This window comes from Salarias fasciatus, chromosome 1 (genome assembly GCF_902148845.1).
Source record: "Salarias fasciatus chromosome 1, fSalaFa1.1, whole genome shotgun sequence".
Taxonomy (NCBI): domain Eukaryota; kingdom Metazoa; phylum Chordata; class Actinopteri; order Blenniiformes; family Blenniidae; genus Salarias; species Salarias fasciatus.
Window position 1 is genome coordinate 11,966,321 of NC_043745.1, and position 72,089 is coordinate 12,038,409.

A 72,089-nucleotide genomic window follows, 5' to 3' on the forward strand; every position below is an offset into this window, starting at 1 on the left:
AAGAGAAACAGAGGGGGGGAAACCTCGTTGGGCACCGTCCATATTTATTGATTTTCCTGCAAAGTCGTGGCATAATGTGGTGTACAGTCAGTTTGAGTTAATTGGATGTGACACAGCGTGCACATGTAATCTATCACTCCAGTCTCCTGGTACACTTTATCAGTTTTGTTGCCATAGAAACATGTTGGCTCTGTAATAGTCTATATTAACAGGCTAAGTAAGTTGCAATAAAAGGCAATTTCAGAGTTGGGATCCTCTGCTGAGCACAAAGCCTATAAAATACTGATGAAATAAATCGGAAAGTGGCAACAGGGGGAGAACAGACAGAGCTGTTGTTTCTTTTTTAACATTCTTAAACCAAACAAAGTCCAAATAAAAAGAAACTGCTATCGTTTCCATGCAATGCAGGGACATCTGTCAACCTCTGGGGCATGATGATCTGTCACAATAAAGAAAGCTCTCTCAAATCACTGACAGCTTGCTGAGCACTCTTTTTTTTTCCTTTCTCCTCTTGTTCTCAAGCAACTGTATAACTCAACAGAGACTAAATGTTCCAGATGTATTTGGTCTGCAAAACAGTGACAATGTATGACACCACACTGAAATGACCACCATTATAATGAAACAAAGCAGCCCCTCACTCATATGTTCACTGGTGTTATGGTGATGGTGATAACTGCTTCCAACAAACAGTTTGTCTTTGCACTGTGGATGTTTATTCTGTGACCTTTACGATGCTGACAGCTGGATAATAGTGGTTTGCTTATCTGCTCTCGGTCTCAAGCAACATACAGTTCAGTATATTCTAATGCAGTTGCACGTCGTGATGAAAAGTCTCATCTAGAAAAGCTGACTGAAGAGACAAACGTTGGATCTGGACTGGAGGAAACCTGCTGTGATCCGCCTAAAGCTGTGGACATAATCCAATGCAAAAAAAATCTCAACTCCCACAACAAAACTGCTCACTCATCAACGCCCTGAGCTTGGTATTGAGAGGTCTGTTGGATCTGTGGCAAGACATGTTTATTTTTCCTTTTTATTTTCTTAACTGTTTGATTTATTCATATACATGTATGTGGTTTACGACATAACATCAGTAATACAAACAAACAGCTATCACAATACCCACATGCTGTAGTTATGAAGTATTATTACCCAGACTGCTACTTCCCAACTTTATTTCCTGGAGAGCCCTCAGATTGCCTCTGAGAAAGGCTTCGGACTCCTTTTCCAGTTTATGACTTGAGAAAACATTAGAGCGACGCCAAATGTTGACTATCACCAACATTTACATACAAATTAGGGACATCAAATTAGGGCAGCTGTTTTGCCAATTGTAAGAACGATCATAATTTTGGCAATCTCAGAGCATGCAACTGTGACTCTGGCCTCAGAATGGGAAGCACTATTCTCAGTCATGACTATTATCAATGTGTCAGGTCTCCTTCTGAGTCTTAGGCCCCGTTCCCACAACAGCAGTCCAAGTTGTAACGCCTCGTTCGTTTCAGAAAAGTTTTGCGTTTACTGGGAGTCAAGCGGCTCTGGGTGCCTATGCGCTTCCTCTCATGCTACGTTTTGAGTTGACTATGGTAAGCGTTCCACGCATGTGCACTGATCCACACATCCTCAGAGACAAACAAGCTGCACGCATGTGTAGAACATTTTTTTAAGGTGGAGCGCTTCATAGTTTTTCAATATCAGTGTATTTATGAACCAGATCGTGAAGGGCAGCCTTAAATTCGCCCCAAGCTGCAGCCATTAACCGGTGCTGGTTGATTTAATTTCATGTCATTCAATATTGTTAAACAATGATTGGTGGAACCGCTACCAAGACCCGCCTTCTCCAGGCAGGTTTTCCAGTTCCCCAAGCTGTTTATCTGCTCTTTTATTACAGACTATTTATACAAAAAGAAGTACATTTTCTATATGGGCAATCGTGGAGATACAGTACTTCCTCTCCTGTCGGCAGGCCGTCTCATCCCTGCCAACAGTTTGCTTTCTCCGTCCACAAATTTTTTGCCATCTGGAAGTCTTTGTAGTTCTTCAGACCTGGATTACAAAGATGAGGGTACCGCCTGATGGCTTCACAGAGTCGCTCTTCAAAGTTGGCATCCATCTTTGTTTGTTTGCTGTGGACTTCTGGCGGGATTGCTCTGGCGCTCTGGGCGCATGCGCGACCAGCATATCCCTGTGATTGTACCAAAAAAATTGGGCTGTGCATGGACGTCCGCGGAGAGATCCGTGTGGATCCGATCGGTCAGGAGTTGATGACAGTTTTTATGTCACACAGACCAATGCAGACATGGAAAGCATGAACGGGCCTTTACAGTGCTTCTGCCATCTCTCCGGGGAGGGTCGGGAGCATCAAAGGAAAGGTCCACTCTGGGAGTTGGTTTGATAAAACAGTTGCAGTGGCTCCAAACACCATGCCGTGCATTTACAAGGGAATTTTTATTCCTCTATATATCTGGATAAAGCCCAATTACACTCTAAAATAATCATGTAAAACCCTGAAAAATTTCAGAATTAAGTTTAAATCTGAATAAACATTCTTGTTGTCGCCAAACGAGGACATTTCAAAGCTGTAGCATGAAAGGTAATCGAGAAAAAAAGATGAGAAAAGTTTTCTTTCGGGAGACGTCAGTACGTCACTGCCACCCCGTCCAATCAGAACGCTTTACAGACCACGGCGCGAGAGAAGATTTAATCCTTTGTTTTTCCCGTAAAGACACAGTGTCACGCATGCAGGTGGGAAGGACCCAAGTGCAGGCAGCCAGGTGAAGTAGAAACTCATTTATTTTTAGGATACAGGAACGCAGGAATACGGGAATGCTGAGTTGAGTCAACATGCAGACAAGGACACAGAAGCACGCAGACAGACCCACAAGGAGCCAACAAGACACACCAGGGGAGCAGGACTTGAATAGGAGCAGACACAGGTGTGGCCCATTAGGTGGTAACGAGGCTGGTGGCTTGGCAGGAGAACATGAGGGCAGACAAACACAAAACAGGGCCCGAGTGCCCAGGGCGTGACACATAGCTCATGAATTTAATTCTGAATTACTTAATTCAGAATAAACCAATTCCAAATTAAAAGCACCATGTAACCACACTCACTGTGCTTTAAACAGAAAGCAAAAATGCTACTGAAGCCTTAGGGTTTCACTGCTTTCCGTTGTCATGTGAATGGGGCTTCGGTCAAGTCTGCATGTCTTTCCTGTTTTGTCTTTTGTTGGTTTATTTGATACTCACCTGATACTCCCCTATTAGTAGCTGCTCACTGCCTCCATCTGTACATCTGATTCCATTAAAGTGCTTCACCTGTCTTACCCTCCCAGTGTACTGAACCGCCTTCCTGTCAGTATCTTCAGTGTCTTCAGACATCCTGCGTCTTTCTCTGTTTCTCATGTTTGGATAAACTACTTCTACTCCTGTTTCTTTGTTAGTCTGCTGGACTCTCCTCAGGATACCACTGTCTTGTTTTGGAACTTCATTCATATAAACTCTTTGAACTCTGGCTTGTTCTGGGTTCAGCATTGATCTGTGACACAATCTGAGGATCCAACACTTACACATTTTTACCTTGTCTGACCCTTTTGCGACTCCAGTTTCTTCCTCTGTCTCACATACACCATCATACATGCGCATGTTTTTGCCTGGCCACACGTTGTGCTCTTGACCCAAAACTGCAGTGACTGAAAAAGCAGGCGACTGTTTGTGTTTGTTGCTTCGTCATTTTTGTCCACCATGTCTAGCTTTTGTCACTGACATAAATGAATAAACACAATGGAAAACCTGCAACTATTTAGATTTTGACTCAGAATTAGGAGCAGATTTTGATTTATGTCAGTCCCCCCTATCGATTATGCGTACTTAGCTGAAGGCAGACTACAGATCAGTGCTTTTATCACACCCCAATTGCTGCATTATTAGCAAAGCATGCTGGGGTGGCGTACTTGTGCATTGGCTGACAGAGGTCACAAGATTGGCAGATCAGGCTTACCTTAACAGAATTCAACAAAAGCAAAGGAAAAGAGGGGCTGCAGGTGGGGGTGTGTGGAGGGGCAAGCCTAATGGCTGAATCACTCTGTCTCCAAGGCAACATCATTGTGCAGAAATCCGCGGATGGAAAAATGTGTGTACACATGCATGCTGCTTGTGCAAGCATGCGGTCATGGAAGACTAAAGGGGGGAGGACAAAAGAGTGCAAATGCAATCGTTTTGCAAGATTTCTCCCCAGATGATTCTCCATAATGAGCGGTCTGCTCTGCTTTTTACTTTTCAAATAAAATGGTAAATTAGCTGACCCAATCAATGATAAATAAGAGAATTAACACCCCAAAGACTATCACAAAGGTTGTGTGGGGCTGTCTCAATATTTATGGTGGTCTCTCTGAATGTGCTATTAGCTTTGCTCGGAGGCATCGTCTGCAGCGCTCTGTTAGTCTGGAAGGTCAAAAGTTCTCTAAACAAACGTTGCCATTGGTCAGGGATGTCAACAGTCCAGCCAGTTTAACAGAGCAGCCAAGAGCCCACCACCCACACCCCTCCCCCCCGCCCCAAAACAAAGTTCACCATTCATCTCAGGGGTCAATAGTTCCCTCAGTGAAGCTCATCAACACGAGGTCAAGAATTCCTTCTATGTAATCCAGAATTTTTTGTCAACTGTTGATATTCTTTTAAACCAAACTAAAGTCTCCAATACACTCCATGATTTTATCAAGTTTATTATGTTTTACACCCTTGGAAATAATGAAATGTTTGACTGCATGCTCTGTTGAATCAGAAGGGATGATGATGCATGTGATTACAGAAGAACAACACTGTCATCCTGTTTGGCCACATTTGCAATGAAGCTGGGGCCTTTGAGAATAAAGCAGGCTGAAAAAGGATAATGGACCTGTTGTTGAAACATTTGTGTACAATTAAATACCTTGATAAAGGTGTAGACCATGTATTTGGATGTAATTCAGTATTTTACCGCCTCAGGACTCTGCAAATTAGGGAGTAGCAGTGTTTTTTGATTGTTTCATCATTTTCTGCTTTGTTTTTTATTGATTGGGTGATTGATCTTATCAGGAGCCAAATATATTTACACTAAATGAGATAGACATATTTCAGTCTCAGTCATAATTTTTTTGTCAGGCCGTCTTTAATTGCATGATGCTTACAACCACAAGCACCTAGAGTCATTTCTGAGTTTAATGAGCCATCAGACACATGGTCAGTAAAACTTTAATGCAATAAAACTACTGCATAGCCATAACATGAGCTCCGATCCTTCCCCTTACCTCTATCAACCAATCCCTGCAAAGCACAGCTGGAAACATTCCGGAGGTACCTGTGTTTGGCAGGTGGCCAACTGACTGGCAGGTGAACATTGTTCTGGTGTTACCAAGAATCATCACCAAGTAGCATTAGAATAGCTTAGCCAAATGGAGTATGCGACGGAGATTTAAGGAAGTGAGACCTTAAACATTGCAGGAGTGCATTATCGCTGTATTTAGTGCCAGAAAGCACTGTGAGCTCCGTCACTGCAGCACGTCTGCTTCCCACACAGAGGATCCACAGGTACAGGCCACATGTTCATGTCTCATGCTACAAAGTAACCCTGAGTTAAATGCTTCCTATTTGTTTATACCTGTCTTACAGCACTGAAAGCATAACTATGAACTCTACAAAAGTTGAATATTCAGTAGTTTTGAATTGATATATTACTTATTTTGCAATCATCCTACCAGATCCACTAATGCGTTGCAGCTTTTATTTGATAGCTTTTTTCTTACAGTGTGCATGTGAATAAAATATAGATTTTTTCCCATTATGTCTGGTCCCAGTGGCACCAACTGCATCGGTGTGCACTTGTTAATTTGTGGAGTTGTGGGTCAGTTGTGTCTGTGCTCCTCCTGGACCGCATCCTATCAGGGCTAAAAATAGAAAGAAAAAAAAAATAACCAAAACAAGCTAGATTTTTTTTTTTTTCATCTTCAAGGAAACCAAATTTAGGGTTGTCAGATGAGAGTGGCAGACTGTTGTGAGAGTGTCCGCAGCGTGGGTCTGACGGTCAGATGGTCAGTGTCAGCGGGGCTTTTGTCGAGTTCACATTGTATGTGTGCATCCAACGGGAAAACAACAAAAGGGGGCCAAAGTAAGTCATTAAAAATACTGAATCCCTCAGCTTCCACATCTGACTCCTTAGTCATCATCGGCGCTGTGCCGAGTAACTGACCTCAGCAGGGTGGGTGGGGGTGAGGGTGAGGGTGGGGGTAGAAGAAGAAGAAGACGACAATTAGGTCACCTCGTGATTGCATTACTCAAATGACATACTAATGTCAATGTGCCCTTCATGCACTTCATCAGTGTTAGGATAGGAGCAAAGAGGAATATATGAATTGATTTATGCTCCTATAATCGTATCACACTATGGGAAAGAAGAGAAACAACAGTCCACTGCAGGTGAAATTTATTTATTCACCTATTCAAATTAAACCAGGCTCCAATATAGAGGAGCAGCAGTCTATTATTCTTTTAAATTATGTGTGTGTATGTGTATAACCGTGTTTTGAAAATATCTGTAACCTTTTTATTGCACAGTCCCATAACTCCAACCCTGGCTGTGAGATATTTGTACACACAGTGACCGCAGTACTGAGGGGTTATGGAATAACAAGGAGCTCCATGCATTATTAATGGGCTCTGCTGTGAATCTGTTCAGAATAATAACAGCCATTTCCCAGAGCCTCATTACTGTGTGTTTTTAAAGCATGGGTTCGGTATCCATGGACACCCGCTCTCACATTCTCCTCTTCTTCTCCTCCTCCTCCTCCTCCTCCACCACCACCCCCTGTATTGAGATTCAGGTCATGCACGGCACTTGCTGTTTTTAATTTTCATTTCATCATAAGCACTTTAAGACTGTTGCCAGCGCTTATTTGCAGTTTTTTTTCCCCCCCTCCTGCAGACCTCTTCACTCGGGGCTTCTGACAGGACAGATGCTGCAATTAATCATGGCAGAGAAATGGGCATCTTTTCTGTGCAGAGCCGAGGAGCCAATCACTGCCGAAAAGCAGCGAGAAGCACTGGCAGCGAGCGCGGCGAGCTCGGCGGCGAGCTCGGCGGCGGCTTCAGCAGCGGTGCTGGTGCCGGTGGTGGAAGCAGGCCTCAGCTCCGAATTACAAATGCTTTCCTAAAAACCAACTAATTGAAAACAAACTGGAATTTTGAAAATTCTATCAGGACGCTATCACAAAAGCGCAGTGGCAAATTCTCCCTCCTAATTTGTAACTAACATTAACCCGCGTTAGGGAGCCCTTTGGAGAAAGAGAGAGAGAGAGAGAGAGAGAGAGAGAGAGAGAGAGAGAGGGGAGGGGGCTTCTCTGGGCCAGTGGATTCACAGCCTATTGTGAAGATATGATAATTATTGTTTGCCTGCCTTCCCTCCCCCGCTCACCATATTATTCAAGGGAGCTCAGCAAACCCCTGGGGATGTCTTGGAAATGAAGTGATTTTGAAGGGAGTAAGAAAGAGGCAGAATCCAGTGCACTGGTGTGTGAGAAGGGGACTGTTATTGAGACAAGTACCAGTTACATGCTGACCTTGTCCAGTATCAACACGCTTTTTTTTTTTTGCTCCTTTTCTTTTTAACACAGTTACAATGGACGTCCATTCAAATCACCGAGGAACAGTACAAACTAGAGTAACGCCGACATGAATTCCCAAATGATCCTGCAATGTATTCCTTTCCCCTCTCGATAGATTGACTTCATAAAAAACATACAAATCTATCCTTTGATATATTTTAAAGAAGCAAGTGAGTATTCATCAGTGTGTTTTTCTTTTTTTTTTTGGTGAAGAAATACCTCAGAAATAATGACTGATATAACTTTAGGAAAGAAACCAATTCCTTCAAATAAATATTTGTGATTGATAGTTTAATTTTTCAACAGAGACACAAAGAAATATATAATACTTCATACAAAATTATGGCTACTATCATATTAGTGATGGAATGTCTCTGGATTCGTCTTCACGGCTGAGCGGAAACACTCCCCACATTAAATTACTTCTCCTATTGTGAGCTGGAAAACAAGCTTTTCAAAAGGAACTCCATATGCATTTTATTCTATGGACAGTTTTCAAACGCAGTTGGTTTGTAAGCAAAAATACAAACAAAATGAATCGCCGCTATTGGAACTCATAAAAAAGTATAAAAGAGCAGAAATGCACTATGTGATTTAGCAATCCACAGGTCGTTTAACAATGTTTTAATTAAAGCCTCACATATTAAAACTTTACAACAGGTGATATGAAAAATGTACATCATTTTCTGTGTTTTTGTTTTCCTCAGGGACTTCTGTACAGCTGGCAAAAATACCTCCGATGCCTTTTCAGTTGGCTTTGGCAGTGCAACAAACCGGCTCTGCTCGATTCTTTTCTTTAAACAGTGACAGTATCAAGGAACAGAGTAAAAATACATCAATCCCCAAACCGTTCGCTTAGATCCGGAAATTTGTATTTACCATAAAATATCCCCTTTGTTACACAAAATAAAACCATAATTTAATTGTTAAACATCTGAAGTAAAAACAAATAGATTAAAGAAGCATATTTTTTTTTTGGAGGGGGCGTTGGGCTGGGAGGTGGGTGGGTTGCCAGTTACACGCTTTTGGACAAATCATCTGGAGGGTAGATTACCGGATAAAGGAGGTCTCGTCTCTTCCCACTCTACAAAACATGTACAGCAGATTACAGCTACAGTTTGATGATGTGGTGACATGAATGATTTATGGCAGTCTCTGTCTCGGTCCGTTCTTCCACAGATCTTCAGTCCAAAACCTTTTTCCATTTCTTTTTTTTTTTCTTTAATGTTTTTTTTTATTTTCATTTCATTGTTCAGGAGACATTGTCTGCAATATGTGTCATGGATTTAAACGTGGTCCGATGCCACCGGGGGAGCCTCCAGCGCGTTGATGTCCCAACGGTTACGGAAAGGGTTCGGAGTTAAACAAAGTCTACTATATACTGGCCAGTGTGGGAACAAAGAGCGACGTGTGGGTTTACTGGTTTCCAGCGCAGGATCCTGTGAGTCACTCGGTCCGAGCAGGAGCTGATTATAAAAAAAAAAAAAAAAAATCCTTTTTTCCCCTCTCAAATATGCACTGGAAATGTCCTTCCACTGCACTGAACTGACAACTCTGGCCTCATAAATAAAGCTTTATTGTTAAATAAAACAGCGAAAGACGTACGTCTTTCAACGTATTGTGTGCCCAGTCAGCAAAACTTGACAACCGATAGACCTCACAAACAAATAAACAATCACCGGGCGCTCACCCTTAAACAGGCTTCTGTCAAAGCTCAGCCTATTTTATAGAGGAAAAAAACCCAGCAAACACGTTTACCCCCTGTACACGCATGTGCATATCTGTCTATAACAATGGACAAGTTCTTTGTATAACATTCTAAATTGTACACACTTCTTAAGTGCAACTTTGAAAAGCAACGTGGAATGATGCTTTTATTCTTTTCCTGTTCTTTGAGAGAGGATTTCCATTTGGCTCAGTAAATGCTGACCTGGGACAGGACCTGGGCATGGGCCTGGATTTGGGAGGGGTGTGGTTGCTGCTGTGGAGCCGGCTGGGGGCTGCCGAGCGATGCGGTGCCTCCCACTGAGTGGGGCGTACCGGGAGAGTGTTGTGGAGGAGAACACTGGGCCTGGTGCTGCTGCTGCTGCTGCTGTTGTTGTTGTTGTTGTTGCTGCTGCTGCTGCTGTTGCTGTTGCTGGAGATGTTGAATCTGCTGCTGGTGCAGCTGATGCTGCAACTGCATGTGCTGCAGCTGCATTTGCTGCTGTTGCTGCTGCTGTTGCTGCTGCTGCTGTTGCTGCTGCTGCTGCTGCATGTGGTGCTGCTGCAGCTGTTGCTGGAGGTGGTGCTGGAAATGCTGATGCTGCATCTGTTGCTGGATCTGCTGGTGATGCATCTGCTGCTGCTGCATTTGATGGTGCTGGAGGTGCTGCTGCATCTGCTGCTGCTGCTGTTGCTGCTGAAGCTGCTGCATTGCATGCTGCTGCACCGGTTGCATGGGCGGACTCATCTGAGAGACCGCCGTGGACTGGGCGCCCGCCACCATGGGCCCTCCAGCGCCCATCTGGCCAAGCAGCTGCGGCGGCATCCCAGAGGACATGTTCTGGTGGGAAACTGTGACCGAGGTTACGATCTGGCTGCCCCCTAGTCTCATCTGCAGGGGCTTTGGGGCGATGGCCCGGGGCAGCGCCTGTTGAAGGGCCTGGGAGGCCGATGGCATCGAGGGGTGTTGGTTAAGAGGTGAGGGCAGCACCATGCCAGGAGACAGAGTGGTGGAGGCCAGGGTCTGCTGCACTGAGCGGATGGTTTGGGCCTCAGCTGATTCTGCTGCAGCCTGAATAGGATTGAGAAAATTAATTTTTTTTTTTTTTTTTTTTTTACAAATTTGCTTTTCATCATTAAAGAATTCTTCCAACTCCAAGCCCGCGGTATGGATTCTTAAGAGTCATTACTGTGGTATTTCAGTAATAAACTCTAGTTTCACAGTGCATAATGTATTCACTTCCTGTTCTAAAGATTTTCCCAGTGAAAGGAAGAGCGGTTTCTCACCTTGGAAACCAGGCTAGCACGGTATGCGGCGAGGGCTTTCAAATATTCTTTCTTGGCTGCTTCTGTTTTGCTTTTATAAACCTGTGATGACAAAGACACAAAGAGTATGTGTGAATGTACAAGTAAAGCTTAGCAGGATAGTCATAAATACTTAAATCCGTATAGAGTGCAAAAACAGGTAACATACAGGTGTAGTATAATATTTATTTTACTGTCTGAATCCAGCTCTTGGGTGAGATTTTAACCACTGCCTATGATAGTCACGATCAGTCAGATATTTGTCGTACCTGTTTCTGTTCCTCCCCAAGGCCGTCCCACATGGAAGCTACAATTTTTGACACTTCTCCAAATGTGGCGTTGGGATTCTGACCCTTGATAGCAGCCTGAGTGTCTCTGAAGAACAGGGCATACGCTGACACTGGCTTCTGGGGCTCATTTGGATCCTTCTTCTTCTTCTTTTTCGGAGTCTTGGGTTTCTTTGTTGGATCTATGGGAGCTGGCCGCTTCTCGCCAATCACCTAACAATCAAGGTCGTAATTGAGATGGTTACAAATAGAGATCTTTTATGAGATTCTGTTCTTTTAGCTTTTACCCTAGTGGTCTAAATGACTCCTGACCCTCTACTCACCCTGTTGCCGTCGTCCTGGTCGTCTTCGTTGATGGAGCTGGAGGGAGACGGCGTGGCGGACTTGCTGGCAGGCGGTGATGGGGAAGTGTGGGTGATGTTGGGTCCTGTCATGTTTAGGCTCAGCTGAGCGTTGAGCTGGGATTGGTTGATGGTGGTCAGCTGGTTTCGCGGCATCATGCCGTTGGGGCTGTTCATGCTAATGATAGACTTCATCACCATTGCTGGGTTGGGTGGGTACTGACGTAGGTGACCAGGTCCAACATTCTATTAGAGAAAAACAGATACAGAATATAAGTAAATATGATGCAATATAGTTACATTCGCCTTCTGTATTATTTATTCGATTTGTAGACTTTCTTCTGGTTTCAACCAGCCTTAGAAAGTCTCGCTACACAGGCTTCGTGGTGCTGGCCGAGCTCATGAACCTGTATCGCTTCACCAGGGTGGAAACCGGGTCACTGGATTCTGTGGGTTGCTACATAGCAGATCACATGTCACGATGTCCCGGGTCTTCAAATGTCTCTATTACAAGCCATGATAAATGATCTGGACCCCGAAAGGACTAGCTTTATAGAAAAGTAGTAAATGGCTACACAAGCTTGGTTGAATCGCTTCAGAACTCCATTGTATGGAAATGTGTGAGGGTGCCTTAGACTTCACGGTCCCTGCAGGGGAACAGCGGACTGTAGCACATAACTTCAAATGCCACAATAAAAAAGTCTGGGTTTACATGCATGCACCTACACGTCAGTTTAGTTTGAAGTAGCCACAATCCTGCATGCTTTATTTAAGGTCATAACTCTGTGAAAGAGGCACCTTTCATAAATCATGTTTGCCTGTCAAAAGCAGAAGAAAAAAAAAAAGTACTTCTGTGCAATCAACTCCATAAATCATCCAGTTGAAGGCATGAGGCTTATGAGCTTTGGACAGATCCACTGCCTGCTACCATCTACGGTATAATGCAATCACACTTTTAAAGTCTCTTTCACTTTTTCCTGGTCGAATGTTCGGTTCTTGAAAGAGTCTAAAAGAAGGTTGTCGGCAACATGTTTGCATTGATTGAGGTGAGGCTGGAATTACGGGGTCTGCCAGCTCTCCAGAGAGGAGACTGATCAGAGAGCCAGTGGAGCTGACATGGTGCAGAGGAGGGGGGGACGTGAACACAACAGAAAAAGGTGATTTGTTCTCCCTGGGTACATCCATCTGGTATTCAGCAGCAGCACAAACTCAATCTCTCCCCAACATCAACACATCATAAACCCACGCACCTGGCTTTATTGAAAGAACCTTATGAATGCCCGTCTTCAAAAACAATATTGTAACACTATTTCAGACAGAAACATATTGGATCTACAATCCATTTCTTTCTCATATGCCATGTCTGCTGCTTATCATAAATACAATCTATGAAGTGAGAGCAGATTTATATTTACATGTGCCAGCAGCTATCGGGAAGAGGAAGAAGAAGAAGAAGAAGAAAAAAAAAAGCTGAGGCAAAAGTTAAGAGGGGAAAAGAAATTGGAGACATATTGTTGTGATTCTTCAAATATGGAAATGTGGCAAATAAAAAGCTGCAATAAACAAGCCTGTGACCAAATGACTGTGATTTACATATTTGCAGCTCGCCGTGTTGTCATTGCTATTGTCATCTTCATTACCGAGAACACAGTCGGCTTGCCGTTTGCTCTTTGCTCGCTGCGAACATCAAAAGATGTGCACAGTGAGCTCATTAGTCCTGGCCATCTGTATAATAACACTTTTGCCCGATCCTTATGGTGCAGCTCTGACTTACAGCAATGGCCCATTCTGCTATTTGTTTGGAATATGGTGAATTCTTTAAAATGGCTTTCGTCGGGAATACAGTTTCCCAAGAAAATCTCCACAAATGGCTGCAGTTACGCACTTAATCATCTCCTATTCAACAACCTGACAGATGTCTTATTTAATCGACACTGCCGCAGCGAGCAGAATTCCAGCTACGTAGCTATTAGCACCTTGTGCTGGGTCCAGAAGAGCAGTGGAAACTGCTGCAAAAACACGTCTGATCTGACTGAAAACACAACACATAAGGTACTGATAAACTAGTCCAGGAAATCATCTCAAATAACCGTTGTCTTGATTGTGAATATGAATCTGAGAGATGTTTATTTATGTCTCTCTGCCTTCTAATTTGCATTTTGATTGTGGCATTGTCGGCAGTCACTGCAGACATCTAAGCACATATTTTGATAGTCATCGTAAATCTGCAAGTAAGTCTTTATCTCCAGCACACAGCGGCCAGATGTGCCCTCCTTTTTCATGCTGTGTCGAGGTGTTTGTGTTTTCATGTTAAACACTGGGAAAACCAACTGGTACTACCTAATCAATAAAAGCCTTTTTCAATGTAAATGATGTTTGTTATGTTTTGTGTGGCAAACGTGGGTGACAATACATTGCAAGAAGAGGAACAAATAGCTTGTTTTGTGTATCACCGTAGGCTTGAACCACTCTTAACACAGCAAACACCCTGTGCAAATCCACATAAAGCTTTCTGAAAACTAGCAGATGAGAAAAAAAAACCCACTATTGACAACGTGTGAAACCCTTTCCACAATAAATGCAAGCCAATAAACACAGCCGCGAGGCTCGAAACATGCAACATTCACAAAGTGATAAAAATCTCAACACTGATGTCGAGGGGGGGAAAAAAAAAAGCTCCAGTCTGTTCTTAAAGATATTGGAAATCAGAATTTGGAGCAAGAATTTATGAACAGTGGCACCCGAGCTGTAACAGGCTGAAAAGAATGTTAACAAGTTCAATTTCCATTCAATCAATGCCAGAGCTCTTGGAAATGTTCCATGGCAGGAGAGGGGTAAAATCATCTATATGGTAATTATAAGGATGAATCCCCCAGTAACTTTCGCCAGCATGAAAGGTCAGTCCTATTAAAGATAGTTTATCAGCGCTCTGCACATATTCCTTTACTCTGCTTCTAAACGGCTATATCATTTTATTTTATTTTTTTCCTTCCATTTTCAGCATCCTGCTGAAAGTCTGTGCTTAAGCCAAATGAGAAAAATGGAATTCTGAATGCCGGTAAAGGCTATAATAGCACAAAGATAAATAGTTTTTCTTTCTGTTGCCCAGTCTCAGTCAAACACACTTCAGTCTCTTTCTCTCTCAGTGGTGTGCAAACTCACTCCATCTATCTGCCCAACCTCTAACCCCCACTTAAAAACAAATCTCTCTCCCTCAGCCTCCCCCCCAATGATCCTTCCACCCTCCCTCCCCCTTCCTCAGACTGAGGCCAAGAGGTTCCCTCCCCCTGGTCTGGTACAGCCACTGACCCATACCCCCTTTCTGCCGTTCCTCCCGATGCATTATGGGTATTTAAAACTTGTCCAACATGACATCATTTCGGCTCGAGAGCTGCCTGAGAACAGTAAATTACAGAATCAATCATGCAGAAGGTCAAGCTGAGACTTCATTACAAGTATTGCATGCCTGCATGAATATCTTTCATTTCTGACTGACCCAATATGTCACAATGGCTGTCTGTTGAGGGAGAAAAGAAAAAAAGGAGAGAGAAAGAGAGAAACACAGAGTGAAGGAGGGAGGGGGGGAAAAATCCACTCTCTTAAATTGATGTACAACTCATGTCAGTGCTTCTTGGCTTGGAAGGGAGATAAGAGGGAAGTGTAGAAAAACATGCTTTCTGCAACAGTGCTCACATTTTCCATTTGATTCAGGATATAGTGGTTTTTGACCAGTCAGAACTGAGGGTATTATACTCACTGGCAATCTACACAGTATCAGGGCATATCAAATCATGTGAACAACAAAATACAAATAGCTTTTTCAAGCTCTGCCTTTCATCTTGCACGGCGCCCGAACGCAGCGCTATTAGATATTAGCATGTCTTCACCGCCGCAAAGCTAATGACATGTGAAGCAGCTAGTTTGGTGATGAAAAATACACAGCTCCAATGCTCCGCTGCAAAGCGATATTAAAGCGATAAGAAAGCATGGCTTCTATATCCTAAACATTGATTTTAACATTTAATACAGCCAGTTGACTCCTGTAGGTTGGGAATCCAATCAGCGGAGGACACAGAACCCATTTCGGTACATGCTTACACGCGTCGGGAAGAAAGCGAAAATGTGGTGAAGGCACCAGGTGTTTTTTGAAATAGAACCCAGAGACCCTCGCTGTGCGGCGGGGAGAAAAATCGAGAAGAAATTGTGAATAAAGCAATACTGGCAGCTCTAACTCCAGTACTATTTGGCACTATTGAGACTCAATCACAAATCAGGAGGACACATGCTGGGAGACAAAAATGAGAGTCAGAAGCTTGTTAGGAGAGCAGATTAAATAAATAATGACTTCAGATTCAGGGCTTGCCAGGCACATTGCAGCTGAGAAAATGTATTTCTCTTTGTAGAAGCCCCGGCATCTGTGGCCAATTTGCGAGACATACGCTGAACATTAAGGGGAGGAGGAATTAGCAGCACACTTGGCAATGCAATGACATGGAAGAAGCTTTTGAAAATAGCCCAGGTATATTCGCTGGTTGGGTTTCTCATTAAGTTCTGATAAGAGACTGGTTTTTACACACACACTAAGTATTCTCCAGCAGCAAGCTAGCACAGAGGAGAGAGGGAAAAAAAAAAAAAAACCAAGACGAGTGTTTGGGAAATATGAGCACGGTGGCTTGATGAAAAATGTAATTGCAATAGTGCACGGTTTATTTGTTTGCCCCTGCAGCCATAACAAATAACACAGAATGTAATCATGTATATAAGGTTGTCATTCCTTTATCAGTGTGCTGACAAAATGACAAAACACCCCTCTTAGGGCCTCCGTAAATCATTGTCTCTGGATATAGAAACGCACCACAAACGGCGCTGTTACTTATCTCATTTAAAAGTTGCGCTTCCCTCCTCAAAGCAAAAGATAAAAAACAGAGATGAATAGAATTTCTATCAGTATTGTCACAAGACTTTTGGGGATCAATCCCATTTACGGGAAAAATGAAGGGCCACCAAGAGCTCCCCCAGTGTTGCCCCCGCCCCCACCCGCTGTACAATGTGCGATGACAGATAACGGGTGAGTAGTGTGCCGCCGACAATACCGCGAGGCGAGGAGCAGAAACCCACATTCTCCCCTCAGTTTTTAATAGAGTCTCTGCACAATCAGAGACATGAGCCATGCAAATGGTGTTAAAGAGGAATAATGTTTGAGAATCAAATCTAATCCTCCAGCAAGTCGTGAGAACAGTCAGGAATGTAATTGTGTCAAGGTTTCCGTTTCTTCCAGATGCAGAAAGCTTAACTGACCATGAAATGAAAATTCTTTAGGCAAAAAGCCTTCTGGGGGCTCACTTACTGTATGCGGCGGAGATATTTTAAAAGCTGCAATTATTTTACACGCCAGAAGCATGGAGGCAGGAAAAAGAGCTGTAAAATTTTTACAGCTCCTTTCCCATATGGAATGTAAATAAATATCTGTTAGATCGGTGTGATTCAACAAATGTGTTAGGAGAGGCGGGGGGACGGGGGGTGTAGCAGGAGGTCTCAAACACATTTCATTTATTCACACGGTTATAATGATAATAGCACCTCTTCTCAATGCGACGTGATTTGTGGCTGGCAAAGCAAATGCAGCATCAGTATCATCATCTTTTCACCCATGTCTTTGTCCTTTCATTTCTCCTCCCCTAAATGAATCTTCCATTTTTGTAATAGGTCTGTAAGACAACGAGTCAGCCACTGACATTTCCATTTTTCCTCCTCAGTGCTTCTATGATTGTGGCATTTGAAAATGCCTTTCCACCCCGAGACAACAATCTTCACCATAACAGTATCAACATAAAGGAAGTGATTATTTCACTCCACTCTGCCATGTTTGACTGGGCGTGTTTTCAGAGGAGGACAGAGAGAAAAATATGTTCATCAGGGGCTCACTGGGGTGGACGAGGGAGCTGATCCTCAAGTCCAAACAGGCCGTTACAATGTGAGGTTTTACTATGACACTGGCGAGGCTCAGATCAGCATTTACAGGACAAAAAAAAAAAAGCCTTCTGGAAGTAACATGAATTAAATATGAGCATGTGAAAGTGTGGCACTTTTGGGTCCCATTTTCACTGTCCTTCTGGGAATGAATGCGCTTTGTACTCTAACACCTGTGATCTATTCACATCTGTTCACCTTACAGAAAGAAGGGATCATCCACGCCCCGGGTGCCTACTCTTTTTTTTCTTTCACCCCTCCCCAAGTCTTCACAGTAAGTAACATAATATCATGACATTTACTCAATGTGATCATATACCTCCTGTGTGGTAAACAAGGCCAGATGCTGTGCCAGATGCGCTGACAACAGGAGGTACACCAAAACTGTGAAGGTGACATTATGGTTCAGCGAAAGGACTCATTTAAGGGCTGGAATCAGGGGTCTCCAGCAGCATGTGTAGCTAAATCATAACTTTCATTCACAGTGAATACCAACATGAGGAGCAGCACCAAAAAGTAAGAACGGTGACAATTCACTAAATGGTGACAGTTCATTTGTTAACCACGTGCGCCCGAGGTCGTCCCACACCCTAAGACACTGAATGAGTTATCTGGTTTTAATGGTTAAGAACAATGACCTGTTGGAAAAGTTATTTCTATTGCGCACCTCCCTGAGGGTAAGAGGTAAATGAGTTTTTTCAAACCATTTTAAATTTCATTATCACCATCGGGATCCTACAGTCAAGACAGAGTCAGCGCAGACCACATGTGGAAGGAATCAGTACCTGATTAAAAACACTTACCACTTCAACAATCAATTCAAGGTTGTTCCCAGACAAAGTCATCTTATCCAAATAAAAGTGAGACGTCCCTGCTGCCACATTGTTAAGAAAAAAAAAAAAAAGAAAAACATCTTGTTTATTGAAGGCAGAGTGGCTCTGTGCCAGTGAGCTAACCTCCAGGGATCAGCATGATGGATAGTGATGCTTTTAAAATTTCTAAGCAATGGCAGTCTAATTATTTTGCAGGGAAAAAAAAACACTTGTTGTAATTTTGCAGGAGCAGAGATACTTTGAAAGATCTGCTAGTATTGTAGGTTACAATAACAGTTATGATCATATGTGCAGAATATCACAATGTACAGTACGTTTCGGAGCCATGAGTTCAATTTAGCACTGTTCATACAATCTGACAGCCTCCTTTGTTCCTTGAAGTAACTTACCACTAGTGATGGAACTGTTTTTTAATCGTGCTCCGTTCACACATTTCCTTACTTGTGATATTTTACTGCAACTCTGTGTCTCCATGAAATGATTTTTTACTGTGAAAAGCATCAACAGGATGAAAACTGTGAGCCAAACACTCACCACTCACCCAAACTATTCTAAATCTGGTGACAAACTGAAAGACGCTAATTTTATGGCCGTGCAATTCTCAAAAATGTGAAAGGAGTGAGTGCATCTGCTGTTTTTTTTTTTTAACAACCTTCAAAATCCTGCAGGGGAACCAACATTACTGTGTATTTTAAACTTAATGAGCAAATGACAAGTATATGAGCTCAAAGCTTTCTGGTAGTTTTAAAACTCATCTCGAGTTCATCAATGGACTCTAGATGTTATGTTTATATTATTGCATTAGTGAATTTGATCAGCAGGAAATAACTCAGCTCCTTGAGTTGAGGAGTGAGGCAGTGCTTACCACGGGTTGGCCATTGTTGACAGATACCCCGTCTTGATCCATCATATTGCGCGAGATGGTAATGGAGGGCAGATCCAGGCTCTGCGGGGGGAACTGAGGGATCAGAGGTCCTCTGTGAGGAGCCGGGGGCTCCGGCATCCCGGGGAACGACGAGTCCACCTCCGACAGGCCCAGGCCGGGCTCCGTCTCAGGTGGAGGTGTGATCGGAGGAATCTCGAACTCCTCATCTCCCAAGCTGGGCGTGTGAAAAGTCTGCAAGAAACATCAGGGAACAGAAAATTATGAAATCAACCAGCAGGGAAAAAGAAAGGAAAAAAAAAAAAAAACAGCCAGGGAGCATTCACAGAGGTGGGCTTTATCCAACACACCGGAAGGAAACCTTCAGGGAATAAATCAGACAACTTTGTTTAAGAGAGGGAGTGTTTTAGTAGAGTGCTAATACACTCGTCTGTAAGTGCACTAAGATGTAACATTTCCTAAACCTATTAAAGTCCACTTTGAGAAAAAAGAAGGGAAAAAAAAGGCGAGTGGAAGAAGACGTCAAAAGCAAAAATATCAAGCAGCAATCATGGGAGAGAGAGGATACATGATAAAAGCCCTTAATCTCAGGGATGGAAGATGTTGGGTTGAAGTGCAGTAAAAATACACGTCACAGGGAGATGGGTTTAAAGAACATTTTTAAAGATTATTACGCTTGGCCAGAAGTGTTTCTTTTTGTTCCCCTTGCCTGCGCCCTTAAATCTGCTCATCAAACAGCCTAATCCTTCTGCCTTTCAAATTAAAGCTTTTGGTCACACTTAATTTGCTTATGTGCCTTCTTGGAGATGGGACTGCTCACCTACTTTGGTCTTGTTTTCATCTGCACATTGCATTAAGCTACTCTCTGGAAAGCCACAATATTCACACCCTGACAATGACCGCTCTGCAGGGCCGCGCAGACGCGGGGCCGAACAGCGTGTTGCCGGGGCTGCTGGGCTTGTCCGCCGCTGCCAAGCTCCCAAAAAGCCTCTTCAGAGCCTCGCTCTCTTTACTTGAAAGTGACATGGGTTTAACTGCTGGAACACAGAGTAGCATAGGGCTACGGTCATGTTGAATTCCCAGCGTTGCTGGAAATGTAGAGACACGTGAAAGAAAAGACGGCAGCGCTGTTTAGGGAAGCTGCTACAGGTTTTTCTCAAACTGGCTTTCACATCTGTGTTTACATGTCAAGCTTCCTCCGGTGTTCTCATCAGCTGTTTGATATGTCTCAGACAACCCTGGCATGGAAATAATTTCCCTTAAATATCTGAATAAATGACCATTTATTCCAATCCTAACAGAAACAGATGAATCTCCTGCACCCACTCAAGCCTGTTGTTAATTCTGGGATGTGAGTCTTGGATATTGAAAGGAGCGCTGCCCTCCCTCACAGTACCAATCCTTCCCAAACACACCATCACTGCATCTGCTTACATGTAAAGCAACATAGAGGTGATTAAAAAGAAAAAAAAAAATCTCCTGCACATTCCAAGTCTTGCCACCTCAAACACCTTCCGAAGTCGATGTTCCAAGTCTGAAGACCCGTCAGAACAGAAACCGCTAACAACCCCGTCTTCCTCTGCTCTGTCTCTCTGTCTCCGGTAGAGGATGGAATAACAGAAGGGAGACAATAGAGGGAATATGCCAACACAGACCTTGATTAGGGAGTATTAATGTTCCCCTTGCTTGCTTTAGCACACAGACACTTGAAACTAATTCATTGCCTACTCAGGGCAGCTGTCTTGACAAGCGCTGATGAATTCCAGTGGCAGGGGAAGCTAATAGAGTTTTTATTCTCCCCTTTTCTCTTCCTCTCTTCCGGCTCCCCTACCACTGTTTCACTTTTCAGTGCTTGTTTCACAGCGAGAGAATCAGTTCTCCTTTCAGACGGAGCTAAGGTCATATTCATCACATCCACAGGCCTCCGGCTCGCCGAGTGCAAAATAAATCACAAACACCTTCACTAGGAACCATTTACTATCAGTCCTCTGCTGTCATATTATGCTTCAGTCCACTCACAAAGAAAGCCTGGAAAGTAAGTTCACAGTAATGCCTGTTCAGCAGCATGTGAATCAAAACACACACACACAGTGTGTGTGTGTGTGTGTGTTTGGAAGACTAATAAAACAAAATCTGTCATGAGTCATGGACAGAAAGTTCCAGGAGCAGATCAGAGACTGTTCATCATCGCAAGTCCTCATTCATCTTTTTCAACTTCCCCCCTCGGAGCGGGGTCAATGTCCACGCCGGCCTTCACATCTAATGTCCCAGCCTCATCTCCAACATATCACACACAGCAATCTGAAGACAATGGCACGAGAGCGTAATTCCTCTGGCAGAAAGGCTTCATTTTGCCTCGTCTACGGAGTCAGCCAGATACAGGCTGAAACGCTTCTGACCGCATTCATCCACATCGGCCCCAGCAGGGATGCTTTTGAGGAAGGAAGCATAAGTTACATTTTGGTGCTCTTGCTCAACCACGGTCATTATTTGCTGATGTAAGTATGTTTCCTGCGGTGCTTTATTGTGTAAGGTAAATCGGGGCATCTTATATAGGCCGCTGAAGCCCATATTTCTGGCGCACTGTGGCCTGAATTATAGAGCCAAGCTAGAGATTTGAGACAATGTCAAAGAGGAGGGCTGGCTGAGGTCAGCTCCACTTTGGAAGGAGAATGGTGCAAGCATGACTTTGACCTTTAAGTGAAACACAGACGTGTGCTTGGAGGGGAGGTGTGCTGTAGTTTGGAATCTGCTAAACGTAATGGAAAAACTGACGTGGTGGTGGAGGGGGTGGGGGGAGAAAGGCACAGCGAGATCAGTATCAGAGATGGAGCTTGAACATCAGCCTTCATTATTAATAACGATACAAATTAACATCTACGCCCGGGCCACTGGAGAAACATGGAGTCGGTGTGTCATGAGGGGTGGAGGGGAGGGTAGACGATGTCAGGTGTGTGTGTGTGTTTAGAAAAGGCCCCCTCCCTGGGGCGGAGGTGCCAGATTTTACTGGAACCCACAGAGTGTTACAGTGTCGCACACAGCCTGGTGTCATTTCACATAAAGCCAGTCTAATTCTGCACCAGGAGCAGCTTAGGGGGCGCTGATCGGAGATTAAGAGATGCACAATCCACTTTCTTCGCATCACCAGCCCGATTATCCATTTAAATTGTTTTGAAAGGCTCAGAGGAGCCAAGCGCAAAGCCAGATGCTGGCTTGGGATGTGCAGGCATGTACATGTTGAAGGGCTGGACAGTGGTGTGTGTTGGTTCTCAATGGGTTCGCTGGGGCCTCATACACCCAGCATGAGCATCCTGAGCAGGAGAAGGAAATCCATTTCTTCATGGAGTGAGAACGTTGTAATAAGTAGACCTGAATAACAAACCGGAAGTTTTAATTATTTGCCATCTGATGTTTCACAGGCTTTATGTCAACAAGATCCATTTTGTTCACAGGACATTCAGAATGCATTGATGAACATAAGTCCACAGATGTGAATAATTAACAAAAGCCTGAAGAAAAGTAATTGCTGTAATTGTACAGCAAAAAAATCTCAGCTCACCTCCAAAATGTAACGTTCATGTATTAAAGCCGAAAGACATTCGATTTTTGTTGCCAATTACATGTTCATCTCTCGAAACACTGCCCCAATCCACTTAACAGATGTGGAGATTTTTCACAGGATTAGTATAAATCTATTTGGTAAATGATCTGTGGAATCTTCCAGAGGTTGGTGACTGAAAACAATTAATATATGCATCATTTTTAACCTAAATCCATCCTTCTGTTGTAAAGACAGGCCACTAAACAGCACGTGTGTCAAACTCCTGGTGCTAACCGAGGTTTTATCCACATCGGAGTTAGAATATCCACACTTTTTATGGTTAATAACCCAATTATTATAGTTCTGCTGGTAAGAGAAAAAAAAAAAAAACAATCATGCAAGGCTTTGCTGCAAGCAGTTCTCACAAAACGGAGTGCATACAGACTATTGGTGTTTTATTAAGAATATATGAACCTTACTTTAGCTCTATATATAATAAATGTAACCTTTCCGCAGTGTTTACAACAAAAGAAACATAAAGGGAGGTGACTGGGATATGAATCACTGAATTCTCCCTTCCAGTGTTTTATCCCTGTGATGCCTTTGTGCTCTTTCAATATCGAGACGAGAAAAAGCTTTTCAGGCAATAGTCCCAGTCCTTCAATAAACGCAGTAATGCAATTCACAGATGCAATAACCAAGACTTGTTAAAGGCAGCAGCATGCAATTACTGCATATAATAGGCCTCAGAATCAATAGAGGCTGGATTGAGGATCCAGTTTCAAATATCTAGACAGGCAGAGTGCAGCTACTCAAATGACAACATCAACCAAGGCTCCCCTAATCAGCATTATTTCAAATTTGGATCATTTGTAGTCCATTTCTACATATTTATAGTTCATTACATGACTCTAATTTGATTGAGAGAGTAAAATGATCCATCTGAGTGGAACACAATCTCAGTGTACAGTATCTTTTTTCCTGAGGGAAGCAGTCAAGCTCTCCCTGCTAGTATGTATGCTTTACCCGGCAACACCAAGGTCATCTTATCTCATCCTCCTAAGTGCAGAAGGTAAATGATATAACAGCCGTCCAAACAGCAAAAGGCCCCGCTCTAGTAAATAGAACCGTTCTGCTTTTTGATGAATACATACTGCAAGCGATTTGAACACACAGTATGCATTGTGCAAACAAATAGCAGCGAGATGGAAGAGACCGTCTATTTAGCTTTAAGGCTCTTGCGGTAAACCAAACCATCTGTATATATGGTAACTCCTGAGGAAAGAAATAACCCTTGCTTACACATTCTAAGTTCGGTCACTCCCACCGCTGGGACGCACCTTCAAGAAAAAACACAAAACAGAGAGTGTGCCTTGTAAAATATCCCCATGGTTTGGCTGAAGACAATTGTAAACTAAATGTGGTGGTATGCAATCAAACTTTTCTGTGAAAGCTTCGTGGTTCATCAAAGAGCCCTTTAAAAAGAAACTTCTTTTCTGACTGCGACCACATCACAAGGCAAACTCAAAGTAGAATAAAGTCAGCAAGTAATAAATCTAATCTGAAGCCTGTCACACCACAGACTAATGTGCCACTGACCACAATTCCATGGTAAAACCAAAGGGTTGTCTTTTCCCTGCCTTTTTTCTTGTTTATTTTTTTAAGGAATTTTGATGAAAGGATAAAGCAGAGCTTGACATTAATTTTTAAAAACTGTGTGGAATTAATCAGGACTAAATAGGCTAAAGTGATAAAACGAAAAGTCTATCCAGCGTGACTGTTGCAGACCTACATGTAAGGACTAATCAAATCTAGAGAAGATTTTTGCAGATTGATCCCAAAAGGCATTACCAATAAAATATATTAATGCAAATATAGTGCAAGAAATTGCTATTTAGCATGAAAAAGTGGATCCTCCAGAGAATTAGCGACCGTGGTTTACTTTTGTCACTAAGATCAAATTTACAAAACAAAGTTTTGTTATGAAATGAAAACACGCAAACTCCATTGGAAACGCAAATATTCTGAAACACTGCAATGTGAATGTGCATTACTGCTGTACGAAATAGTTCTGCAAATGTGAGTAGATGGACAATAACGACAATGGCGACCTCCTGCGTGTCATGGCTCCCAGTACGTATCCCCCTGGAACTTGGTGGTTTTACAGTTGAGAGTCACTGGGAATAACAATCCAGCTGTGTCGTCTGTCACTGGAATGTCCGTGTTCTGGTCATTGTTAATGTTAATAGCGCATTGTTCTCTGAGAGTACATGCATGACACACACACACACACACACACACTCACACACTAGTGGCCCTACATGTTAACGACACCATCATCAGCGTTTCTACCATTTCCATAAATCAATTTCAAAGTGTTATTTTGTCAACACAAAACTCCTCTGAAACTAAAACTCAAAATCAATACGTTCTCCCTTCAGACGGGGAGTAAACAGAGCCTGAGAGGCTGAGGTAGGTTTTATGGCTGTGGTGTGTTGACCAGAGGGAGGACAGATCTCCGCCATCCCCCACTGACAAATACAGCCAAGTATGTGGTAATTAACCAAAAGTCTGTAGATCCAATACTTCCTTTCTCACAGTGGGTGGATGTGCGCAACATTAAAATTCGGCAAATGTCAACAACGACTGGGTGAAATTGGATAATAAAACTTTGTTGCATTGTAATTTCACTGTTGATCACACAGTAACTTCGAGTGTTTGATGGATGCATCCTGGGAAAAGTCCAGTCATCATTCCAGCAAAAATTTTTACTCAGCAGATAATCCATAAAGTCCCCAAGCTTCTGATCCAAGTTAGTGTGTCTCTTCACTAAATTAATGCACTTTGGTGACACTTGAAGAGATCCAGTTGGCTTTTGTACAACGGCTCAGATCATTGTTACATTTTTTAAAAATGAGACAATTGTTTATGCTGGAATAAGTTCAGATTTCAGGGCTACACAGATTACTAGCGTTTTTAATGCTTTAAGAAAATAAATCTCTGAAATTGCCTCGCACCGCATCATAAACAAGACAGTGTGAAACACTGCTGCTCAAAGTATGGAAACCTTTTAATTCCACTTAAACTCAGGTTACAGAAAACAATGGATTGGACACTCCATGGTTTGAAAAGAAAGAAAGGGAAAAAAAAACTAGACTCAAATCTTCTTCTCTCTTCTTCTTTCTTTCTAAACACAATACCATCTGTGCCCTAACACTGGAAACAGTTGTTCCTTTTGATAAAATGCAAATGAGCTGGGCTGTTTTTATCAAGGAGTGCTCCCCCCGCTCCGCCTTCGCTCGCTGCCACAGTGGGCCCTCACAGCTGGGGGCTGAACGCTCTCCAAGCAGCCTGTGTCGCCGTGGTCTCCCGCTTGTAGCGGGGCCTCCTTCCTGGATGCAGGAGGAGGAGGAGGGGGAAATTAGACTTCTTCCATAATACTCGATGGCTTCGTGACACCGGTACACTTCTGAGGTCGCGAGCTCCAGACTCTTCTGGGCTTCGGTGTCACGGCCGCATCGCCGCTGCCCCGGCCGACACCAACCAAAGCAACAAGGTTAACAATGACATCTATCTCAGCGTTTTTTGGAAGCCGGGTAATGATGCTTTTTGCTGCGGGTTTTAAAACCCGATCAATCCCTGGATGAGATTGGACCGTTTGAACCACAGAGGATGACGGGTATTTTTGGTGCACTTGTCTCTAATGACAGGGCAGCGGGAGTGGGCGGAGGGGGGAATCAAATGGGTAAATTTAGCACACAGTTACGAGTAGTACGGCTCGTGGAGGCAGTCTGATACCTCCGGAGCAAGAACCACTCTCCTGCTTTCTTTTAATGCGACAATGCAGTCGCAGTTATCCCGGCGGATTCACAGCCCGAGATTGCCGGTGACATTTCACTGTTCCGTAAGTGCGAGCAGATTGCGCGGCTCAGAGAGCGACACCGCCGCGGAATCTCTTTATACTCCTTCATCACATCTTTGAAAAGAGGCGGGAAAACAGGTGTTTGTAACCTCAGCGTTGTGATACATGGCTTCACCCCACACAGACAGTCAGACGACATTAGCGTCAGCTCCAGGAAGTTCACACATGACCAGAGAAAGTGAGCGAACATCGGCTTGTTTGGGTTTTAGGACAAAAGCGGACATTTCCAGGGAATAAAAATGTTGTTTCAGAATTATGCGAACACTGCTTTTAAAATACAAGGTTTCTGTTTCTGATGCCGTTTCTCCTGATTCATTCAAAGGCAGGAGTTTTTATTCATCCTGCTGAATTTAAAATGAGTACTGAGCTGCATGTCGCTACACATTTTGACCTCTGGTCTAAAATTAATTTCAAGGCGAGTATTTTTACATTTTCATTACCAATAATTGCAACAAACACAAATATGTCACAGTAACAAAACATAAGGACAAACAAAGGTAACAACCTTCATCTCTTTTCACAGCTCGTTTATTTATGGCATTTTTTGGGTCACAGTTTTTGTAAAAGAGACTAAAGTCCTCTTCCAAATAGTTTTATTTTACTTACATTCCACTGTATCATCACAACCATCAAGGTTAAAGGAGTTTTCTTCTGATTTACATCTGATTTCTTTCGCGGACTGGGTGTGGCGGATTGGCTCACTCGTCACTTGTCTCATGCTCATATTACTTTGTGAGTCTTGTGAGAATAACTCATTTCCATGTGAATCATAAATGCAGTTTTAATCATTTCTCTTGCTTTGATGAGCAGTTATCACCACTGTTACACTGTCTCTCGACACTTGGTCAAAAGAATCATTTAATTCATTTTAATTCTTGTTTTTTGATCATCTGGGAAAGACTCGGCATGTAAAAATGTGACTAATTAAACTAATCATTTTGATAGCACCCCCTATTTCCAAAACAAGGCATTTGAAATCACTTTTAATTAAAACAATCAAGTTTTCGGCAGCACTTCTTTTCATTTTTTTTCCCTCCACAAAAGTAAAGGTGTTTGCAATCAAGAAAAAGAGAAGCAATCACTTTAAGGTGCTTGGTTGCATTTGTATTTCTGCATTAAGTAGATTTCCTGTGGAAATTTGAATAAAGTGTACTCACGTCGCCAGCAGCCAGCAGGGCACCGTTGGCCTCGGCCATGTTCATGTAGTTGTTGTTATTCTGGAACTGCAAAGAGACACAGACACACACACACACACACACACACAATGAGCCCACTGGTGACCACATCACATCACGTCCAGTTGTTACTGGAGCTGCCCCCCTTTCAGAACAGACACCCGTCACTCAAACGGATCGCGGCTCTGGGCCGCGAATGTTTGCACACACGGGTTAACCTTTCCTCCACAACGCACCAGCGCATTCTGCCGCTCTGCCATTATTGTGACATGACGGGAGGCACGTGAGAGGCCCCGGCCGATTCAAACCGGGGTAATGAGAATCCGCTCGCGCTATTCAGCTCTTGCTGGATGGCAATTAAGGATATGTTTGCATCACAAAGCCAAGTATCAAGATGCAGTGGCAGGTTATTAACTTCAAATAACCTATGGGAGAGGAGTGATACCGAGTGGAAATAAGGTGGCGGAGGGTGTTTCTAATGTGGGTGGAGTGCGTTCTGAGTCAGCGGGAGCTGAGATCAACAATTTATTGTTTCGTCTGGTTCTGCCTTGTCCTTGCTGATGTGACTTCAAATCATTTAGGGTTCATCATTTTTGACTACACGAGTAAATGTGTTTAATAGCACCGTTCGGGCGTTAACATCAGATTAATAACCGCTTCCAACATTGACGCATCTGTCAGCGCCGCGCTGTAAAGACACATTAATGTTTAAGGGAGCTGATTAGCTATTAAAACCCTGTACTTTGGTAAGAAATAACATGTTTTCAAAACACGCACCCCGCCCCTCCCAACCCACACATAGCCTGCTGGCAAAATGGTAGCCACTTCCTTTCTTTGGAGACACAACCGCACTGACAGGTAGGAACAATGGGACATAGAATGAAGAATTATGGGCTAGCAGCTGGGCCCAGGAGCACAATGCACCTCTGTGTGTGAGTGAAGGCAGCGAGAAAACCCAGCCTACACAGCTTAGAGCAGAAAGGACCGCGGAGCGCTCGTGTCTTCACAAGGTTCCACTGAGAACACTTCTTTACCTATTTCCAACAAAGCTCGGCAGTAATCTCTTTTGTGTTTTTATTACAAAGTCACTCTCTTAAAACGCCATGAGTGAGGAAAAAAAACTCCAATAGATGGAAGAGAAAGAGAAAGAGAGAGAGAGAAGACTTCTTATCAGAGCAGAAGGCAAACAATAGTGAAAACAAATTAAGATCAGAGTGAACTGAGAAGTGCATTAATATATTTTCTGGTCCTTTGTGGGTTTTTTTTTTTTCTCCCATTCTCCTTTTCTTCTGAGTGGTTAGTATGCGAATGTAATTACCGAAAGAACTGCTGCTAATCAACTGCGAATGGTATCCATTAATTAGTCTATGCCCCGGAGAGGGAGTGGGGAGTCAGCGGCAATGTTAACAGTGTTACGCACCAGTGGGAAGCGGAGCCACCGGCTCCTGCTCGCTGTCGCTGAAGCAGGTGGTTTGAGCTGTCGGGGCCTCCGGTGCCATCTCACCTGGAGCTGTCCCACTAAACTATATCTGACTCCGGCGCTCGGGTTTACATGTTTGCACAAATGCTCACACAAAAGACCCCCCCCCACACACACACACGCACGCACGCACGCACGCACGCACGCACGCACACGGAGAGGCCCGCTGCCCGCCTGTGAGAAACAACTGTCAGTTGCCACATCCACCTGGCCGTGTGTAACGCGGGGACGCGACACGGCGAGGTTACGTCAGCCACTCGGCTGGTAATTAACCTTACGCCGAGGCTTATCTTGGAAGTGTTACTCCGTCCCTCCTTCTTCTTTTAGATAATAAATTGAAGTCTCAGAGATATCCCTCTCTATTCAAGCACCAGGAACATTGTTCTGATTGTGCGGGGAGATAGCGCTTCTCGCAGGGCTGTCTTCTCTTTCTTCTGGCCCTCTGTTTCTTTGGACTGAAATAACATTAAAAAAAAAAAAAAAAAAGGTAGATACTGACAACACAGATAGTTTGAGGAAATCCTACAAATGGAATGTTCGTGTGAACTCTTAATGCCTTTTTTAATGTATGCAGAAAAAAAGAAAAAACATTCACCAAGAAAATTTTTCTTCACATATTCGTATCATCAAACATTTGATCCACCGTGGCTGGCAGAGGAATCAAAGCAGCGCCATTTCCCCCAAATGTTTATTCTTTTCACTTGACGAGAAGAAATCATGATAGGAAAAGAAACAACTGAACAGTAAAACCCTTGATTAAGTGCAATAACATAAACGTGACAGCTGCAGAGGTGGCAGACTATATATAAAGAGTATTTCACTCGCCCATTTGGGCTTTTTATCGCCCATGAGTTGCACATCAATACACAGCAATACATTAAAGAGTGAAATATATCAGTAAGGCTGGAATTCAACCTAAATATACAACTTGGCATGAGACAATGTGAAGCTTGAGAGTTGGGAGGGAGCAACACTTTATCACAACTGCATTTGGCATCTTAGTATATCAATGCAATGTTTAGTAGCTAAGTATGTTCTGTCTCTGTAGGAAAGACTGGTTTTTGCTGGCATTTGTTGTCTTTCTGATTTTGCATTCATGCATTTTGATCTCAAATCCCTGACAGATGACTGCAGATGTTGTTGGTAAAACTTCTGACACATTCAGTACCAGATAAATCCTAAGTTGTTTAAAATCGATAGAACATTTTTAGAATTTTTCTGAATAATGCAGTCTAAATCATGTGGCGATCTTATTGAAACCATTTGTCTGACTCACTGTGATTTTCTTTTTCCGAAAGAGTTAGAAAGGCTTTTATAACCTGGGATGACAGCAGCATAAACTTCAACTGTAAAATGTGCTGCAGAGCCTCATTGTCAAAGGTTTAAATACATACAGGTCCCACCTGTCATGTCAGAGCGGCGTTCTTCTAAATTATCCCGATTTCATCCTGGTAACTGGAGGAGTGTACTTACACCTTCCACATGACGACAGTTATTTAAATCGTCTAAATCACGGAGCTTTCACAGGAATCAAATAAAACACGTCAGAGAGACTCGTGACTCTACTTACTTGAATCATTTCCAGCCTTTTGCTTCTTTAAGTGCAGATGCTTTTGTTGGCAGTTTCTTTTAAACTCCTTGCTGGGATTAATAGTTGCACACTTTAAACTTAATTACTTGCTATGTTACACATCACTTGCTAATGCAGATGACAACCTCACAAGTGTGTGTGTGTGTGTTTTCATAAATTGGGATGTGATGCGTTATTAAAACAAACATCACTCTCAGAGGTATGGCGGCGTTGCATACTGTAGGCAGGCACACTGATCTGAATCGCATTAGCTTCATTAGAGGAGAACTGCGATCGAGTTAAGTCCGAGTGCCAATTAGTGGCGTGAACATGTCCCTGGGCTTCTGCCTCTGTGAGTCATGTTTTATTGAGTTTCCAAGGCCCCTTTAAGAGCAGTTTCCGAATCTCCTCAGAGAACTGTGACTAACATCCCAAGAAATGTCCCCTGCCACCGGTATCAATCTTCACCATTAAAAGCTGCACCATGTCGGGGCCGAAGGGCCTCGGCGGACGACCGGAGCAGGGAAAGGAGATTGTTATTGTTATTCCCAATTCATTTCTTGGAGGAGGATGAGGAGGAGGAGGGGGCTGGGTGGAGGTGTGCTCGTGTTTGCGGCAGTGCCGATTGAGTCAAATGCCAGATGAAATTAAGTGTGATTGGAGGGACCGCGCAGCTGACGGTAAGGGACCGCGCTAAAATGGGTCAGCGCAGACAATGAAGGCTCTGTAATTAAAATGATGTGACGAGTTAGACGGGAGAGCCGCGGCTGCCGTGCAAGTGTCCGAGTGACCGTGTGTGCCGTGCGTGTGTGCACTTGCACGCAGAAGCTTTTCATGACGGAAGCAAGTAAACTGGAACATGAGAGATTTTTGAGGCTGTACATAAACACCTGAAACAAAACATAGTGGCCCAAAATGTCTTGTAAAACATCTCACCAAGCAAGCAATCAACCATGTTTTCACCCAATTCCAAAGAAATCAGTGCTGTACTTCATGTGCTATGCGTCCTCTGACTGAAGGGAGCTGTAGGGAAGCTAACAGAAAGGATTGCTTTAAAATAGCTTTGGGGTTGGAGGCTTTTATTAACGGAGTGAATTCACGGTTAAAAGTGCTCTGTAATATGAGCCGCGCTGAGAGGTAGACACGGCTACATGGTGGAGCAAACGCTGGGCACTCGGCGTTTTTATTCCTCCTCCTGCACCACCAGCACATTTCTTCAATAACTGTTTAACAGGAGAGAATTAAGAGCTTACATGGACCCTGATCCTGGCGTTGAAAAGACTCCGCTGTCTGCATGATCGCAGGCAGACAGAAAAAACCCAAGCAACCTTGCTACGAATGAGACGAATATGAATTTCAAGGTAGTTTTTTTTCTTTCCCGTAGATGTACAGTACAGCTTTTCCCTCTGCTCCAGATAATAACTCAAGATATTCTTTTGAATCATTGTGAATGTCTCTGTGATTTATCATCAGACACAACAGGTCCAATTGCAATTTAAAGAACAAAGAAAGCATGTTATTTTGTTGCTTTTTTTTTTTTTTTCCTGACTAAAGGTATTGTAATTTTGATGCTTGATTTTTTTTTTTTTTTTTTCAAATCCCAGTGCAGGAATATTTGTATGAAAGAATGTCTAGTGGGAAATAAGGTGTTTTACAGCTATTACAGCAAACAAAATTATTTCAACCTCAGGGTGAACACAATATTGCACCAACACGACCCCATCTCACCCTCAATATGATGGAGTAACCACACAGATCCTATCAGTAAACATGAACTGGACGACCAAGATCCACAGAATGCACGCCTGAAGAGCCTTTGATAGCACAGCTGCCGTCCCGGCACGCATACAAATGGACAGAGCGTAGCAGTCCATACGTTTGTTTTATCTCAACATCAAATACTGCTTTGTCAGTGGTGATTAAATGATAAAAGGAGAACCGGGAGAATTCAAGACGACATCCCGTTTGACCGTGACAAGGAACAAAATAAAAAGGAGTGCTTTCTGTTCAATGTGCGTGTTCACCCTGGCTTCGGCTGGACATTTCATTGGTGTTACGCTACGTAAAAAAAAAAAAGTCACAATATCGGTGCCGTCTGTCAACAGGTAACCAAATTGGACGCATTCTTGCTCCCCACAGAAAGCCACCCAACTAATTCAATCAGGAGCACGGAGCCTTTTCTCCAGAAACAAATCAACTGCTGACAAGTGATTTTACAGTTCGGCTTGAGCTCGGTAATCACAGCCTAGCATGTGTTCTCTGGAACATGACACTTGTGCTAATGTGTTCTCCAGTGGTCACCGTAAAAGACGGCGAAAACACTGCAGTAAAAACTCAACCTCCAATCCAGAGAAACCCGCTGTACTTTGCTCTATATTATTTTATGCAATTTCCCTTGACCGTTGGCCCACAGCCAAGTCTGCGCCCTCTCATTGAGCGAAACGGTGAATCAAAAGACCAGCACCTTTCCCTGTCTTGCCGTCCTGCCTGGACTCTGTTGTGCAGCCTCTGGGAAAGTTATCTCACGATTCCCAAGGTCCTCTCCATCAAATCTGTGCTCATTTACAACCCAATTCAGCATAAACACTCTGCAGCTGCCTCTCTGGTGATCACAAGGTCTATTCACGCCCAGCAGGCCGCCACACATGCAGTGCTGAGCTGACATATATAGATATATTTCCTCCTATGTGTGCAGCAGTCAATTTGTAAAGCGACTCCACAACGCAGCATGTCCACACAGTCCCGGCTCACAAGCTGCGTTCTGATCTGCAGGCCGAATCGATTGGTAATTCAGTTTAAAGCTAAAATCATTACTCCCCCAGCCCAGCACTGTCTTCCACTATTAGGACTGCGAGTCCTCAACTGCATAAGGTAGCACTGAAGGGAAGTTCACTGTAAGCATCTCACTCTCCCTTTGCCTCTCAGCGGTTGTGAAAACCACAGCAGTGCAGAGGCTCCGAGCGTGAGAAAAAAAAAAAAAAAAATCTTCTGTGGGATCTGAATCGAGCTGATGACACTGGGCTGTGATTATCTCTGCTCTCACACCACACAGACCTCTGCAGCCTCGGCCGGGGTCAGCTCAGCTTGCTTTGCTTTTGTAAACACGGGCCTGGAGAAAGAAAAAGGCTTTAAACAACTGCAGGTATATCAAACCTCCCACAAAAAGACCACATTTCCTGGACTGGCAGAGAATCAACTCCAGCAGTGAGTGGCCTCTGTTTAATGTTTGATGGGACGACATTAAACATCTTTTAGGACCGTTCACGTTTGGAGGCTTGTTGTCAATGAAACCTCCAAAATAGTGAGCGTGAGATTTTACAGATGCCGGGGCGACAGGAGCAAAGCCAGAAAGCACAGCCTCTGTACTTCAAATTACTCGACATGGTGGAGGAACATTGCGTTTTGGTCACAGTGCATGAAAGCAAGTTTGCATATCCAACCAAAATGACAAGCTTAACTATCAAAATAAAGGAAAAACTTACAAGCGATTTCACAGCTCAGCAAATATGCATTATGTTTTTTAAGCTTCCCAGTCATTATGGCAGCGGTGAAAGACGGCAAAAAAGGAAAACTATAGTTTGTGCGTTCAGCATATTCCTCGGGGCTAAATTTATATTCAGCACAGACTCTGTGTACAAGAGTGATAACATGGAGCCACAAACAGACCGGGGTGAAACAGCATTTGTAAGATCTTTGCATTTCTTTGAAAGTATTTGCGAATGAGATTAGTTGAGTATACTGCAATGCTTCATGCATTAGTTCAGCGGGGGAAAAGCTGTCAGTCAGAAAAGTAAACTTATGGACAACATTGCATTTGTTCTTGAAGTTAGGTTGCTTGAAAGCAGAAAGTATCGGGCACTGCAGTTGTGTTAAGCTTCCAGTGAGTGAGAGACAGAATGATGTAGGAAAAACACCGCCATGCAAATCGTGCTGTGAGGGTGTATGTAGGCACTGAGGTGCTTTACGACAAGTGCTAATCTCCATATCTGATCACAGCCATCACTAAAACACGCGCTGAGGACAAGCAGGTGATGAGCTTCAGTGTTTTTTTCACTGACAGATCCTTTTTAAACTACAGTATGTATCATTTGTCTTTGAAAGAAGTTTTAGGCATGAAGATGAATCCCCTGACAACCAGGAATAAATGTCAAATGACCCACAGCACAGTTGTTGAGATTTCAAGTCTGGACAAAATCTGTGCATTGGCTCACCAGACAAACATCGCTAATGCTAAGGGCTTACTGGCTCAGTCCACATGGCTAAAAATAAAACCACTCTTAGTTTGATGGATGGACACACTTAAAATTCTGAACATTGGAATGTTTACTTAAACATCTAAGACTTCTTTTTCATCCAGTTTTAACAATAAATGTTGCATTTATTGAATACAGTCGTGCATTAACACCCTAATTATGTAACAGGATCACAGCCATCGCCACTACGTTCGATAGCGAGGCCAAAACACACTGTGGTTTACCGTCGCTACTGTTTTTCTCTGAGGCCTAAGACTTGCAAATGCTGCCAAAACAAAGATGGTCCCCAGCATTTGTCATAATGGACCAATAGCCTGAGCTCAGCAGTCTCAATGCTATGCAGGTCAACATCCAACATCCCTTTTTTTTCTCTTCTCCTAGCTGTTGAGTCCGCTCTGTACTCTCAAGAGCAAATCCTAAAAGAAAGCGCAAGCTAAATGGGGTTCCATCTTTGATCTGGCGGGGTGCAAAGCCATTGGCCCACAGCCACAAAGGAGCTTAGGCGATGGAGAGGGCCTCCGAAACACGGTGTAGCTTTCTCACAATGGCTGCTGTTGCATGGACACGGAAGCTCTTGAGGAAGAAACATGAGAGAGGCTTGGCTTGCCAGTGTTGTCTTGCTTTTAGTGCTAAGCCATGTCTCAAGGCTGTTTACTCTCCACAGCTTTGATGCGCCTCCAACGGAAGATGGTATCAAGAGGTGTGGATTTTTAACCAAAGCTCGCTCTGCTCTGCTTGTCATTCTTCCACTTACAGAGGAGGCAGGCTGCTGCAGGGGTTAAAGACGCTAACAACTCAAAATTACATGGTGAAATGTCAGAGCGGAGACCAGCAGCTCGCAGCCACTGGATGCAGGTTTGTTTGGTTGGTGGCACTAATGGTGATGGTTGTGATTCTTCCCTGGGTTTGTCGGAAGGCTGTGAGCCCTGGGACTTGGGAGTCGCATAAAGCTCTATTGAATGCTGCTGGGAGAGGAGTCCTCTCTTATTGCTAGGCCAGCACAAATGCATTTTTCTATGCCCCGTGTGGCTAATACACTCATTATAAATGGCTCTGGGAATGTGGAAAAGTCCAGGTCTTTCAGGTGGACACAAAACAGCACACTCTTTCTTATCTAGAGCAATACATTTGATGGCTGGGAATAAAAACAATAGGTTTTGTTTCAAATTCATAGAGGGTGCCAGTGAAGGCCAGGAACAACATCAGAATGGAGATATTCAATCCTGCGCAAACTGTACTGTGTTGTGATGAGCTCAGGATGACTGGATATGAGGCTTATGAACTTCTGACTTCAAAGATTCTACACAGAGCCAACTGACTGGACAGTTTGTCCAGGTTTCTTATTCTTTCACTTTTTTTTTTTTTCCTAATCAGACTCAAACTGCCCCAGAACGGATTCAAAAATCATCCTCACGTGCACAGAGACAATACTTCTCAAAGTTGGGTGTGCAACCTGTGTCTTTTCTGTTATTCTAACCAAAAGACCACAGTAAGCACAAACCAGCCAGTTGTTCAATCTCTATAAATCTGAAAAAGCACAAACTGCTGAGCGGTGACTCATATATCAGTCTATTATATACTACAGGGCTGACTGTATTAAACAAATGGCTAGGCCTGCAGCTGGAAAAGAGAGGCAATATAGAGAGAGCAGAGGTTATTGTCTAATTTAAATCTTGGCTGCATTCCCAGAACTGTACCACATTCCAATTTGTGGCTGTGTTGCTTGGCGCTACTGACAGAGGTCCGGCTGCAAATACTCTCGGGCTCCTCTCCAGAAATGTGTCTCCAAACTGACAATCAACAAGTTGGCAGGGATTAACGGAATGACGAGGGCAAATTAGGTGAAATAATGAAAATGCAGAGATACGCTTTCTTTTTTCTTTTTTGCTTTGTGCACATGCTTTCCCCCCCTCCTTCCATGGTTGCAATAATGCATCTATAATCATTAAGACTTGATGGGCAACAACACAGGCTCATAAAGAAAGCCAGTACATTGCTTCTGTAATGTCTTTGGGTCCCATAATGAAACAGCAGCTGGAAAAGACATCTGCGAACACATAGTAGTTACAGTATGGTTGAGTGAGCTCTTAGAAGCAATTAGCTGTTTCAAGCATTTTCTCCTTGGCATACTATTGTCCGTTCATCTGCTAGATTGACAGCACACCAGGACATCATTAGCAAACTTGACAGCTGTTGAGTCGCACACATTGTTTTTCTTGTGACAGCCACCATCAGGCTAAGTGCTTCACTAGTGTTTTTAACAGTATTTAAACTCAAAATGTCACTTTAACATTTCCCACTTCAAAAGCAGCGTGAGATTAAGATACCAAGCTTTGAATAATTACAAACACTAAGCTTCAACTTTGATTCCATATCATCGCGCTGACATTTAAAGAGATTCAGAACAAAGACACATTACACATCTTTTAGTTGGAAACCAAAAATTATTCTATTCCTCTGTGAAAAAGAAAAAAAAAGAAAAGGAAATGACAGGTTGGAGATCAAAGGGCCATAAAAAAAAAAAAACCTGGAGGTCTGCTGAGTGTGAAGCATTACTTCCTTTTTTCTGAAGAGTACAGGCTGAGCTGGGAAAGTGTTCACATATGGCAGAATTGTAGAAAACCTCCATGCAAAAACCCTCTTCTCTTTGATGACACTTGACTGATGACAGCCAATCAAACGAGACTATTCCCAAAGTACATTTTCCCATTGACACCATCAGGCTGTGTGCTTCTATTTGTCACTCAAATGTTTCCTTCGCATGCACAGTGCAGCTTCGTAAAATTATTCTTTGCATTGTATCTGTACATATCCTCCTTCAAAGCTCTAAAAATGTGTTGCTTTGGCCACAGTTTCCCCCACAAGTATCTTTTATCCAATTTCTCCAAAGCAGGCATCTTAAAAAAAAAAAAAAAAAAAAAAAAAAAAAAAGGGGGGGGGGGGGGTCACTGACATTTTCTGTATTTGAGACTTGACCTCTATTTTAGGTTCATGCTGTGAGTTTCTTCACCAAAATAAATGAGCGTAGGGTACAGCCAGCTCTGTGCCTTCCTGTGCACATGTTCTCCCATCACTCTTCATTTGTCTTCATTAGGCTTGTTTGACCTGCTTCTCCACGTCTCTGCCAGAATATATATAAAGTCCCAAGAGAGCATCAGGATTTGAAATATATTGTGAATACGTTTTTTTTTTTACATGAAAAAGTGTCGTCAGTCACTCGACGATCACTTAAAATGGCAAAAACATGTTTTTCCATGTCAGTCTGGTGCATTCACTCAACAAATGTTACACAGCAATCAAGTTAATCAATACATGAGTACACCTTATAATGAGGAAATCAGTGTGTTCAACAGGGGGCGCCCTGCTGTAAAACACTGACTGCAGCTTGGAGGAGGAGGAAGGAACAGAAGTCCCACTGTCAACTTGTCATCGGCTAATTTACCTGGAGCCAGAGGGGGAGATTCACTGGACACATAGGGAGAGTTAATCTCTTCATTCATCTTTGCTAAAGAGATCGACCCAATTAACTCACCACACTGACTGACAGCCCTTGTGTTTGCTTTTCTCTCCCTCCACTTTTTTTTTCCCTCCCCCCTTCGTCCTAAATCAGGAGTGAGGCAGTTTATGCTGGCTCCGGCTGAGGGCCTCGGAAATTATTCGAGAGTACTGTACAACAGTGAAATAATCATGATGTCTTTATTCAAATCTGTCGAGTCTGAAATATTCACCACTGCAATTTGCTGTGACTGATTAGCCAATGGAAAGGTTGCTTGGGGATAGCTCTCCAGAGCTCTGTAATTGAGCGGATTTGACTTGGGAGAGGGGTTTTTTTTTTTCGACTGATAACTACACGCATTCCATTTTTTAATATACTTTTCCCTTTTTAGACTTTCCTAAGAGCCAAAGTACATCAGAAATATGAGGCTTGCAGAAAGAGCCGTATGTAGGACAATTTTTTTTTTTTTTTTTTTTTTTTTAATTCCAATTGACGTTCCCTGCAAAATATGATTGCACATCGTGTTTCATGTGATCGCTTGGTCCTCGGGGGCTGGCTGCAGCCCAGAGACCAGTTGGTGCAGAAAGTGTCAGAGCTGAAAGATCAGGGATGACACATGCCCTGGGGACTGCTACTGTAGCCATCCCATAATACACACTATAAAGAAAAAAAAAAACCTCAACGTTCTCCTGCTGCTAGTTTACCGTATGAGGACTGCAGAATCCGACGTAGGTGTGGTTCAGTCTTGGAAAGAGTTAGTGGGCCAACCAAAGCAACTCATTATCCGAAAAGCTCCTTGGTTTTGTACTTAAACAGATAGTATGCAATAACCGAAATAAGAAATAACACACTCTCCTCTTTACGAGTGAAAGTTAAACTCGGAGGCAATTAAATGCATCATTGCGCAATGCAATCCACTCAGGGGTTTTGCTGAAACAGCCTTGCTTTTGTGCGGTATTAGCAGGGGCTTGTGATGGCTAATGTTTGCTGATATCAGGGAGGCTTGACTCTTCAATTCTGCTGACCTTTCACTTGATTTTGACATTTGGCATTAGGTAGGTCTGCAACATTTCCATAAGAATTTCCACTGAATTATCAGTGATTACTGCTTTTCTTTTACGCTTTCTCTTTGACCTGTGAGGTTGTTTTGTATCAACTGACAAGTGATGGCCTGTTACATTATATAACGCAGCCGACTTGTACATGTTAGGTACTGCAAAGCTTTAAAAAAAAGAATGAAAAACAGCGCAATGAAAGGGTAAGCCATCAAATATTGTCTAATAATGAGGCGTTTCATTCTAATCCTGTACGGGTAATTATGAGATTAATATGTCAATCCTGGTTTTGGCAGGTTGTGCAGCCAGGAGGGGCTATATTTACAACAACCCTGGTGTGACAATGCAACTGAGAACAGCTTTCTTTCACATTAAATCTCATTTATTTTGTACGGGGTGGGGATTCAAACAAAAGAAAGATGCTGTTATTCTTTTCCAAAACACACCACTAATGCTCGGGGGCATGATTTGTCATTGTTATTCAGTGCTCGCTCACCTACACTTAAAACATGATCCTTCTGGATTTTAATTAAGCACCAAGGTACCTCCCAGGGGGTTCTGGCTTGGCAAAGGAAACTACTTTGATTTATGTACTACTTTGTTGTTCCTGCTTGAAGCTTGCCTGTTATGAGAGACTGTGGTGATGAATGAAAGAAGCAGGCAATTATTCTTATTTGTTAATTAGTTCCTGTTGGGGATGCATTCTTCTAAAAACACCAACGCTGTCCAATAGCTGAACACCAAGTCGTCCCTGTTACATCTCAACTGTGTCAACAACTATGTTAGGACAGGGGTGAATTGGGCATCTTTCCTTAAGCTGGGTACGTGTTTCTACACGTCCAGCAAAATTTGGTGGAAAATCGCTGCCACTAAATCAAGTAAAGCTGATAGGAATTTGCCTCTGTGCAAGTGTCAAGTAAGCCAGCAGGATAATGCAGCAATTTACATGCACCCCCCCCCCCCCCTCCCCCCTGCTCTGCCCCCTCCACTCACATCGCACCAAAATAGCACAGATCAGCAAAAATACTTATTTGCAGAACACCATGGAAAATGCTATTTCAACAGCGGCGGCATTCAAACTGAATTTACTGGCTGTTAAGTCAGTAATTAACAGCAAACAGTGGAGCAGCTAAAGAGACTTTCATGCTCAGAAGTGTACATATTTGTCAATTATGGCCATGCCTCGCTCTCAGACTGATGGTTTCAACATGACCATACACTTTAGTTTTCCATTCATGAGGGAACCGTAGTGTTTGGTTTTATGCGTTAATGCACGAGGCAAAATAATAAACCACCCAAATTGTTGGTACAAGGACTGAAGCTATTATTGGTTAAATGTTGAACCGTGGTCAAATTTCCATTGGTTAGAATTACTGTTTCAGATTTATGTTATCATTAAAACTGTGTGTGTTTACCATGCTTTGAATAACGTGGGGTAAACATAGCTGAGTCTCATCAAACTGAGCAGCAGACACCGTATGCTACATGGATTTGTTTTCGGTCAGTGAAAACATGGTGAAGACGGAGCTCTGCAAATCTCTGTCTCTTCTATGAAGACTAAATCTGACGTGTTGAAGTTTTATTTTTACAGAAGAGCAGAGGAAAACTTGGCTGTAGAAAACCGCAGTTATCGAGGCGGCACCTCCTGTACCAGGAAGTTACATTCCCAGCATCATTACTTTATTTTCACAAAGCCCATACCCTCTTATTGTTCAATACCAAATGCGTAAAAAATAAAAAAATATTTATTTGTTGAAGGTTTTGGGTTGAGGCTAGTTAAACAGGTGTGATAACACTGGCTGAAACTGGCTTCCTGTCTGACTGGCTTGTTCTGTGAGAGAAAAGGCTGTGGAAGCGTCACAACACTGCCACCTGATGGCAAGCAGTATAATCACTTCCGGGTAAAAGCAGCTGGATTTTATTAAGCCTAATGTGTGATGGAGATCTCACCTCTCTTAGTGCATGAATGTATATATGGCGAGGTTTTCTTTTGTTTTATTTATAGTCATATGCTTACAGCATCAACATATAACCAGCCATACTGAGTTGTAGCTCTGGGATGTGATACGTCTCACATGAGCAATTTTTTTATGCCATCTTTCTCATATGAAGCCTGACACAAGCAACACTGTTTACACATGGTGTGTACCATTATGAAGACAGTACACTCAATCAAAGTGAGTCGACCTGTTCAACAACTCAGTGGTGTAACAGTCGAATACTGAGTTCAAACAATCCCTAATGTTCGAATCTTCCAAAGTGATGAAAAGGTGCAATCATACAACACAGTTTGATTGAAGAGGGGAAACTTTGTTCACTCTCTTTGGTCATTTAAGTGCGAGTGTTGGAGCCTCTGGGGGGTTGTACCATTCCTCTGGCCTGCTGTGCCACATAACCACACATGCAAATGAAAGCAGGAGCCAGAACGATGAAGACACGGCTCTTGACGAGACTTGAAAGCGAAGACGGGCAGCCACCTCTGTGACACAAGCACGGGTTCAGAGAGAGACCTTGTGCGAGCGCTCGTCTCCTGGACGCGTATCAGAAGCTAATGGAGTCGGGGAACTACAGGGGTGCTGTGGGATCACTACGATTAGCTCGTGGAACTGCTGAAGGTCACCACTGCTGAGCTGAGCAGCCACAAGCCTTCATAAAACCATGCAGCGTGTCATTATTTTCAAAGTGTTTCATTATGGACGGTTAACCTTGGCTAACTCCAACCTAACACTTTAATCAGCTGCCTGTAATGTCTTTGAAACAGTGTAATCATTCAGTTTCTCTTCTTGTTTATCAGCAGGAGGAGGAGAGAAAAAGGTTCTCAAGCTTATTTAAGATAAAATAAGGAGTATGAACCCTTTCCCAAGGGTGTGCAGGTATTTGAAGAGTTACAGTGTGAATAACAACCTCTAAAGATGTGAAAGTAGATCATTTTCCTGGGAAGAAATGTCATTTGAAAGAATCCACTGTGGGAAGGCGTGCCAACGCAGAGGCCACAAAGACCTTGTTTCTACTTTTGCTGTCCCACAATATGACCACATATGAGAGTAAGCAAGCCAGCACACACACGTACACACTCGCACACACACACTCACACTATCATAAACAACGACAAGCTGTGAATGAGCCTCAGCTTCAACTTCTGAAACTATCAGAAGTCCGCTCAAAAATGTTGCACACACCACATTCGTGGTTCCAGTCGCCGTTTCGGGGAATGAACCCTAATCGTGTGGCTGAAGTTTTCACTGAGGCCGTGTCCATTGTTCCCCTTTGATCATGTAGCCGAATAAATACGATATGGCTTCATGAATGCTGCATGACTTTCATCGAATCTCAAAGCCGTGATAGATCAGGACGGTGCTGAGAGGCTGTGCTCATTCAAATGAAGACCACTGATGGGCAATTACAGCCAAAAAGCATGATGTAACGACCGTGAGTCAGATGCAGTGGAGCTTTTTTTCCCCCCCTTTTAATACAGAACACCCCTCATTTGTCTTCCCCACCATACCCAGTCCTGACAACTGAAGCAACACTGACCTTGCTATGACTAAGTTTCAGCAATAATAACAGAAAATGTCTCGGTTAAAGTTAAGGGGGAACATTATGATCTTAGATTAGAGAGAATCTTAATGGTGGGAAATGATACAAGAGATAAAGCCGAGACTGAAAATGACAGAATGATGAATAAAAACTACAAGAGCAAAAAAAAAAAAAAAAAATTAAGTAATTGGTATTAAATTTACATCCTCTTGTTTTACAAGATAGAAACAAAGACTTTTCTTACAAACCTGCAGCATTAAAGGGCAAACACATAGAGGAGAACAGCTGTTTCATTTCCCCTCTGGGACTTCACCAGCAGAACAATACGCCATCAGTGTTTTGTATTGAAATCCTGATCTCATTCAAACTGAACAATTATGGCAAAATAACACACAGCACTTGTGTCAGAGAAATCTTATCAGCTTAGTGCATGTATATAAAAGATCCAATCAAACTGCTGCAGGGGGAGATGGCAGTTTTCCAATTCTGGGAGACTATTAAAGCTCGTTTAGAGGGTGAAGTAGGTTTATAGGCTGCTGGATTACGGCTGTGGTTGTTACTGTTTGGATCGACATTATCCAACTGCCACACTCTATATGTTTTCGAGGGAGAAGCTGACAGACACAAGAAATGCAGACTGGAGACAAGCGCTGACCAAGGCCGTTATCTTATTTTTGTGAAAAATCGGTTTTACAGTGCACGATTCGCTGTGTGATAAACAGGTTCTGTTTAAAGTTCCTTGAACCCGGCGGCAGTTTGCTCCAGCATCTATTTATCCATTCAAATAAAAGTTTTATTTGCCCGCATTATTTAAGCTCTTTGTCCAACGGGTCTGAGGGATATTTGCACACCTGCTGCTATTGTCAGACCTTTTAGTGCAACCTGGTAACACACTGCATTATGGGAATGTGTGATGTAGGAGGAGGGGCAGGGGGGGGATTAATCACAATGTGTAACACTGCACACCTGCAACACACTGTGCTTCAATGAGAAAGAAATTCATGCCGAGCCTCACGCAAGTGTGAGCGTCGGCACAGTGAGTAATGCTTCTCTGCTTCAGTTTCAGCGTTCACAGCTAAATTGGGATATTGAAAGAAATCGTTTTTTGGTTGACAAAACTAATTTACGCCTTTCAGGAATAACATCTCAATTTGGACACGATGCCATTTTTGCATTTACCAAACTGGAGGCTTGCTCAGGAGTAAATAGTGAGAACGGCTGGAGGAAACAGGTCTAATATAAAGATAGTAGAAATGTATTTGACTGCTCCTGCAGAGAAAATATTACACATAACTGGGTGAGATGGAGGACATTCGTCAGTGGGCTGCACTCTTTGAAAAGCGCCAAGGGCTTTAAGTCAGGCGAGTTGAAAGGAAAACAGCAGAATGTTTTGATACAGTCTGTGAGCCCATTAAGAGAATTGGACATTAGATCTATGAAACACGGAATAGCTGTCTCTCTGGAAAGCTTTAAAAATGAATGTGTCTTAACAGCGAGGCTAACCACTAAAGGGACACAACACTTATTGAATCAGCCAACCAGAAGTGATTGACTGGTCCTTTTGAAAACTGCTTAATTCACAGTAAAAGCAGCTTTCTGGGGCGCAGGGAGTTTCCCCCCGCCTCCTTTCAATAAGTCAGCAAGGTTGAGGCTGTCATAGATGTAGTGAGCCAAAACCAGATTAAAACAGTTGATCACAGTGGAAAAAATATCTCTTGTGGGGACTAAAATAGGGAGAGTAGAAGAGAAGGCTCCTCCGGAATGACTTGTAGAGGTTATGGTGTTCACTTCTGACCTCGAAAGATAAACTGACCTACACAGCAGATTGACTATGTGTCATTTTCACTGACATATATACTGCTCAGCAGAACTCTCGTGAGCCAAGTGCTTTCGGTACTTGAGTTAAGTAGTCTCTCAGTCAAATCCTAAAACTAAACCCCAACCGCCTCCTGCTGACCTGCACAATGTCATCTTTTCTTTCTTTGCAGAGCGCGGCAGATAAGGCTAACAACTGTCTCGTAGATTGTCTTTGTGTGGATCTATGACTTATGGATGTTTGTGAAGTGGGCTTAGCTTTTTTGTGCCTTCACAGCTCGCCTCGCAAAAGAAAAAAAACAACACTTGACTTGAAAATGTGTTTGTTTCGCAGCTGAAGGGCATGTGGACAGCTGTTTAATTCAATATGTGTTTTTGTGAGTTCAGCATTGGAATTATTATTGTGTCATGGCTCATTTGCACTACAATGAAGCATCAAATAATTAGATATTTTGCTTGGAAATAATGGAAGCAGGAGACAGTTTGCATTTGCACAATGCAGCATGTCTGAACGCTCTGCCTCACTCCCTGCTTTGGCTGTAATGATCAGAAATCATATATAAAAGAGATCAAAATGAGAAACGATGTTCATCCACAGAGCAAGCATATAACAAGATAAGATTCTGAGCAACAGAACAGGCAAAAAAAAACTCTCCTATTTCATGACTTTGAATGTCAACATAAACTATTTTTCCTCAGGTACTTAGGGGGTTTGATGGATGGTGCAGTGATGCTGCGTACATGATAACAAATGTGACTCCCTTGTGCATCTGTCCTCTTTGTACCACTGAAAGAGATGTTTTCTGAAACAGTCGTTTCGCTACAAATAGTTTAGAAAGAAAATGCTGTTTTAGTCGAGCGCAGACAAACACCGCCAGGGTTAATCCCGGAGGAAAAACATCATATTGTGTATCAATATAATGACATCCAGCATGCAGCATGGATTATCCTACCGGTTCTTCAGTGAACTCCTTATTTGTTACTGGTCATTAGATCATGTGCTGATGGAAAACCAGTTCACCAAGATAGTATGTGTATAGGCTAGCTTAGATTATCATTATTATTTTTTTTCAGTAAATCTGGTTTTCAAGATGGTGATCAATTCCAAATAGAGCTTCTCAAGGCCTGAGATTTAATTTAATAGTAATCCAAAACCCAAATCTATGCAGTACGGTGTCAATGAGCTAAAACAATTCAAAATATTCACAATAATTACACTGTTATCAAATAAATTTTGTCTTTCAAGTCAATCTAATCAATGAAATCAGCTCCTCATTGATGATAATAGTAATTGTTGCAGTTGTCCATGTGGTTTGTTGGGCTCTCCAGCTGCCAGCTGACAAACAGCTCTGGAGTGTGAGCTCTGTCTAAATGAGGCACGCAGAGTAATGCACAAGGAGATGTAATGAAGTGGATTTATGAGCAGCGATGGCAGGATTACAGAAGGTCTTTACGAGTGCTGATCTGGGTAATGGTCTATGTCTGTCTAAGATTTCAGAGCCTTTGTCACATCCACCTCATAAACAAAAGCAGACAACCTGGTCTTATGTTTCCCCCAGGTTCAGACTGTTGGCTCAGCTCGTCAGATTATTCTGGTATAGCAAGCTGAAATGAACTGAAACAAATTCGGGGGGACTTAGCTGACGTTTGCGTGCCGTATGTCAACATCTCAACGTGATCAACAAAGTGGAGAGAGTGACAGCTGTGATAATGCGGTGCCACAGAAATCACAAACTATCAGCCTCATGGTTTGATAAGAGACCTAAACTCTCATATACATATATTTTTTACTATTGCTGCAGGATTCTTGCAGCAAAATGATCATCAATCAGCAACTTGTAGGAAGTGGTGACCTGTGCTTTAACGAAACATGGACGTACACTTAGAGCGGTCTGTCATACAGAGCAGTCATTCTCAGAGGCAGCAACTCCGAGTACAGTGTGTCTTCCAGCAGGGCGGACTAAAAATAACACCCGCTGGTCTCGGTGGGAAAATTAGGTGTTTAATAAATCTGCTGAACTACATCTTCTGACAAGCCACAATTAAAAGACTCAGCAAAACACATCAGCTATTCACCGCTTAGACACTGAAACATTTAGCAAGCACCTTGGAGTCATATCATTCAACTGTTGAGTTTGACAAAGCAGACAGCCTCAAAGCTTACACACAGACACACACACCCCTCCTCCACACACACACACACAGACACACACACACACACACACACACACACACACACACACACACACACAAATTTAAAGTTGTGTTTGGATATGTTTAGAATGTGTGTGATGAAATGGCACCAGCTGTGTACACTGGAGAGATGCACAAGGCCCCCTGGTTGAGCGGAGAGTTAACTCTTTCCCTCCCAGTGAAGCAGGAGAGACGGGAAAGACAAAGGAGTCCTGGCACTCCATGGTTTGGACACAATAAGAGGTTATTGCCCGTGAATTTCCCTGCTGTGAGAGTACAGTAATTCACTGAGCCCCCCCCCCCCCCCCCCCCCCCCCCCCCCCCCCGCCCCCCCGCGGGGTACTTCACTCTGGTTGTTTTTGGTTTCCTTCTACAGTTTATGCATATGTCAGTAGGGCCCGCATGAACCATAACCGGGCTTCTGTTTCACCTCCAGCGCTTTTTACACACCCATTAAAGTGCTCTTATAATTGCAGCTACATCATCATGTCGGATTTTCAACTACTTTCTCATCAGCAGTTTCACAGCACAGTTAGTGTTTCATAATATTGATGCATGGATGATAAAATACAAAGTGGATGGCATGCTAAATAAATCACCCGCGGCGTTTTATCTATGTTCGGTTAGAAAAGCAAAACAATTGCAACATCTGTCGCAGAAGAGAACCGAGAGTGAAGACTATTTTTTGAAAAGACAGTTGATGTGTAGCTTTGTAGCTTTCCCAGCAGAAATCTGCATGTCAGTCCAGACTCTGGGAATGGGACGGGACTTTGGCGGGATAAGAAGAAGTCTTGATCTGCTCGTTTATATATCAAATGGTTCACTGAAACTCAAACTATGATGCTAAGTTGTCAGCAACAAACAGCCAACAAGTTCAAGGACTGTTCTCTGGTGAAAAAGTAACTGAGTTCTCCCTCGTTAGAAAGCAACTACTATCTCTGTTTAGAGTGCAACCAATCAAACTCCTGAATGACTTCGGTCACCACACCAGTTTATACCGCTGATGAAAACATAAACATGCCACTAGCAGGCATCATTCTAATAGGACTGCCCAATGTAGATAGCAACACAACTTACAGAAACAAAGTGATCAAGAACATAACTGTGTCAGTCAAAACCTTGCCAACAATGCAGATTTTCCTTTACAAATGACTTCCTGAGCATAAAGCTTCTCGTAACACTGCACAAGCAGCATTGTTACACCAGTTATATTACATTTATATCGACAAGCCTGCTACAAAGCTATTTGTCAGTATGTTTATGATGCTTGCAAGGAAAGCTCTCAAATATAACTGCAATTCCCAAGTGCAAAGAATTATTATGTCTCACTGGTGCTGGAATTAGTTTTGCAAATAAACCTCATGTGTTCGCAGCAGTGCAGGTGAAGAGTTTGTATTAACATCTGTTGGTGATTTCTTGGCGCCTGAAGGTAATGAAAGCCCACACTAAATGGATACTGTATCTGAAACATTATTAAACCTTGAGAGCAAAAAAAACAAGACCAGATGGTCATAAATATGGGTATAACACTGGTTCCTTTTCATGAAACCATTAAAGTTGATCACATTTGACTTTTACAAATACCAAAACCAGTCAAATCCAAAGTGCTCCCAGTCTTTGGTTGGTGCTTGTGGATAACTGGGGAGCCTGCCCAGAAAAACCACATTACTTTAACTGTCTCGCATCAGTGGCATCTCTAAAAATAAGAATTAGACAAACGAGCACTACATGGATGCACGTAATCCCGTCTATTCATTTTAAGGTTTTCCAAACTTTAAAAGGCAGCTTTCATACATTTGCCTGACTGAAACCAGGTGTTCTCAGCAGAAGCCAGAGAGAAAGGAAAAACCAAGAGTCATAAGCAGATAAATTGAAAACAACGCAACATAAAGCAACAACCAATCAGTAAAAGGAGCCTCGGTGGGTTTGCCTTTCAGCATAGCTGATCCGTGTTCAGCCACAAGTCAAGGTAGCTTCAGTGAAACGGACCCTGCTGTGACAGCTCTATCTCCCACCCAAACACTTTGCAGCTAATGTTTCAAATCTACAGAGATAAACCTTTATTCTCTGAGTTTTGATCGAGAAACTGTGCTTAATCCTGCCAGATTACAGCGAGGGATTTGTACCGCTAAATGGATTTTTATGTGCACCATTGAGCTGTGTGTGTGTGTGTGTGTGTGTGTGTGTGTGTGTGTGTGTGTGTGTGTGTGTGTGTGTGTAAAGTTGTGTCATGTTTCTCTTCAGTATCTCTGCTTCCGCTTCATCTCGATGCCAAAAAAGCAGGGAGCTTCATTAGTCATGACTGCATCACCTAATTAAGTTTGTGCCACTCATTTGGAATTTTCTGTAAGTTTGAAAGAAACTCTGATGTTTCAAAGTGCCTCTGGGCCCCTCCGTCTCTGTTGTCATTAAAATTGAACATTTTCTGTGCCAGCCATTTGAGAGAGTATTGCCTATGTTAAAATCAAAACTATGAATCTTATCCTTTTTTTTTTTTTGGTTTTGTTATTTGAAAAAAAAGTGCTGACAGCTTATGAATAGATTAAGAAGTAATGCTTCAGCTGTATGTGACTTGCAGGCTTGCCACATCTTTGGATGACTAACCGCTGCGCATTGTGCTACCTTTCAGCAAGCTGATTCAAATAAATTGGAGCCTTTTTTTTTTTTTTAAAGATGCATGCAAAAGAGCCTATTTGTTCACTGTGGAAAGGCAATGTAATTAGCATGAAATGCATGCTTTGTACTCTCCCTCCCTCTCCTTCTTGCTCTCTCCAACATAACTGGTAGAGATACTGGATAAGCACCTTCTCACCCTCCCCTCTTTCTCTCTCTCTGTCTCTCTCTGCCTCTTTTTGCATTGTGGCCAATTACTGTTACAGATGGAAAATTTCACTTGACCTGGGGAATTTATGAGCAGGAATATAAAATCGCGCTTCGACTCTTACACCAATTCAAAGCAATGTAGTTAAAGTTTCTCGAGGCTGATGAAGACATGATGAAATTGGGCACATATGACAACTTGGCCACATGACAAAAAGCTGATGAAACAGTGAGACAAACCTGGTAACTGTTTTGAGGCAGCATCAGATTGCAAACAGAGCAGGGCTATAGGGCTGAATAATATAGGAGAGGAGGGTGGGGGGGGTGTAGGAGGCACCATCATTTAAACTTTATCAAATCGTGTCTCCTTCCTCCTCTTGCTGGGGTACATGGGAGTCAACCTGCTGATGGATCCGGGGCCTAATAGTTCAAGTGTTACATCAGAGACACATTATCACAACCATCCTTTTCCATAAGCGCTGCCAGGCGCTGGAGAGTTAATAAACTTGTCATACCTTCCTGTTCACAGCTCAGACAGGAGAGCAGCTCGGACACACGGACAGACACAGAGAAGTGGCTAACACCACTTGTAAACAATGCAGAGAATATGCTATGGTGTGAGGATGTAACTGATGCCATGTGTAAGAGAAACGCACAACACATTGCAGTGCTGACAAAGACTGCATTCACACTGAACAGATGAGGCTGCAAGTGAGAGTTTTCCTGATTTAGGCTGCTCGGGTGTAATTCAATAATCAGATGGATCATTCTGAGCAAGTGATATCTAAAGCAACACCGGTGCATTCAAAATAGCTTTTGCTCAAAGTTAAATATCAAAGGGCAGACACTTATTTCCCATGCATATTATTCAACTGCATGATGTGGAGGGAGATGAAGAGCAGCAGTTCACAAGACACTCGATACGCGGTATCTCGTTTTCATCGCAATCTAAGAGTAATGTAGGGTTGCTGATGCAACGATCCACCACTGATGTTGAGGAACATGAAACCGTAAAGGCAACAGCGCCCACGACCGTGGATCACATCACTCTGGTCAGAGTTTAGCAGTGCAATGAAGCTGGCTTACAAAAAAAAAAAAGTAACCTCTTACACTTGCTCCAGTGTCTGCTGTTTCCATACAAAGTTTGCGGCAAAAAAGGAGGAAAGTGTTAAATCCCTCACAAGGACGGCGACGAGTGAAGCAGGGAGGAAGTGAGAGGAGGCGGCTGAATTTAATTTGAGTTTCACTCATTAGTGCGACACGGTCCGCGCAACAACGCGGCGACGCGCCGGGCTTTGCTCACCTTGTTGAAGTTGTAGTAGCCCAAACAGTGGGCAAAATCCAGGTTCGGCGGATCCCCCGGAATAGAATTCCCACCGGCTGTCGGATAAAATCTTACATCCATGGTGCGGAGTGGAGGCGCGCGGCTCTGCACGGAGCTCTGTTTGTTTCTGCCGTTTACAATCCAGGCGCGCGGAGCGGAGCGGAGAGGAGGTGAAACTGACCCGAGCTTTGTTGGGATAAAAAACGACACACTGCGCTTCGAGAGAAGAAGGGAGGTGAGGGGAGGGGGGAGGGACAGGTAAAGTTTGAGTATTCCTCTTCTCACACCTGGTTCGGCCGCTTCATTTCGGAGGAAGCCCACGGTGAGCTTGGACCGAGCCCAAGAAGCGCAGAGCGTCCCTCAGAGCGCAGCACGCGCATTTACACACAGCTGCTGTGTATACAAAGAAGCCACGAGACCGGCGACTGAGCCTGGGTCCACCTCCTTTTTCCTACTCCTCCTTCCTTTCAAACGCAGAGGTAATAAAGAAAGCTGAAAACTTTGATTAGAAAAAAAAAAATAAAACACGTAAAGTAAAAAAAAGAAAGAAAAAAGAAACTCCGTGCGCCGGATCCCGGGACGCAGCACGTCCGTGTCCTCCGCAGAAGTTGATTTCTCCAACTTGAGAAACTAGTTGTTGGAGCAGTTCGCAAGAGGGGAGAGTAAAGTAAGGAAGTCAGTGCGAGCCAGAGTCCGTCTGCTCACAGCCAGCGTCGGTAGAAGAAGCGGAAAGTGCGCTCCACAGATGGTGCAATTAGCGGATGAGATGCGGCGCGCTGAGTTTGCCCGCTCAGCCCTCGGCTCAGCCCGTCCTGTGATGATGAACAGGGAGAGATGTGTGAACAAGCCAGCCACTCCCCAAACACACCAAGCCACTCCCATCAAAACACTGCATTTAAGTCCATGTGACATGCGGCCATACGCTAATTAATTACACAGAAAACCTCTTTCTGTGCTCATTTCATTGTTGGAATTAGTTGATTCCAGCTTTTTTTTTTATTTGTTCACTGTTTTGACATATTTACCAGTTAACCCTCTCATTAAACTACTCATTTAAACCAGATGGTAGCTGAACATATATTTTGATACTTTCTATTTCCATCTTTGGGTCGATCAAAGGGCACAAAAAATAGTCATGTAAATCAACACAAGGATGGATTTAAGCTTAGAAATTCAATATCATTGGTAGCAGAAGTGTCAAACTAACCCTAATAGAGGTTCCACATACAAGCCATGAAATACAATCTTTTGGACAACTCCATATTTCTCTTTCCCTTTAGTGCAAAGGAGTGAAAATACATTTTTTAGGAAAAGTCAGCATTTTGACATGTTGGAAAAAGTGCACTCTCAATATTAAATTATTTTTAAACATTCTCCTTCATGAAAAATATAGCAAATAGTCCTAAATCTGTTCACTTGTGACTTTTTCAACCATTATGATTTGTTCACAAATTCGCCCTCACAGCACACCACTGAGCCTCATGTTAATTTGGCAGGATGTTTTTTTTTGACACCTCTGTAGACATTGTTATTGACATGTGACAATTCTGCAGCTTTTTACGAACAGGCAAATTTGTTTGCTAGCCTAAAGTCTGGCTGTTTTAATCTTGACTGCCATAAAGTCTGTCAATTATTAATAGGAAATGCTATTTCGGTTGTGGTCATGTTTTACCACTTTGCCAGTTCCTGGTTGGACAGAGTTCAAACATTTTCCACATGAATGCACCAATACATTCATTTTAGTGCACACAACCAAAATAGTTCTTGCTATTACGAGTTAATTTTTCAGAGTAGTGCAGTTACTTTACCAGTTGGAACAGGCGTTATGTAACTTCAGAGGAATAGTCAGTCTCGATTAGATGTGGTCGATGTTACATCAGTTAGTTGGAGGAAGATAAGCTCTGATCACTGTGATGACCACAAACGCTGCATCCTCCATCGACCAAACTAGTGCCCAGTCAGTTTGCCCATGTTTGCTCTACAATCCGGATGTTGCTGGTTCTTGAAATAACCCGAATAACAGATTATTAACAACAACAAAACAGCAAACATGTATCGCTGCATATAGAAATGCTTTAATCTCACATTGCTCCCCACCTGAAACATTGGCCATCGCAGCTGTTTCCTATTTTGCTATGGCAGTAATTTAGTGGTCTCCCCATAATGCATTACTTCGTAGTTAATTTGTCATAATACTGTAAAAAGTATATAAAAATCTCAGTAGTTATAGATGCAAAGCTGTGCTTTTCAAACAATCAAGAAGTCCTTGCCTCCCCCGTGCGCCTGGCAGTGGTTTGGTCCACTGGTCACTATTCCCAACCCAGTAAATAATAGCTCCCACTGTCAGAGTGTGGACAGATCCCTGAAAGTGTGTCAGGGGTGTTCAGCTCCAGTAAACAGCAGCTTTGTAAAGGTTAGCTTCAAACAAAGCAGGTGTCTGATATTTCTCTTTATTTTCTGTGTCACAGTAAAGCCCGTCAATACGCCGGTGAAATCGTTATGACTTGTTTCTGGACTGATTTGCTTCGTTCCAAACACTGATGTGTTTTACTCTCTCATGAAAGGATAAAAATGAATTGAAGCAATACTGGAAAACAAGAGAAATCTGGAGTATTTTTTGCACATTTTGTCAATTTTTGATAGAATCACAGGAAGGTCAGATATTATAATGGTCATGGTTTATGTTTCAGGTTGATTGACAGCCGCCAGTCACCAGGAAGTCTGTCAGAAGCTCCTTGTGTTTCACTCCTTTTGTCCAGCAAATGGGGTTCACATCTATAGCGTGTTTATCCTGCTCCAACACTCTCAGAGCACTTTACGGTACGCTGTACATTTCACCGCTCTCACGCCGAGGATGACGGCTGCTGCCTTGCAAGGCGCTCCACCTCCGCTGGGAGCAATTTGGGGTTCAGTGTCTTGCTCAATGACACTTCGACACATGGATAAGCCGAGCTGGGGATTCAACTGCTGATCATGGTGTTGGAAAAGCTCCTCCACCTGAACCGCAGGAAACATGTGTATTATGGGACTGACATGTGGACTTCCACCCAAAGTCAGTGAGAAATATCACTGGTATTAAACCTCTTCCTGTCTATTAAAGGAGCTGTGATGGTTTTCTCTCTCGTCAGGACTTTATAGCATTGATGATGGCTGCAATTCTCTGAGAACAGATCCCCTTTCTGGATTTTGTTGTTCTGGCTTAGTAAAAAAAAATGTAATCAGTAGTTCATTCATTGTTACGATAATATACCTGCCTTAAAAAAAGGTAAAGTGCTATTTATTCGTAGGGTGAAAAACATTTTATTTACTTGTTTTGAAACTCAGCCCATTTCAATGCAAGAGCCACATCTTCATTAAACTCCAACTTATTAAAGCTTTCCCACCACTGCTTTTCATCCTCTTTTTGCTCGATAGCTGCATTCCTCTCAGGTATCTTTGTTTTTTATGATGTGGCCAGCTTGAGCAGTTTGCTGATTGCTGGCTGTTGTTCTTTTTAATCAAAGATTAATGTTAAACTTCACCCAGTGCCATCAGCCATTTAACTGCACCCCGATTTAATGCCCACTGCATTTGCTGCTGCACCACGTCGTGACGCTTCAGACGTGCTCTCCTTCACCTCTTCGTAAGTTAATTAGAAGGTAAGTCATTAACAGATTAACAGCCACAAACAAGACATGGTTTCAAAAATGTGCCATGGCAACAGTCATGTTTTTGAAAACACATTCAAAGAAACATGGTGAAATGGAATAACAACAGGCTTTGTTGGCAATTATGGATGTGCAAAAATAATAATGCTGCAGCTAATGGACAGGGTTGAGATGGCAGTGCTGCACAAAGAAAACAAATGTGTCCAGATTTGCGATCCTCGCTGCAATTTCAGTTTTAGACTATTGTGTGAAATGAATCCTTATTTTAGACCTCACATCTATCAGAATCAAAATCTAAATTGATCATGCTTTATTAATTCTAGTCAAACAGAAAGATTTGACTATAATATGCGTCATGTGGTGAAGATGAAGCTGTTCTGTTGAAATGAAACATCACTTATTTTTTCTATCTTTCTCTCAGATTGGACCAAATGGATTAAATCAGCATCACATTGACTCCCAGTTCAGTTTTTTTTTAGTTGAGAAAGATAATCAAAAGTGGTCGGATTGGAAATAACAATGAGAAAAGAAGATATTGACCTTTACTCATGGTTTGGACTGGCGGTTCCCATTCTGCAGTTCAGAACTCTTTTTGCGGCCGAATGAGGGTTTGATTGTGACATGTTGAATAAAACCAGAACAAGACACTTTTTAAAATAAATATGTAAGGACACTGAAGATATCTTCCCATATGTAGGCTCCCAGTCCGGTTTTCAGGTGAAAGTGTGTTCGTCCAGCAGCATTTGGCTTCACTCTAGAGACACTCAAGGGGGGAATCCAGGGATCAAAGACTGGAAATCACTGGCATACACTTTTGTTTTCCACTGATAATTGCAGCCAGGCAACATTCATCCCAAACACACCGCTGACCAACATGCAGCCGTATGATGTTGACAATAGAAACCCCACAATGCACTGGTGTATCCCCATCCACATCACACAGATCTGTATCCTCTGGTGTATCTGCAGTGTGTGTATTGTTTCTGCACACCTCTCAAGCTCTGAGTCAGGGGCAAGAGAAGATTATGCTGGTGTCACTATGAGGTTCTGCTGGAAAATGCTGTTTCCATTCAGCTGGATGAGAGACTTTAGCTCTGGGCAGAAGCAGCTCGCAGTGCGGCAGGAGGATCTAAAGAGGCATGTCAGCAATGTAGAACTGTATGATCCCATTTAGTTGTAGCTGTACAGTACACTCGATTAAAGTAAATGGGCCAGAAAAAAATTCCCATATTTAATTCAATCACATGTAAAATAGGATCTTTTGAAAGGTCATTTTAACCGCAGTGTGTTTTGTTGTGTGTCGTTGAAGAGAATAAATGAAGCAGAAGCCTTTCTTCTAAAGAACTTATTTATTTACGGAGAGACTTTTCTATTGTTTGTTTTTAGTTTTATTTAAGGTATGTGCATAGAACCTGCAGGGGGGGAAAAAAAAAACCCCTGAAAAGCCGCACCTTCGGACGGGTTGAACCCATTCCTTCATTTACCCTCTACAATAACCGAAACAGTTGCCTGAAACACTGAAATAACTCCAGCTAAAATCACTTCTGTATTAGAGGAGTGGAGAGAGCCTCGTGAAAGAGTAATGTAACAATCTCACTAAACTACAGCAGCAACACAAAAAACAGGTGTATCCCTGTGACAATGACGAAAAACATAATCTATGAAGCTACTGAGGAGTTCTTAAGCTGCAGCCCGGGGCGCTTTAAATACATGGTTTCTGGAAATCGACTTTGTTTGTTGTGTCGACGTGAAGACGTGTTGAAGAATTTCTAAAACAAACTGTCATATCAATTTAAGAACTGTCAGCAGCCGTAATTTCTAGACGCAGAGACAGGAATAAAAAAGAAAAAAGAAAGAAAAAAAAAACACAAAGGTTTGCTTCTTGCTTCACCCCTGCTTGTGCACTGAGCACATAAGAAAAGTCTTTTCACTCACCTGTCACAGCCAGCTCTTCAGAGTCGAAAGAAGAGGCCAGAATAAACATGAAAATCAATGCTACCGGCCATGAGAATACAAGGCGAGCTCTGCTGCTATGTCATATTTGTCAAGATTTGTCAGGTTTTCTTTGCTTACTTTTGAATGTTTGCTTTGGCCTGAGAATGTGTTTTGTACTCAATTACATTAAAGTGAAGTGCTTAAATGTTGTCTACGGTTAGAACAGAATAGAATAGAATAGAATAGAATATTAACAGTCTCATGCCTTTTCCACATTACCTGGACTCAGAATTTTTACAGAGAATAAATCATGCAGCATCTCTTTTTTGTATTCAGATAACTTGCATTTTTTGTCTTTCCTGGATAGGGCCCTTTTAAGCACTTGTTCTAAGACAGAGGAAAACACCATGCAAGTGGGATGTGTGTTGGCATGCAGTATATGCAAGCCTAATCAATGACATACAGTGCTAAACTCTGCTGTGCTGTGCTGGAGGAGATAATCCTCATTTGAACACTCTCCAGCGCTTGCTTAGAGATGGTCAACAATCCATGATAGTCGCCAGGAAATCTACTTTGTAATTATGGACACATTGATGCATATGCAAACCATTTTTTCGTCATGTTCTCCTTTGATAGTGGCTCCTGCATGCATAACCAAGTAATGCCTTCACATACTACACACACTGATACGCCCACCAATCAAATCTCATTCACTCCACACATACAGACATGTAGAGAGAGAAAAAAAAAAAACATCCCCCACACACTCGCGCGCGCATACACACACACACACACACACACACAGTATCAGATAAGCAAGCCCCTCGATGCTCTCATTCAGCCGGGTTGTTGTTATTTATTCCTGTTTTTAATGTTGTTTGGCTGTGCAGCCAGCAAGCGGAATTAATTTCCTTTCTGACGGTTGGATATCAGTGTCTCAGCCAGATGAATTATGCTTTTCTACTATATGTCATTTCCTCTCAACACTGGCAACACTGGAACTATTTGGTAACGTGAAAACAAATGATCCACCGCTGGCTCCAGCTCAGATTCAATTAAAGCAGTACATGGTAATTATGTGCAGATACAAAAGAGTAATAAATGCTAAATAATTAATTAACCTAATAATTGCCATTTATTGCACAGTCCCCTTCATTTTAAGTGTGTGATTCCTTTATTGGGTGACACCTGGAGCTGTCAGATGTTTGTCACTGAATGCAGAATCAAAGGACTTTTAGAGAAAGTGTAACAAAAAGCCACATTGTGCCATCTCACTCTTGTCATTTTAAATCCTGTCAAAATCAGGCTCGGACTCCTGTCACGCTCAGATGTATCACTGCTGCCGTCACCCGCGGAGAAAATATGCACAGCACAGCTAAAGAAGAGGTGTTTAATTTACAGGCAGACATGAACTGAGGATGCTAAGAGAAGTGAGAGCGGCGTGCTGTAAAATAACAACAAAACAACACAATGAAATACATCAGGACGTAAGCAGTGGATTACTGCATGGAATTCTGGCTTTTATAACCATCGGATGATTAAAAAAGAAAATCATCAAACTAAACAAGAAAACACATCTCTCAATAAAATGAAGGCACTCTTTCAAGATGATTATTTTTCTGAAACATTTAAAGTTATGGAAAGAAGTTGAAGTGGAAAAACAAATTAAAAACTGAATGAGCTGTGATAATGGAAGTGAGATATTTTTTTTAAAAATTAAGGTGCACAATATTGGAGCTGTCGTACACTTTTCCTCCCTTATTGCAACTCTTAAAAGGAAAAAAAAAAATGTGTTCATGCAATAAAAGGGCTTTGCTCAGTTTTTTTCTCTACCCAGCACAATATAATAAGAATCACTCAGTCACTCATTTTGTGTAGAAAACATGTCATAACAGAAACAGCGAGTTCGTCATTCTCCCTGTTTCACATTCCTCGTATGTCATGTTAGCAGATCCTGTCATGTTGTTTTTAAAGTGACCACAGTGACTGGATGAGTACATGTTGAAAAGAAAATGGTTTGAACCCGTGTTTTAGACAAATTTTTTTTGTACTTTTTCAAGACAAATTAACATGAAACAATGAGCAATAAGAGTAACAGGTGTAACAATTCAATTCAATTCTACTTAAAGCGACACTTGATAACTTTTCAACCTTAATAAAACATTTTAATATCTTTTGTGATGATACATCAACTTACAACTAGTTGAATGACCCCTCTGTCATGGCCTGAGGGCGTCAGTATTGCTTTCACTTGGACTAAGCAACTGTGAGGAGGGTGGTAGGAACCCTGCACACTAAAAAACTCCAAATGTGCGGACTGCTTTACGGCATGCGACATGTCTGTGTTCTCTGAAGGGGGAAATGCGGTACAAAAACAAATTTACGTTTACCAAAGCTAAACGTTTATTTTCAGCATCATGATATAACTTTGTTTAGCCACCATTAGATTCATTACCTCGTTGCTATCCATCCTTCACACAGCCACTGGAAACAAATGAAGGCGAGTTCAGTCCGACAGCATGCCACCGGGAGCAGCATTTTACGACGCCACGCGCTAGTCCTCATGGGAACTGTGGTATTCGTTCAGGCAAAACACTACCGCTTTTGTACACTGGCACCGCCAAAATCAACGAAAACTGAAAGTTCCTTAGTGTTGCTTTAAATTGCAGCAAATACAAATCCATCATCTCAAGGTAATTTTACAAAGAAAAACTCAACAATTCCACTTGAACAGTGGAAAAATATGAGCCCTAAAACAAAGCCCTGTGGAACTCCATGGTTAACTGAACTGAAAAGTCAAGTGAAGAAAACAAAATGGATAAATGTGTGATCAATATGACCAAAACCAGTTTCATGCCAGATATTTTAACCACAGTGATGTAGTCCAGTGTCTGGCAGTCCTAAATACAAGGACCCACGCACTCGACTTGAACGTTCAAAGCTAAAGCCTCTGACTAGCTCACCTTGGCTAATGTTTATCAATGCTGATGAATCTCAGTAGCCTGGCAAAAGCCATATTGACATGTGCAGCAAGGAATTGCTTCACATGTCAATCTGGGATTTCACTCGGCAAATCCGTTCGGGGAAGGAGGGACTTGCTGTAGAACTCGTTGCGTTCATTGGACGGAAGGACACAGTGCACCCGCCTAACCATGTTTGGTTTCAGCCAATCACTGCAAAGAAAAAACCTCTTGCTGGTCGTTTTCAAAGATGCAATAGAGGATTCATCCAAAACAGATTTAATCGCTGTCGGGATATCCATTGTTTTTGCTAGCCATGCTAATATTATTAGCAGTCCGTCGCTTCCTGCTTCCGTCAAAGCTTCATGTCCCGCCCTAAACGATGCGTGATTGGTCCGACTGAAAAAAATCCGAGCATGATTGGTCCGCCCGAAAAAAATCTGATCCCGAGCACATAGGCTCGAGCGGTGCAAGATGGATTCTCGTGGTGTGTGAGAACAAATACCGCGAGAATTCAGCTTGCCGGCAAGGTTAGAATCTCAGGCCATTAACGACAAAGTCTCTTAAAGGGGCTGTATCATGCTTTTTTAGCTAGTCCAAACCCTAGAAATGGCATTAACATGGTAATAGTTTATTTTTGGCGCTAAGAAAAAGTCATTTTGTGTGAAATAAAAGATTTTCTGGGGCTAATTCTGAAACCCGGAAGAGAAAACGCTCTGTTTCACTGAAAATCCCGCCTCTCCCCCTGTGGACTTTGACTGACAGCGTACTTCAACCAATCAGCGCTTCAAAACAAATACGCTGGCTAGCTTTAGCTCTTTAGCTTTAGCTTCTCTGCACGCAAAGACACGCGAAAACGTCTTTTCCTGTTAGAAACTCACCAAGCGCAGACCCTTCAGACTCTTGCTCCTGCTTGATTGTTGCTTTCAGACGATGGTTAAAGTTTATCTCCGTAATCAGAGTTAGAAAAAAGCAGCAATGCTGATTGCCGAGGGCCTGCGGGAGGGGGGCTCAGGGGAGCCATCTTCTCCGTGTGACGTGAACGTGGGAAAACAGAGCGTTTTCACGGGTGCGGGAGGGGCTGCCTCTCTGAGCAGCACAACAAGGAGGAAAGCTCAAACACGCAGGCACGAAGGAAAAAAAATGCTTTGGGGGTGTTTTTGGTGAGTACATAACTATATAACAAGGTTAAAACATACAAAAAGTGAATTTTGCATAATACAGCCCCTTTAAAGTGATACTTCAACATTTTGGCAAATTGGCCCATTTAGCGCAATTCCTTAGTCATTTCAAACAGCGTACTTACTTTTTTGTGAGGGGGAGCTATTGATTATTCAGAGGTGAATCGGGGAAGGTTTTCGGGACAGACACAATGGAAGTGAATAGTATTTTTGGTTCCCCTCATCAAACTCATCAAATACACAATCCAACAACCCCAAAACACTTTGGTGGACACATTTTAATCTGCACATTCCCTACGCTGTGAAATATTAATGCAAAATTACGAGATTGAGTTGTTTATGTGAAGATTGCTAAGACGGAACTACTTACTAAACATGGCGTCTGGGCGTAGTGATTTCAAAAGAAAAAGTAGTTCCCAGTATTTGCTTCAATGTCATAACGCTACAATATTATTTGTTGGTGTTCCACAGCGTAGTGAATGTGCGGATTATAACGTGTCCACTAAAGTGTTTTGGCATTGTTGGATTGTGTATTTGATGAGTTTGATGAGGGGAACCAAAAATACCATCCACTTCCATTGTGTCCATCCCGAAAACCTTCCCTGACTCACCTCTGAATAAGCAACAGCTCGCCCTAAAAAAACTAAGTATGCTGTTCGAAATGACTAAGGAATTGCGCTAAATGGGTCAATTTGCCAAAATGTTGAAGTATCCCTTTAAAGTGAAAATTGCTTCGAAGTCCAACGTAAACCAGGATTTGCTATTTACTCTGCGTTTGTCGCTGCAGTGTGTGATCTCAGAGTTAGTAGCATCTCTTTTACACCTGATTGAAGCATGACAATTCTCAGATGAGGTTTCCAGGACTGCCACTGAAATAGCTTCCGGCATTGTGAAAGAGGTACATTTCATATCCTTTTTGGCCTAAATAAATAAATAAAAATACAATAGATGAGGGGATGCCGTAACTGTAGGGACATTACTACAATGAATAGAGCAGACATGCAATGCAAAATGTTCCTAAAGTGTGCATTGCTGTCAGTATCCAGTGTTTTGATCCAGTGTCATCTACTCATGATATGTTGTGTGCAGTTAAACTACAAGTGCTGAAAAGAGGTGAGGATTCAAAGCTGAAGCACTGGGGAGGACTAAAATCTTGAAAGTGTGAAAAAAAAAAATGAGCCCAGTGTCAGCTGAAGTGCAGTCGCTCTCTGTTAAACACTTCAGGATCACAGCAGTGGAACTGTTACTGCGGCAGTGAAAGCAGTAAAAATCCAAGCTGAAAGTCTTTGCAGCCAGTTGAACTGTGTGGTGGTGGTCCAGTCGTTCCCAAACTAGCGCAAAAGAATACTGAATTCACTTGCCAGGTGACTCTGAAGCTGGTGAAATATCATATTTTAGTTTGAAAAAAGCAGAAATGAAAACAAATAAATGGTGTTTGATGAAGTTACCTTTTCCCTTTATATTTCAAGGTTGTTCCTTCATTTGGATGTTCATCTTGTGGATTGACGTTTGAGTCTCATGAATGTTTTTGCATTGGTTTGATTGTTTGAGTCCTCGGATAGCTGAAACGAGCTCCTCCACCCCATTCCCTGCTGAATCAGGTCTATTGATCAGCCATGAGCCTCAGACAAGAAGGACCTGCAGAGGGTGACAGAACAAATCTTAATATCTATTTTAATTATTGCATTTAAAAATCTACCGAGCAAAACAGCATAAAGAGTCGCTGAGCTTCACATGCAGTGGCTGTTGCAGGTCGTAGGATTAATTAACATCTTCTCTAACAACACTTCTCTCTGCGATCGATTCCCTCTGATGGGTATTAATAGACCTCTTTATTGGGAAGGAATGGGCAGCTTGTCATACAATAAAAGAAGCACGCAGCGGAGGCAGAGAAAAACCGTTATTGAATTCAGAGCATGAAACATTGTCCTGTCAGAAAAACATCAAACATGTCATGAGGGATGAAATGATTGCAAGACCGCTCCTGCAGCGTGTTACCGAACAGCCACTCCACCAAGACTTAAAACACACACACACACACACACACACACACACACACACACACACACACACTCGTCGCTGACAATTTTAAGTCTGACACCCTCTCAGAGATAGACGGTGGCCTGCAGCACATGAGGGGATAACACAGTCCGAACCTCACAGCAAATCAATATAAAACTCACTTACAACTTTCATTACTGCTCTGAATACGTGTCCCATATAAAATATGATCATAATTATGCTCTTCAGCTACTATCCCACATTTTATTAAAAATCTTAAAAGGCTGTGAGGCCAAAAGGGGAAAAAAGCAATAAAAGCTAATCAATGGTGTCATGGCAGCCATAATCTGTTTAGTAGGTCAGAGAACATGTTTCTTTGTGGAGAATGGGTTTCAGGCCCTAAGTCATTACGCATCAGCTTTATCCTTCTGCTGCCCTCTTGGATAGACTCCTTAAGTAATGATAATAGCTACAACATGATCATGAAGAGGAGGTCGTCTTTTTATAAGGAGCGTTTCACTCCAAGATAAGGTTTGACTTCAGTACTCCATATAGCTGCTGGGTGGTGTTTTTTTTTCTTTTTAAAGCGATTGACATTGACTTACATATGAGTCACGATTTAAAAGGTGGTAAGGTTTTCATTTTGTCCACTTACAGGAACAGAGCAAGGGTGCAATGATTAATTGGCTAGTTAAGGTTATATGAACTCAATCAGGCTAAGGATATACGCTTTAAATGTAAAGTAATATAAAATACACAGGGGGGAAAGAGCAATCACACTCATCTCCCACATAAAGAAGCTCATAGAACCATGTACATAGTCATTTTTGCCATCTGAACCAGACTCAAAGCTGATGGTTGCCTTTAAACTGAGTACAATCCCAAAACCTATAACAGCTGTAATTATTACCATTCTTTAAGTTGTGAATACAAACTGGTGAGTAAATGTCGAGAGTTGATATTTCTGCAAGCTTTAAATCGATTGGCTTCTGACATCTGAGGGCTGTTTCATGCATCTGTTTAATCAATGTTCCCACCAGTAAGCAGTCTTTCGTCTGCTGTAAAGAAACAAAGAATGAACTAAAAGTAAGTTGGGTTAATGTAACGGACCAAATATTGAACTTTTAATCAGGAGGATGCAGTTAATGTCCTCGGGGAAAACAAAAGTTCAGCAAGTTAATGTATTTGAAGTCCTGAAATCCTGGAAGGACTACTTTTAACCTGTCACTTTATGGAGGTCTGGAATACAAAAGTGTGCTTGTGTTTATCATTGTTTCTCTTTTACAGTATAAGAAATGTGAAATTCTTACAATAATGTGAGGGACTGCAATTTGAATAGATTCCAATGTTCCAACAGATACATTGTGTTTTAATCCAGTGTTATGGATCTGATCAAATCTGTCCATCCAAAAAGACAAAGCCAACATGAAATCCATCCATTCATCCATCCATAACAATCTAAAACATGAAAACGCTAAACACAAAATGCCTCAAGTCTGGCTCAAGTGGGGAATATTGTAGCTAGAATCGAGAAAAGTAAATTCAAAGATGACCCATCATTTACTCTACCATCTTTGAAGGATGGTCATCGAGGTGTTTTGTATTTACAGCCCATCTTGCCAGTCCCTGTGTGCTAAATAAAAGACATAATGCTGCTCAAAAACAAAACAAAACAAAAAAAAAGATCTAAATTGATTTGAGCAGTTCCTGTTATAATTTCCGACCCGCCCATTTACTCCCTCTCTCCCTCTGACTGCTGGGTCTGCCTTTTATGTGGAGCCCTCGGGGCCCATTGCCTATATATTACACTTATCAGTAATGATGAGGGAGATCACACATTAAAGGTAAACCAGCTTCATTTTATTCCTGATGCATTTGCAATAACATTCTCACTGCTGAATTGCATTTCTTTGATCATTACATGAGAATCTGTAGCACAATCTATAAATACATTGAATTGTATGACCCTGATAGGGACGTGCGTCTCTCTCCCTCGACAGTCATAATATATATCACATTAAAGCACACAGGCATGAAAAGAGCACATTTTAATCAGTGACAAATGAAATCATACAGTGTTTTACTGGGTGAACTAATAATGAATGACACCTACAGAAGAAAAAAAAATAGCGGATTTAATGCTGTGGATGTTATTACAGCTATTAGGCCCATGTGGACCAATAAGGAACAAGGACTACATACTGACAAATCTGCAGGACACTTCATTATATTATTCTCAATTAAAACCTGTCCTCAGCAGCATTAGTCATCTTAGCACTCGTCATTCATACTAATTAGCACTTGCCTTCCGTGCCACATGCTGGAAGAGGATATTTCAATATCCCATTAAGCGATTCCAAGATATGCCCTTGATTGACGTTCCCTTAAACCCAGGAAGTAATTACATTATATGCTTCAGTTTTCTTTTAATAATTTCAGATTTCTTCAGTTTTTTTTTTCTTTCAAGGTTTTATATTTCATTTGCTCAGTTCATCCTCACCATCACTGCATGAGAGAAGGGGGGACAAAGAGCAACAGAGACACAAGACGCCCTGGCACGCTGGCTCAATTAATGGCTTTAATGCTTAATTAGAGCAGGAGCCAAACCACACCATGGCGACTCCATTTACCATAATCTAACCACCACTACACATGGAATCATTTAGCTCTTGTCTTTTAGAGATTGCTTTATTTTCTTGAAGTTTTGGAACATTTTTTTCCTGGATTAAACATGCAGCTTATTCCATTTACCCTCCTGCTCATTTAAAACAGCTCCGATTGGCTACTCCTGCTGAGGCCACACAGCAGATCGATTAATTTTCTTAATTTCTTCATCTCACTTTCAGCTCGTTTCATTTGGAACCACCTCTAGAAAAACGTAATGAAAGTTGCAAGGTCAAAAACATGAAATGAAGTAGCTGTTGGAGAAATACGCCAAACACAACCATATCCTTCTGTCATTTGACTTTAAAAACACTTTAGTTGTTTACAATTCTATAAATGCTCCTCATTATTATGCCGGTGCTGACTCTGACTCAATGCCATGCCTCCTATAGCAAATAGTTTTCAGTCGGTTTTTATTTGTTCAAAATGGTAAAGACTTTCACACTTAAATGAAAACATATGTGCATCAGCCTCCAGGCTTTGCTAGTGTCTTTTAAAATATTTACTTCAATGCATAGGACACGCCACAAAAATGTTAATTACTGTGTGTGTTTGACAGAACATCTGTTACTCCAGAAAGGTTCTCTCATGAAAAATATTATAAATGTATGCCACGACGCTGCACGTCTTCTAAATAGTCCGGTGTAATGAGTTTTTCGTAATGAACGTCCGAAGCGTGACGATTAATCATCCCGAGCTCCTATTTGCCAAAATGCAATCTGTCATTCTATAATATGTCAAGAGGCAAACTTTTTTTTTTCTTTTTGAGTCTTTACACGAGGTAAGTGGTTCTTTGTTTTTGCCTCGCATGTAAATTACAGCATTCACAGGGTAATTGTCACCTTATCATCTGTTGAAAAGGGAAACCTTCACCTGTCACGAAGATTACAACCTATTCTCAGCACAGTGTGAGTGTCGAAACACCACAACGGTGGGGAGGGAGGAAAAAGAATTGCAGGTATGTAAATACATACAGTGTTCTTCCCTCCGCTTTCTGGGATTCAAGAACTGTTTTATGTCTTTTCGATTATATGAAGCTCAGTTAATGCACTGTTACTTTAGCTTTAGAAGCAATGTAGTTTAGTATGATCAATATTAATCATTATACATTGTCAGAGTCTTTGTGTTCGTAGTGTTTTGTTTTAATTTCACTGGTTTGCTTCATGTCAGGACAAGTTGTTTTCATGTCTTCAGTTTCTTTGTGTCTCCTCTTTTATTTTGTTCCGTCTCGGACGGTCTCAGTACTCTTCCGTCACGGGTTGCTTTCACACTTGGGCGTCACAAAATATAATTTAGATCCAGTGTGTCTCGTACAGTTTGTGTTCACACCTGCATATTTCATGTTCCCATGGCAACAGGGCAATTTCCTGAGCATGAAAACATGAGGAGCGTCACGTTTACGTCACGTCGGACTCCATTACTTCCCATTTTATTAGGTGCGTTGCACACTTTGATATCGTCAACAGAGTGTTTGGTGTCCTTTATGTTCCACAGAGTGACTGAAGTCTGTTTCTAAGAGGAACACAGCGACTCTGGAACAGGTTATTTCCATAAACATGCAGTTCTCAACAGCTCTGCTGTAAACATTGGGCCACAGTTTGTTTTTTTTTTTTTTTTTTTATATCCATGTTTGTCATGTTTGATTGTATGATCAAACATAACTTGTGATATGCTCCTGGAACAAGCCCCAATGCATTTCGTATTGGAATATGGAAACAGTTTTAGCTCCAACTCCTGGAGTGCACGGGGCCATTGGTGTGCGCTGTGGTCTGGTTGTTTTCACACTGAATTCACACAGCATGAGACTGAGAATCTATCTTTAGGCTGGTCTCAGTGCTGTTTTGATGCAGTGTTGTGTTAAGATCCAAGCTGCAGCAACACACTCTGTAGCATAACTCAAACGGCAGGTGTGAGTGAGAGATTCCTGCGTCTGATCCGCTGCTGTCACGCCCGTCTCTCATTCCCTTCTCATGCCTCACTGTTTGTTTGGCTCTGCTCCTTCGTCATATACATTAGGCCCCGATTGTGTTTCCCCTCTTCGCGTGTGTGTACATTACTCTGACTCTTCCCATGATCACACCAGTGTTTCAGTATCTTCTCTGACTGAGTCATGACATTGCTTGATTTCACAGCCTTTTGTTGATTTCTGTCTTTTGAAGACTTTGGAAGCTTCAGTTGTGTCTTTTCCCCACAATGCTGTCACAAAGTTCTGCTGACACGATGCCAAAAACACTGAATGAACAAAGTATTCTCAGTCCTGCAGTATTTTTTTCTCATTTCTTTTGCGGCTGTGTGCTAGACGCCTTCAGTTCATAAAATGCACGTCATGAACATTTGTTATTTACTGAAAACAGTCTTATGTTTAAACATGCATGTGATTGGGTCATTAACTGGGAATAATGAAATGAAATGCCTCATGTTTGGCAAATTACTTAATTAAAATACATTCCAACAATTATTAATGCATTCAGCTCATAAATCATGGCATATTTTCCTCCCTCACATGGTGATACCACACTGAGTAGCCTTAAAGAATAGAGAGCAGCGATACTGATGATACAAACACGGACAATAATGCTGATTGTAATTGTGACTCAGGGCATTAAAAACAATAGAAGTATGTTTTTGTTTTTTTTGTTTTTTTTGCTGGAATGTGTATTAATATGCAGCATTTTATGCATAATAATATGTAGAAGTTTTATCTCAGTGATTGTTAATTGACTTAATTTTTGAAAGTATTTTTACAGATTGTAGATAAGTAAAAGGATTGAACACAGAATAAGGTGGATTAGTTTTGGCATCCTGTGTACTATATTGTATTATGTATATTATGTTTAGTGAAACTGGATATGCATGTGGTTACTGGTGGAGTGTTTGCCAGTATTCAGCGCTGCTTCATGTTTTACACTGACTCAACGTCGTAAACAGGCTCGACCACATACTGAAGCAGTTCATGTTTGTAGCATTTGAACATGCATACTTCACTCAGTGTCCCTGAGGGCGGCGAAAGTGCAAGATGTTCCACTGATTCTTCAAGTCTGCTGTGTACATGCAAAAGGTTTTGTAATGTTTGTTCGAAGCACAAGTTTACATAGAAAGCTCATAGTTTCTGCAGTTCTGGAATTTCTATTGGTGTTTGGATGTCGGTGGAAAACATGTACAAACCAAAGCACCTTTCAAATAGCAGAGACTTCAGCTACAAACAAACCTGCTGCAGTGTCCTGTTAGCTCATTGTGTCAGGGTGACTGAGGGTAAGTACACAAACTAAAGCTAGCAGACACTGAACAGAAAGCTGTCTTTAATCCAGGAGGATACCAAAAAGAAACAACACTATGAAGGTCCTGAAATTAACATATTCACAAAATAAATACAGAAGAAAAGCAAAAAAAAAACAAAACAAAACAGTGGTGTTACAAAAGGAACCAATAAGTGGGTCAGGCAAACTACACTGAAAGGCTGAATGATGGCGCTGAACCCAGAGCAAAACAAACTGGAAAAGACAAGGAGCAACAAGAGAGCGCCGACTGACAAGGTAACAAGACACAGGTGGGCCACAACAGGGGCAGAGGAGGTCTTCACTGCAGCAAGGAGCTCAAAATCATTAAAACAAGGAGAAAAAAATATTAGATTAACATGGCGAGGAAGGCAAAGAAGGGGGAAAAAAACCAACAGAGCACATTATTACTATAAAAATAACGGACACTTGTAACAGAAATACTATCTGTGATGACTGAACTAGAGGTGCCAGGCATACTCTTTAATACTTTTTTGTTTTAATTCATATGCATGTTCAGTTTTTGATGTATTTTGAGCATGCATTTAAATATGCCATGATCAACCCATCACGGGGCAAATACCCAATGCCTAATTTCAGAAGAGCCTGCATTAAATATGTTAAGTTGCTTGGTCACACAAATAAATCATGTCTTCGGTTTGCATGTGTTTTGTGGAGGATCAGTGAAGAGCAGGTCCATGTGTCACATCACACCCAAACAAGGAGCACCAAACAATCATGGGAATGTTATCCACAAGAGACACACGCAACGCAAAAACACAGACAGACCAACAACCAGAACATAAGGAAGACACCCACTAAGAACCAAAGCCAGCAGCTTGAGTGGTCCATCCACTCAGCCATGGAAGGACCACGGACATGAAAGTATCAGTGAAGGAAGTCAGAACTAATAAGTCTGATTGTCTGGGGAAAAACATAAAGAAAAATGCAGAACATGAAATGATCTGTTACAAAGTCAAGTCTGCAGGAAAAAGACAGAAGAGATTCATAAAAAACAGTTTGGTCTAAGAAGAGAGAGTCAGCATGTAAAGTCATGGTGAGCCAGCTGAGGAAATCCCTCTCATCACTTTACCAGCGGCTGCTTCTCTGCCGATGGCCGAGCCAGTGTTTACTCTCTCTTCCAACACATTGAAATCAGACTCGATAATAAACAAATCAAACATTTTCAGAAGTTGTAAACCACAATGTGTGTTGTAAACAAATCCATTAGTATAAACTCCTCCTAGTGTTTTGTGTGATCTGAAACACATGGTCGGTTTTCCATATTCATGAAGAAGCAATGCTCAGTGCAGGCCTCCACCACCATCACTGATCAAACGTTTGACCATGCAATGTCACGTTTTCCTAATACTTGCAAGCCTTTAGTAGATCAGGCCCACAGAGTAAGACAACCAAACACACACTCTCGTTCACATCTACGGCCAAGTTAGGGTCACTAATTTAGAGGGAAACCTGCATAAATACAATCTCACATGTATACCCGTGATGAAATAACTCTTATTTTAGCCGAAGCATCAAAGAGACGCCTCCATTATTTTGAATTTGATGCCATGATCATAGCATCACACAAAAAGTGCCATGTTGATGTTCTGTAGTGCAAAATGCATAAACTTCTCCCAGCTCCAAACTTTAATCATCCCCACACATTTGAACTCCACTTTGCTTGTGGCAAAGCGTTTTTTTTTTTTTTTTTTTTTTTGCAGGGAAAGCCACTGCGGGAGAACTGTTTTAACAAGTCCTATTCTGTCTCGCATCTGTCCTCTAATCACTGTAATAATGCAGATACCTCCACAGCATCAAAGACAGGTTATTCTATTTGATCCACTGTGACCATTCTCTAATGCCTGTCACTGGCCATATTCTTATGTTTATATCATGGCTTTGGAGGAATCTTCATGAATATTTATGCCCCCACTGTGACTGAATGCTCAGCATGAAATGAAATACTGCGCTGCTTGAGGGTTGTTTGCCCTGAGACACAAATCTAAATCTACATATTGTCCGTTGCATACAAATAATAGTCCTCCAGGCTCAAACCGGCAGCGTATTTCTGTCTATAATTTACCAGTCAGTTGACATTTGAAAGTACAATTGAATCAGAATTAAAGATAAACCTTGTAATGTGTGTTTTCATTAAATATAGGTTAATGTTCACAGAATAAGCTGAGTATTTAGATTAAAGAAAAAAAACCCAACATGTTGTTTCATCTAATAAATCCTTTAAAAACTGTTGGTTTTTTTTTTTTTTTAACTCTTGTATGTCTGTTGCCTGACATTCACATCAGTGCACACGGCATCATTTTCCAGCTACATTAAGATTACTGCATTTTCTCTTCCATGGTCCAATAACTGAAGAAAGGATCTTGATTTGTTTTCCCCTATGGCTGCAAATCTCATTTTTATAGCACAAGATATTATGTGCAAACCAATTCCAAATCCACTTTTCCAGTCTACTTTTCCATTATCACAATAAAATCAGAGCTCGTTTTTTATGATGGCTGAATGTTGAAATACATTAAAATGGGCTTGAGAATAGCCTTGCCCTCTTGGCCGTTGTCTTTTGAATTAAATGTCAACACAGGTGTAAAACAAAATGTAACCTCATATTCCACTGAATATAAATGTGCCATTTACTGATATAGATGAGTCTGGGAGAGAGAGAGCCTCATCTCCGTGCTCATAAATTAACTGGGGGCTGTCCGCGCTTGAGTGACACGTCTTTGATTTGTAGCAAGCAGTTAATTTCAATCCAAATCCACCACGCTGTAATTTCTCACAGCATCTTGCTTCCTGAGCTGTCACGCGGAAGGGAGAGGAATACACCGCCATCAAATGAATGACATGTCATGCCACCTTTCAAAGCAAGCCACCGGCTAATGTAAGCTCAGGCAAATGCGACTTCACACTCCCATTTGAAAAAAAATAAGTAAATAATCATAATTAAAGAAAAAAAAATGTGAGCAGTCAGTCAGTCGGTTAACTAGTCAAAACTAATTGCTGATGGTGCCTGGTGACAACCGATTTAATGATTTCCAGCACTGATATTTTTCCACTGTAATTGATTTCCACTGTGTAATTACGCCGGGACAAACGCGGGCGTTTTTCAGGGGAGAGCGCTGCATTAAGTTGTGTGAGATGAGGCTCAGGAGGGCAGCCAGTTTGGACAGGAGAGAAACAGAGGGGTGGCTGGATCTGAGCCATGACCCTTCCACTGTCTCTCTCCAAAACTGTCATTTCCATTAGTGTAGACTCACCAGGGCC

The 72,089-nt window shown here is 42.2% G+C and overlaps 1 protein-coding gene across 1 annotated transcript; it reads right to left on the reverse strand.

Annotated features, from left to right (window-relative positions):
* Nucleotides 1–8,605: 8,605 nt before the first annotated feature.
* tox3 (TOX high mobility group box family member 3) lies at nt 8,606–51,670 on the reverse strand. The gene is made up of 7 exons (XM_030088216.1): nt 51,124–51,670; nt 27,584–27,649; nt 18,946–19,197; nt 11,260–11,523; nt 10,919–11,149; nt 10,632–10,712; nt 8,606–10,416 (listed from the first exon to the last, which is right to left on the reverse strand). Exons 1-7 carry the CDS (start codon nt 51,223–51,225, stop codon nt 9,556–9,558), a joined length of 1,857 nt encoding a protein of 618 aa, XP_029944076.1. The 5' UTR covers nt 51,226–51,670; the 3' UTR covers nt 8,606–9,555.
* Nucleotides 51,671–72,089: the final 20,419 nt, after the last annotated feature.

What these genes read in the sequence shown, in the direction of transcription:
- tox3 (XM_030088216.1), bottom strand. Translation starts at nt 51,225, where the DNA reads ATGGATGTAAGATTTTATCCGACAGCCGGTGGGAATTCTATTCCGGGG. An exon ending in ACCAGGACGACGGCAACAGG is followed by an intron (nt 11,150 to 11,259) that starts GTGAGTAGAGGG and finishes CTTGATTGTTAG; the next exon opens with GTGATTGGCGAGAAGCGGCC. An exon ending in TTGGGGAGGAACAGAAACAG is followed by an intron (nt 10,713 to 10,918) that starts GTACGACAAATA and finishes TTGTCATCACAG; the next exon opens with GTTTATAAAAGCAAAACAGA.